Consider the following 72,089-nt stretch of genomic DNA (forward strand, 5'->3'; position numbering starts at 1 on the left):
AGGCATGGTGACAGTTTGGACTAAGTTGATGCAGCTTCGATGTTGTCGGGGATAAAGTAGCAGTCCTGGAAGACTTCCACTCCCGGGTACCTAGCCTTTACCACAGAGTCATAGATTGGCTCCGGAAAGCCATGGTAGAGCTCGGACTCTCCCTCGGAGACAAAGTATCCGTTGAGAGACAGATGGTAGGGACGGAGGATAACTCCGTGCTTCTTGCGTTTTCGGATTGGGAGGTTCATCTCCCGGATATCTTCGTCGGTAGGTTCGTATCCTAGCCCAAAGGGAATGTTGGGGACCTTAGCCTGCTTCAAGAGAGGCAATGGGTCCTTTAGTGGATTGAGCGGCAAACCCGGGAAGTAACCCTGACGCATCATAATACGGTTGACCGTGAGGATGGTGAACGGGTCACAATTAGAGGGCATCAATTCATCAGTTATAGCGTTTACGGCTTGGAAACCCCACATTTCGTTGTCGTCCTCCTCAATGGCTTGGGAGGCCATCCCCTTTCTCATAACTGCCTTGATCGGGGAAGCGGGAATTGTGATCGTTTACCCGTTGAAGGGACTCTGATCTTCTGGTGGAGAGTTGAGGTGACCGCCTTGACGGCGTGAATCCAGGGACGTCCCAGGAGCATGTTGAAGGACGCGTCGATATCAACCACTTGAAAACTGGTTTGTCTTTCCAGTGCTCCGGCTGCGACAGTCAAAGTGATAAGCCCGCAACCTTGTGACGAGTGTCGTCGTAGGCGCGTACTCCTTGATTCGTTGGGACCAAATCAGCTTCTTTATACCCAGCCTGTGGGCAGTCTTAAGAGGAATGACGTTCACCGCGGAGCCGTCATCCACGAGGACCATGGGTATATTTTTCTGGAGATATTGTACGGTGATATACAGAGCCAGGTTATGATTAGCTCCGAATGGAGGGATGTCCTCGTCAGAGAAGACGACCGGGTTGTTTATGATTGCCACTATTTCTTCTGGGGAAGAGGTGGAGGGCACGGTTAATTTTCCCAAGGCCTGCAGCAAGGCCTGTCGATGCTCAAAAGACGTTGCGATCAATTGCCAAATTGAGATTTCGGCTTTCGCTTTCTGGAGTTGTTTCAGGATTGAGTTCTCGGGAGCCTTTGATTGAGTGTCCACCTTTGGGACGATTTGGTCATTCGTTGTTGGAACGACCGTTGGATTGTTCGGATTCTGATAGGGACGTCCGGAGCGGGTGAGATGTCCGATTTCTTTCGCCCGTCTTTCCTTCCCTGGGATGATATAGACATCCTCAACATCATCTCTCCATATGCCGTTAATTTCGAAGTCTCAAGGATACCTTGGAGGGGTACTCCTCGGTGGGTAGTTCTTGTGAGGGATATTTCTGTGAGGATGGTTTTTGTGAGGGTAGTTATTTTTATGGGGGTAGTTATTTTGAGGGTAGTTATTTTGAGGGTAATTTTCGTGAGGTCTATGCCAGAATGGTCGCGGGAGCAATCCATCCTGGGGTGGGTAGTTTTGAATGCTTGGGGAATTCTCCCTTGGGCGCGGTGGCGGTGGATTGAAAATGAGTCGACGGTAGGCGTCGTCGAGTCGGGTGATTCTCTCAAAGAGGCTGGCTATGGCCTCTTTAACTTGTTGAAACATAGTGAGCATAGTGGCAGCACTAAACATAAACACTCTGTCTGAAGAATCTTTTTCCAAAGCATTCACCTCGTCGTCAATTGGCAGGATGAGGTGAGAGGAGTCTAGGGTCGGCTCATCGTCAGAGATAGCGTGGATTCCCAAAGGATTCGTCTCGTTATTCGGCTTAGTTGGTGGGGGTAAAGGCAAATATCCCTTCTCAATCATGTCTTGAATGAGGTGCTTGAGCTTGAAGCAATTTTCGGTAACATGCCCTTTCCATCGATGATACTGACAATAGGCATTGGGGTTCCAGAAACGGGACTTCTTGGCATCGGTCGGATCCGGGGTGGGTCCGATCGGTTGTAACTTCCCTTGGTCCATGAGCCTTTTCAGGGCACTTGCATAAGTCGACCCTATGTTGGTAAACACTCTCTGGGGCGCTCAGTTTTCTTAGCAGATGGTTCGACGAGGTTAACCTCATCAATATTGTTTGTCTGGCCGTAAGGGCGAGATCCGGTTGAGGTGGATCCCTGGTAACCTCTGCCAGTGGTCTTGGCTAAGACACCCTTTCGGAGGTCGTCCTCAATACGCGTCCCCAGAATCTGCAGATCTTGGAAGGTCTTGATATTCTGATACCTCAGTAAGTTGGCATAAACCGGGCGGAGATTGTTGACAAATTTTTCCACCAAAGTTGATTCACTTGGCTTACTGACCAATTGAGTACTCACCCTCCAACGGGTTAGGAACTCGGTGAACCCCTCTTTGTCGTTCTGGGTTAGCACTTCGAGAATACGAGTATTGGCCTGGATCTCGACATTGTCGGCATACTGTTTGGCAAACTCAACTGCGATCTCATCCCAAGTAGTAAAGTTTTTCGGATCAAGGGAGTAGTACCATTGGCGAGGAATTGGCTCCAAAGAGGATGGGAAGATCCGGGTAAAAAGCTCATGTTTGACCCCTTTAATGGCCATGTAGTCCATGAAAGCACGGATATGGTTAAGTGGGTCCTCCACTCCCTTGAACTTAGGCACATCGGTCAGGGTGAAGTTGTCAGGTAACTGGTCCCCAACAGGTTCGAACCTTCGGTTGTTCTCAAGATGGATATTGTTACCCCGGGCTAGGAGGTGTTCTTCCAAGAGTTTCAGCCTCTTCTCAGTTTCAGTCAGAGGTGGGGTATTACGTTCCCCAGTTTCCTTGTTCTCTAGGGCGTCGATACGGGTCTCGACGTGATCTAGGGTGACCTTAAGAGCGGTAAGCAGGCTGGCTAGTTGATCAGTTGTGACATCACTGTTGTTATCATTGTTGTTGTTGGACAAAGCTGAAGACGGGGCCATAGCTCTGAGGCAGAAAAACGGCTCACATTATAACTCAATCCGACACAGTTCCAAGACTGAGCGCAGGCAACGCAAAGGACGAGACAAAGATCAGACTCAACAGGACGGGGTGACCGTGTGTGGTCCCGCGGTGCTGACTCGATTTATGATGTGACGGTGTTTGACCGAACTTTTGACACGAGTCCAATATGACGGCGTGACGCCGTTGGACGGGTCTCGTGGTGAGACGACTCATAAGTAAAGACCCATAAGTACGTTTGTTTTGACTCGATAGACACGAGGCGGAATTGGAATGGTGGACGAAGTTTTCGAAAATAGAAATTTTCAAAAAGATTCATTTGTTGCTTTAATGGGCGGCTTCCGAAGATAGAAATCTCCGCAAGTCGATCATTTGAAAGGGTTGTCTTAAGTTTATTTGCAAAAGACGGTTTGAGCTTGAAGTGACTCGGAAAACAGTGCATTGTTTCCCAAGACGGTTTTTTTGACATTCAAAATTGTATGTTTTGAAAATCGAGTTTGAAAATGTTTGAAGAGGTCTCGGGGATGTGTATGGTCCTCGGGATCCCGAAAGTGTCTCGAGAAAAAAGGTGTGTGCTTTTCTCGGGTTTTGAAAGAACCATTGTCGGCGCGAAATAGGTTAAAATACGTGTCTAGACGCGGCGATTATAACGGCGTAAAAAGGTGATTTGAAATGATTATACAAAACCGGGTTTGAAAATCGTTATTACGACGGCCTAGAAAGGCATGTTGAAATGGTTATAAAAAACCGGGTTTGAAAATCGTCATTTCGACGGCCTAGAAAGGCGTGTTGAAATGGTTATAAAAACCGGGTTTGAAAATCGTCATTACGACGGCCTAGAAAGGCGTGTTGAAATGGTTATACAAAACCGGGTTTGAAAATCGTCATTACGACGGCCTAGAAAGGCGTGTTAAAAAGGTTATACAAAACCGGGTTTGAAAATCGTCATTACGACGGCCTAGAAAGGCGTGTTGAAATGGTTATACAAAACCGGGTTTGAAAATCGTCATTACGACGGCCTAGAAAGGCGTGCAACGGTCGGCGAAAGATCGAGGTTTGAAATGGCCATTATAACGGCGCAAAAGGGTGATTTCGAAAGTTTGAAAATGACACGGAAGGACTTATGATCAAGTAGCACATAACCACTCACAGTTCATTATATTATGCATTATGCTGACACGGGTTTTGGCTTAGAAGGGTGGGTTACACACCAAGCGATCAAACCCCGATTTGCAAGAGGGATACCAATCCAAACAAAATGTGTAAGGAGGGTGCCCTAGCCTCGTGCTCGAAAGTGATGAAAGCTCTTTGACGAAACAGAAATGTGTAACGTCAATGGTATGCTTAACTCAATCGGGATTCGAAACGCGGGGATGAGAAAACTCACGCCGACGAGACGAGCCAATTGGTCGAAAAGGGTTAGGTTGTGGGCCCAGGCAAGGAACCCGGCCGTGACCGTAATATCAATTAATGCATTCCAACCAAGACCTCATTCGAGTCTCGCCATCTAGGGATCACAAAGACGTAAGTTTCCTAGTTTCCCTCAGCGGAGTCGTCAATCTGTGGACACGGCCCACCTGCAAGCCCACTTCGATCTGTGGACGTACAGCGGTCTTTTTTGAAAGCCACGCTCTGCGGCGTAAAAATGCTTTCGACCGGATCGCTTTAGATCGGTCGGTTTCGTCTCGGTAAGGGTCTCGAAACGATTAGAGATGTTCGGAGTCGCCACCAAGCATTTGTGGGATGCCTGGAACCCGTTCGAAATCCACTTTATACCTCGGTCAAATCGAAGCACAAAGCAGCGTTTGACATAGGTACTAAAGATAAGGAAATCGTCCCTCTTTAGCATCCTATCTCTAGAATGACTCTCGTACGCCCTGGATAAGGTCGTCCACTATCCAAAGTTTCTGAGTAAGAGGTGAAGGTACATATTGGGAAGCCCTTTAATCAGACACCCAATCCCGCCTGCGTTTAGCGGCCTCTACTGATCGACCTTGGTTGGTTGAATGCAAAAGTTGATAAAACGGTATAAATGCATGAATGCGCATCCAATGATTTAAATCTAACATGTGAGAGCTTTCTAAGTCGGTTGATTTAATCCAAGTATCAAGTATAAGATGTCGAGTTGGATTAATGATTGATTTGCATGCAAGACGGAAATTAAACATCCATTTACCGTATTAGGTTTAGGGTGCATAACATGATCCATTTGTCTTAGTAGGGCATTTTGTAAATATGGTTTCGAATAGTCATCTGATCCGTCCTATATCCGGGTTAACCGGAGGCGGGATCGTCCTAGACTAATCTTTGGAAGGAACAGCCACTGCACGGACGGCTATATGAGGCGCGAGCCAGCCGGCGGTGTAAGGGGCCTTCCTCTGGTTTTGAAAATGAGAAATGGTGAGCCTATTTAGGCGCGGGTTAGCCCACGGTTTCTGTGCCGTGTTCTGACCTTTAAGAAAACGTTATAAAACTTATTGAAAATGGGTATTTGAACCCAGTTTGAGTGGAAGGGGTCGTTTAGACCGCATTTGTTGATTTGAAGAACTAGACTCGAATAATCATCATTATTTTGATAATATTCGGTGTCGGGTTCGATTTGACAAACTTGACATGAATAGTTTTGAAAATGATTATGGACTAATTGTCTTGAGTCCATTTGAATGTAATTAGTCGATACTCATCATCGTACCCGGATTAAAATCCGGCATGGTATGTAGAACCAAGGATGATTTTGTGTTGGTGACTAATATGTTTGTTTGAAAATGTAAAGAAATGAAATAAAAGGCTTTAAAATACCTTTTAAATGTCATTAACCAAATATTATCACCGAAACACGGATTTAACCGCCATGGTATGAGGAACTAAGGGTGAAAAATGTTTTATGGTTAAAACAAGTGAAGTAAAACAAACAGGGTTCGAAAATACTTGAAATGGTGAAAACCAATTACATTCATGAAGATGGATTAAAAGGAAATGACGAGAACAAACACGGTTGATCTCTAGTCTGAGCACCCCATTTAGGCGCGGGCCAGTTGGCGACCTAAGGGACTTCTGCCTCACACCAAAAATCAGTTTTGGCTCGTTTATTCCATTCATGTTATGCATGTTTTAGCATGTTATAGTCATGAAACAAATGAAAACATAATAAAAGAGGATTTTTACACCCTCATACTTACATGATTGGTTATGGCGAGTGACCGACGTAAGTGTAACAACTCGTTTGATCAGAAAAAACTCTGTTTAAAACCGTTTTGGTAAGTAAAAAGAGTGTTTTAATGTTAGTGATGGTGTAGTGGATGAGATGGTCGATCAAGTGATTTAATGCACGATGACGGTACCAAACAATGTGTAAGACTCGTGTTTACGATCGGTAGGTCATAAATACGCATCGGGTTGTGACTTAAGAAGTCGAGACGAGAATTTTAAGGGAGAAAAGAGGGGGCGGACACTCGCGTACCTCTCAAATGGGTGGCATTTGAGGGGTATTTATAGGAGAATGAGTGGTTGTGTGAGTTTTGAGCGACGTGGCCACCTGGGCTGCTCAAAGAGGCGCGAGCCACGTCGCGGTTCTTCGAGTTGTGTTGTCACTTTCACAACAAACGCAATCATGATTTGTTCTATCCTAGGTTTTGTAGTCACATGTTTGGTACTTGACCATTCATGAATCCGGGAAAACTTAAGGTAGAAGGTTTGAAATGTTTTGTTTTTGGTGGTTGACTCGGTTTGACTCGTTGTTGAAGTCGGGATTTGAATTTTTGAGTCGGTTTTTGGTCCGGTGTCGGTTTTGACTCTAGTTAGTGTCATTACGAGCCCTTCGTCATGCATTAAACACTCCAGGTATTTTTGTGATGTTTTATTTTCGAAATCGTTTTATGTTTTCCGACGTAAAGTTGTACACAAATTGTCGATCAAACGCCGCGATTCCAAAACATGTTGTAGTCCGATAATCATCGGGTGTTTGTTGGAGTCTCAGCAGATACTGGGTATCTACAGATGTCTATTTGATGGTTACATGTTATTTGATGTTTCACTTGTTGGATTTCAAATGGTTTTAATGTTGGGCTTCACATGATTAAATGTTTGGACTTTAAATGATTAACTTGTTGGATTTCACATGTTTCCATTGTTCGGCTTGACATACTTTATCTGTCGGGCCAATCTTATAGTTTGTATATTGGGCTCATAAATGAGTCACTTGAGTCGGTTCCATTTTGTCCCGTATATTTCACATAACGTAAATTCTTCATTATCACTCTTTATATCTTATTTAACCAGCATGTTAACTTATAAAATGGAATGTTTAGTAATATAACACAAGTATAAGATATTTATTATAAGTAGTTACTTGTAGTGAGTCGTACTCTAGATAATGTCTAGTACTGTTCAGTTGTGAGAGTCTTGATCCTATCGGTTACTAGGGGTGAGCCAGAGGCCCTCTAGTTGCGATATGATTCGTCGGGAGTGATGTTCTCATCCGTACTTATGGTGATTCAGGCCATAAGTATAAATGTGACATTAATCATCCCGTCCCTGAGTCTTGGTCCTATCGGATACTAGGGGTGAGCCAGAGGCCCTCTAGTTGCGATATGATTCGTCGGGAGTGATGTTCCCATCCGTACTTATGGTGAGATGCAAGCCATAAGTATGAATGGGACATTAATAATCCCGTCCCATGTGCTTGTTTGTTGTATTTGGCAATGTTTTAAAGGTAACCGATGAGCCAGATACTAGTTTGTTGTGCCTCGGACATGTTTTAAAGGTAACCTCTGAGTCGGGCACTTGTTTGTTGTATTTGGCCATGTTTTAAAGGTAACCGCTGAGCCAGATACTTTTTTGTTGTGCCTCGGACATGTTTAAGGTAACCTCTGAGTTGGGCACTTGTTTGTTGTATTTGGCCATGTTTTAAAGGTAACCGCTGAGCTAGATACTTGTTTGTTGTGCCTCGGATATGTTTTAAAGGTAACCTTTGAGTCGGGCACTTGTTTGTTGTATTTGGCCATGTTTTAAAGGTAACCGCTGAGCCAGATACTTGTTTGTTGTGCCTCGGACATGTTTTAAAGGTAACCTTTGAGTCGGGCACTTGTTTGTTGTATTTGGCCATGTTTTAAAGGTAACCGCTGAGTCAGATACTTGTTTGTTGTGCCTCGGACATGTTTTAAAGGTAACCTCTGAGTCGGGAACTTGTTTGTTGTATTTGGCCATGTTTTAAAGGTAACCGCTGAGCCAGATACTTGTTTGTTGTACGTCGGACATGTTTTAAAGGTAACCTTTGAGTCGGGTACTTGTTTGTAGTATTTGGACATGTTTTAAAGGTAACCGCTGAGCTAGATACTTTATGTGTTGTGCCTCGGACATGTTTTAAAGGTAACCTCTGAGTCGGGCACTTGTTTGTAGTATTTGGACATGTTTTAAAGGTAACCGTTGAGCCATATACTTTAGAGGTCGTGCCTTGGACATGTTTTAAAGGTAACCGCTGAGCCAAGGTACTTAAGGACTTGTGTCTCGGACATGCTTTAAAGGTAGCCTCTGAGCCGGATGCTTTGCTTATTATGTGATGTTAGTAGTCCCATTTCATGTATTGTATGTTGTTTGGTCTTCAAAGTTGGATGTATCATATGCCTTATCTATGATTTACTGCGCATGTTTCGAATGTTAGTCTCATGTCTGAGTGCTTGCATCAAATAGTTATATTCATGATGTTTTAATATGTTCTTGTTTATCTGTGTTTCGACATTTTGTGGCTGCGAGAACCTTGAGTTACTCCCAACTGACTGTGGCGTTCATGTTTACATGAATGACAGGTGGTGAAGATGCTTACGTGGGGAAGACGTGTGGGCTAGCGAGAACTAAACCCTGGACCTTAGTTTGCTAGTTTAGAAACGCTTTATTTGTTTATTCGTGGGATATCTTTTCCCCGCTTTCTAGACTTGGGTTGTAATAACCTAAGTTTGTCTATTGTTGTAATTGTTTCGTTTCATTAGTGGCACCCGCGTGCTATTCTTTAACTAGTAATTTTTAAAAGTTTTTAAAATATCACAAATTTCCGCTTTAATTTATTAGTTATATTTTCCGCTTTATCGCGGGGTGTCACATATTCATTGGCAATACTTGTAAGCTGATCAACGTATATCGGTAACGGTTGGCCAACTAGGGTTTGACGTTACTGTCGTGAGACGAGGTGAGACGACGGTGTTCAGCTGATCCTTTTCGGTCACACCTAAAGGAACGAGCCCCAATACGAAAGCTAATTAATTGTATGAGATACAATTTAGTTAGTCCCTTGATAAATTGACTAAGAGTTAGTCGATTAATTTAATTTAGAGAGATATCGAGTTGTGAACTCGAGGCGCGGAAATTGTTACTTAATTATGCGATAATTGAATAATAAATTAATTGAGACGGGAATTAATGATTAAACGGTTAATTGTTAAATTAGTACTAATTGACTAATGTGATTAGTATTGGTACGTAAAATATATGTGTAGCTATACACGTTTATTTAAGGAGTGTTTTAGACGAAATTAATCGGGAAGCATTTAAATATAAAACGATGTTTAAATATAAATTACACGTATTTCTAAGACAAATATAAGAACCAAAATGGACCCGTAAATGGGTCATTTGGACCGTGTAAGTGGTAGTGTGATTGTGTATTGTTAGACACAATTATTACTAATGCATGCATTCCATTGGGTGCTCTTCCCATTACACTATTTGTCTAATCTATGCCTAATTCTATTGGGCACAAAACACAACCCACAGCTCTCTCTATTTACTCCCTCAATCCGGCCTCCCCTAGGTGACAACCCCCATTCATTGTTCATTTCTCCACTTACTTTATTTTTGGATGTGGAAAAGAAATAAACTCATCTCTCTAAAATATTAGAAATTATTACTAAGAGTTAGTAACTAAAATTCTATTATTCTCATATTATTACTAAGAGTTAGTAGTGAGATATTCAAGGGTAATTTGTGTACATATCTAGTTAATATTACACATATTATTTGGGTGGTTTGTTCTTGGGTACAACTAGGAAGGAGTTCTTCTATTTTGAAGATTGGATCTTGGATGATCTTGCCATTTTTGTATAGCTCAAGAACAACTAAGATGGTGATCTTAGTTGTTCCCATATTACCATTCTCAATGTAATAAAAAATTGTTTTTCCTCATCTTTTATATTTTTAATGCTCATATATTACATGCATAATGCATAGATCCAAAGATTTCTAAAATAAAGAAATTTTGATAACCTAATTAGAGAGATCTAATTTGGGGTTATGGTCCTACAGTTCGGACTCATAGTTAGGGAACGGAATTTACAGGACAAGTGAGAGTGACCTTATTGAGTATGACTCGGGTATCTTGGGATAACATAGGTTTGAGTTAAGATTTATAGAATGATGAAAGAATAGTGAGGTACCAAGAGTGAAAAGAGAGTGAGGACACAAGTTGATGAAAGTTTCGGAGGGTGTGAGATTTGACTTAAGGAATGGTATGAATCGAATAAATAGTGACAAAGGTTTATGAAACCGGAAAATGAGGGGGAATACTAGAACGAGAGATGAGTTGGAGGTTTTGCAATTTTTGTAATCCAACATTCGATAAGGAATTGTTACAAGTTTTAAGGGAACCCTTGTGAAGAGGTCGCTTTGACGGCCGTGACATACGAAGGATGAGTTTGAATTTTAATAATTGAGATATACGATGGTTGACTTAGTATTACCAAGCTTGGTTTTCGCGGTTATGAGAGTGAAAGTGTGATATGTAAAGCATGTGGGCTCAATTATGTCGTTAAGGTATCCTAATTTCTTGTGTTATGTAGTATGGTCGCTTAAGCTAAGTGTGTATGCATAGAGTGTGAAAGTAGTAGGGTGAAATTTTGGCCTATGAGCAGTAGTATAGATGTTGTTTATAAAGTTGCCTCCCAATCGTCAGGTGGAACACTCACGGTGTACATCGTGACCTTGTTGTGGTGCCTAATTGAGTGATGAAATAAGAAATCTTGGAAACGAGTTTGAAAATGAAAACCTCATGCCCAGGTGATACTCGATCGAGTGCACCATGTACTCGACTGAGTGGCCGCCTACTCGGTCGAGTGGCCTTCTACACTCGACCGAGTGGTCTACTTTGACCCTTGTTTTGTCAATACTCGACCTAATATAGGGTGTGTACCCATATTTTCACAATTTATAATGGTTGGTTGTGTCGGATGAACATGTTGACCCCATATAGATGAGACCTTGTGAATTGTTTGCATTATGTGACTTTTGAGTGAAATTCAAATAAAAGTTGTTAATTGACATGTGTAATTGGATGACAATAATGATGTGATAATCTTGTTTGATGTGTGTTAGTTGACGTGGTTTTGTTTTGTTGTGTAAAAGTAAAATGAAACAAACAAATTATGTGTCGCGTAGTGGTCATTGCATGATAGTAATTGTGGCCTTCCGTACGAGCGGAAGTGTTGATAATGAATGGGAACGGATATGGAAACGCATGTATGATCATGTGGTGGATTTGACGCGGTATATGTGTGGCATGATGTCCGGAAATGGGAATGTTGATCATTGTTGAGTCACATAACGAGAAATTTTGCATTAATTGATTGTTTCCTAGAGTCCGCGTATTGGTGTTTTGATTTGCATACATGTGAAGGCATGAGATTTGACGTGACATAGATATGTAATAATAATCGAGCTATACTCCGTGATAGATACGTATACGTATAACCAACTTGAGTTGGGAGTTAGTTATGGGATTATAGATTGAAACCGTGGGTTGGACCTTGTGCTTTGACGTTTGGGAGGATTCTAGAATAGGATTATAGCAATGGCATAAGACGATATGATATTTGATTACGGAATTGCAATGAGTAAGAGAGAATGTTGAACCCGGAACATAGTCATTTGTGGAAATTTAGTAATGGACGAACGAGGGCACACTTTGAGGTTTGACAATTGAACTTCGGGACGAAGTTCTCTTTTAGGGGGAATGAATGTAATAATTTGGAAATTAAGGAAAGAGTGTTGGGAATCGATGTGGGATTAGTGGATTAGTAGCGTTGGTACTATGGAACTTGATAGGTAGTACTAAGGGTGTTGCGGTAGTGAGAGTCACTTGTGAGGTTGACCTTGTCCATTGAGTGGATGCTACGAGTTTATGGGACGTCTTTCGGGATAGTGTTAGCTTGGCTTTGTGAAAGGAGAGTAAGGATGCTACGATGTGGGATTAGTGGATTAGTAGCGTTGGTACTATGGAACTTGATAGGTAGTACTAAGGGTGTTGCGGTAGTGAGAGTCACTTGTGAGGTTGACCTTATCCATTGAGTGGATGCTACGAGTTTATGGGGCGTCTTTCGGGATAGTGTTAGCTTGGCTTTGTGAAAGGAGAGTAAGGACCGAGATTGTGATGGGATATAGAGTATAGAGTTAGTAGTACCTTGTTCGAGTTGTGTGTGAACTTCGGGGACGAAGTTCTTTTTAAGGAGGGAGGATTGTAATACCTCGTAGTTTCTAAGGCGTTCACTCGACCGAGTAGACCAAGTGGACCGAGTATAACCTATATTAGACTTAGTGGAGTTATGATAATGCCCGTCTGTAGAAGGGTCGTCTTAAAACTGTCATAACTTGAGATCTAGACATGATATTGATGTGATTCCAATTAGAGGTGAAGCTTGTTCTCTTACTATTCCAACGGTAGGTCACACGCCCAAAATGACCAAGAAACGAGTGAGATATGACTGTTTTACGAAACTGGTCATTGCTGAGAACTGCATTGCACTCGACCGAGTGAAGGTCACTCGACCGAGTGAACTCGGCACTCGATCGAGTGAGTGACACTCGACCGAGTGAGTGACACTCGACCGAGTGAGTGCCACTCGACCGAGTGGACTCGCCATTCGATCGAGTGACGCTGAATCAGAACACAGGATAAGGAAATCTTATCCTCATTCATTCTATCTTCTTCCTTATCTCTCCAAACTCGCTCCCTTCTCTTTAAAACCCTCACAAACACCATTTATATGGGATTCAAGCTTGGTTTAAGGGATTTCTCACCTTGCTCTTCATTCCATACACCTTGTAAGTTGAGATCTATCTTTCTCTAACTAGTATGAACCCTAATTTTTGGGGGTTTTTAATAAGGTTGTTTAATTAGTAATTAGTAGGTATATATGGGTAATTAATGGGTAATAATAAGGGGTTTTGTATTATGTTATAGTGTAGGACGATTTGTGATAGTTATTATGTGATATTGTAGGATGAGACGGTCTTATGAGATGGATCTTGTTTATTAATTGGATTGCTTGTGAAGAATGCTAAAAGGTAGGTTTATCCTACTCGGTTTCAATATTTTGTGTGCATACTTGGGTGTTTTCCATCATCATTTTTATGTATGAGTCGATTGGGATAACATGTTGGTATTTGAGGAAGTTTTATCCATGATATGTTGGAATTAAGTTCATGATGAGTCATATAATTGGTGCTGTGTTGCATTTTCCATATATGGCCATTGTTGTGTTATGTTGGAGATCATTGGGGGTGTTACTTGGTTATTGAGGAGACGTAAGACGGTTGGGAGACCGTCTTACGCTTGAGTCGCCTCTTGGAGCTTCCCACTCCAAGAGGGATGTGCATATTAATGGCTTGAGTTACGGAGGGACTCGTGTGGTTGATACACGACGGCTGGCAGGGAATCCAGTTGGCTTCTGGACCCGGTACGTCTGGGCGTATCCCGATACCTGTTTGTGGTTGTTGGTATGTCTGGGCATGTCCCGGCACCAGTGTGGTTGTCGGTATGTCTGGGCGTGTCCCGGTACCGTGGTGGTGGTTGTTTGATAGCATGTCATTCATATCATAGTCATGTTGCATACTCACACACTTTGAGTCGGGTCACACTTTATTTATTTATTGAAACTGACGTTTGTGTGTCTGTATAATTGTCACCTATTTCTGGGGTGTCCTGTGTCGATCCATATGATATTTCCGATCATATGGGGAGCAGGTTAAGTACAGGTTTTGCTTGTTGACGTGATCGGGATTTGGGACGCGCTTTGGACTTGGAGTCGAGTAGTGTAGCGTGGATGACATAGTAATAGACGAGTTGTATTTCATTTATTCATTAGTTTATGTTTATAATAACTAAACTTGTTATTTATTTAATGAAGTTTCTTAATTGTAATTCCGATTTTATTGCCTCGGGAAACCGAGATGGTAACATTTCCTAATTACCTTGGCCGGGTAAGAAGGGGTTGTTACATAGTACTCGTAAGATCTCCTAATATAGGAAACCATAATAATATCTTATTTTATTCTGATTACGGTATATTACGATACGATACCGTAATCTCCTCTAACAATTCTGAAGGGGTGCAGTGCAGACTGTAGAGAATTCACCTGCATCCCCTTTGATTTTTGGAACAAATAAGTTTGAGTGTAGTAAAACATCATCATGTTTAGGGCAATAATAGTTGAAGTTCTATATTAAATTTTTCATTGACACATCAACACACATCTTTAATTATGAAACTTCTTAATTCTTAATTTTCCTCAGTGTTAAAAGTTTTATACTTTCTATATGGTCCCTCTTGTCATCTCATTTTCTTAACATGAAACCGATTTCTTCCTTTAGAAAACGGTTTCATACAAGGAGCTCCTTATTATGTTTATTGGATAAAGAGCTCCTTATAAGATATGAAACTTCATTCTTATTTCTCTTTGTTGCTATTGTCCTTATGTTGTCTTAGTGGTAAAGACTTTTACACCCTTCCTCAAGACCCGGGTTCAACTCTCAATGTTAACAATTTTATAATGTTATTTACAGTATTTTTTTTTTCCACAATTTTGCTGCATCTTAAATTCCGTTGTCTTAGACGTTGTGATTTGTATTAAATGGTGATTAAAAGGTCATCAGTTTACTAAATACTACTGCGTATTTTGTAATTTGAAAACATTTTCGTAGAAAGCATGTCAAATTGAAGAATATACAGACTATATACCTATTAAAAAAATAATTACCTTAGACAAAATAATACTCCATACCGACTATAAAATAGATACGGTTATTATTTTCAGTTACGTTAATTTCGTACCGTAAAAAAATCATAATTTGAGCTTTTGAAAAATATTTATGTTCAAACTCCAATCGCCATAATTAATCTTTGTTCTACAACTACCTTAGGGTCTCGGAATTTGTCGTTTTCTGCATTCCCTAGGTACAAATCCTAGAATCACCCCTGGATGTGTTTTTCTGATCTTTTAGCTGGTGGTGGAGCCCCCCCCCCCCCCTCTTCGGCGGACAAAATTTTCGTAGTTTTTAGTTAAATTTTCCAAAAAAAAATTTCAAGTTTACATTATATAATTACTCATTCGCCCTCCCTAAAAATTTTCACCCCTTAACTTCAAATACTATCCCCGCCACTGCTCTTAGCTAACGCTTGAAACATTGAGCAAACCTAGCCACGGGGTTTCGAGGGGTCCCTTCAATGCTTAATAGTGGCCCCCTCAGCATGATGTCATAAACCGTCATCTACCAAACTTGTTCTAAGCTAACCTGCAGGAACAAACATACAACCCAGCAGCAAAGGCACTCAGGCCATCATATACACAACCACTCTTAGTTAACGCTTGAAACAATGAGCAAACCTAGCCACGGGGTTTCGAGGGGTCCCTCCAATGCTTAACACAGAATATTTACATTTTCGTTCATATAATAATGCAGTGTCTAAGTTGTGTCTTAGTGGTTCTGCACCCAGTTTTCTTTTTGCAGGTCTGATGTTCAATTCTTGTGACAAGCTTTCGGAGTTTTAGTTTTTTCATTATCCCACCTTTTGTCTTGAACATTCATAAATGCTTGGGATTTAAATTTTAATGTAGTTTATTGGGTATTTCTAGTAATCCATTCTCCCAATTTTGTCTCATATAGTTCATAGGCAAGTATAATACAACAAATTAGTTACCCTATTTCCATGGTAATATGGAAGTATGACATTTTTAGATAAATTTTTTGTATTGGTTGTAAATCGTAATTCATTAGTTGTGGTTTTTATTATGCGGTTCCAAACGTCCATTGCAATTATAATGATTATAAGACATAACTCGCCATTTTATTATGCGGTTCGTATGTAATATAAATATAAGTATCATACCAATAGGGTGCTTGTTTTTGGGAACAATCTATAATATAATACAAGGGTAAGAGTCTTCTCATAATACAAAAAGTATTATAGAGTTTTATTTTACGTAATAATGCAATAGTATGCAATATACTCTAGCCCGGTCGCCAAAACTTAAACCCGCTACTACTCAAGACACAAGGTTTGATAATTTTCCACACCCCCAATGAGTAATTCCTAGATACACCACTTATGCTTAAGTCAGAATCTTAATCATTCTAAAAAAAAAAACAAAAAAGAAACAAAAAGTCAGAATCTTACTTCCCACTTGGGCACTTGGCAACTAGGTTGCACGAAAACGGACACGGACACGGACACGACACGGACACGGGATACGGCGCTCCCAAAATTTAAGGACACGAATGCGGCGAAGAAAAATCAATATACATATTGAATTAAAGGGAATTTAAAGCCCTATATAATCAATCTCCAAATTTTGATCCCTTACAAAGCCACATGACAAATCAAACATTAATATCTTACCCATTCAAAATTAAATATGACCTTACAAAGTTCTAAATTACAACCCAAACTTAAATATTCATTGAAGTCTTATAAAAGTAAATAAAGCACACACAAAGTATCTACACATACTCGACACAAAATCTAACTTTAGACTGACAATATTCATCTAAAATTGTAGACGGGTCAAATATTTAACCACTTACATAATAAAATAAATAACAAGTAAGATAGTGGGTGTTACTATTCGTGCAAAAATGAAATTATTTATCCCGTTTATATCTTGAGACAGATATATCCGTCTATAATGAAACTAATTGCATACTCTATGTGTCGCCGTGTCCAACGTACTAATAAGCCAACAACATTGTGCCCCAACCATTTGGCCATCTAACAACACGGGATACTTAATGTATGTAGGGAATAATTTTTTTTGTTAACTAGACTAAACCAAGACGACAAATGGCTGATTTTTCCCCAAATATGATAGAACTTATTTTCATTTTAAAGCCATCAATTTCCTCAACACCCATCATTTTCGAATAGCAATTTATCCCAGCAAGAACCATCTATAACAATCTCAACCATATACCATTGATCTAATTAGCACAAACAACTCGTGATTCAATTTTGGTAACAAACTAATGTAATTAGAACAAACCCTAGATTCAATTTGGGGAAAACAAGAAAACAAATCATGCAGCGGAGAGGGAGAAGTCGGCAGTGAGGCAGAGGACGGCGATTTCAGCATCGAGGTGGAGGATGACGGTCGTCGGTGTGGTCCACGTGTCACCTTGTCGGAGGAGTTGGTCGCCGTAGTGGTCGAACGGAAGGGAGATTTGATACAATTGAATGTTGTGAATCCAAATTGGTATGAATAGTTCTAATTAGCCGTGTCCACCATGACACAGGCCGTGTCCGTCCTCTCTTGGCCGTGTCCAAGACGTATTGAAAATTTAAAAAACCGAAGACACGGTTCAACGCGTGTCGGACACGTTTTTAGGCGTGCCCCCCGCGTGTCCGTGTCCGACACGGGGACGCTAGAAATCAGGCGTGTCCGTGCAACCTAGCTTGGCAATACATAGACGAAATTTGCCATATTTTTTTTACCAACCTTCCCTTCTTTGATTAAAAAAAAATCAAGTTTGAAAAGTGAAAAAAGAAACTAGAAACTAAAAAGTACTCTCTCTGTCCCGATCAATTTTATCCTTTGATTTTGTCACAAAGACCAAAGAAATAGGAGGGGTCAATTACTAAATGACAAGTGGACCAAATTGAGTATGAACGATCAAATTGCTCATCAAATTCATTCTTAAAATAGAATGGATAACAATTAATGAGATACACATTAAATGGAAAAGGACAACAAATGCCGGGACAGAGGGAGTAATGTACTTCCTCCATTTCATTCAATTCTATACAATTGTTTTATATACTTATATCAATGCTCGTTTTCTTTTGTTCATATCTGTAGTTACATATTAATAAATCTAGTATGAATCTCGTGCATGCATGCACGGTATATATAGATAATTTAATTTATAAAAATATTATTTATAGATTTTAAATTAACACATAATTAATTTTTCATATTTTAATATGAGAATAAAAAATGAAATGGAAAATTAATCAAAAGAATTGAGTAGAGTTATGAAATATGTATTTTAATGAAACTTTTTTTTTACTTCGAATACTCTGTAACTAAATTCCAATTTATAAATTTTCTCAAATAGTTTTAATGGATATTATTTTCACAAAATTAATAATATCACTCCATACTAATTAAGTACATGTTAAGTTTTTTTTATAGGAAACTAATAATATCAATTTATAGGTTTTTCATATATAAATTTTTAGATTTATATACCAATTTTTTTTAGTGTACTTAAATGAATATAATTTAGTTCAAAAAATATTATAGTGAATAAAATATTATATGATAATTAAATGATAAACTATTTAATAAAAAAAAACTTTGTTTCCTTATTTAAACATATTCCTTTTGAAGGGCAAATATTTGAGAATTTTTATTATCTTATTATATAGGAAGATTATAAAACTTTGATATTTACAATGTACTCACTGGGACAATTTAAACAAGATCTAACATGACTATCTTTTATTCTATTAGAAGTTGTATCGAAAATTCTCCCCACTGATAAAGCAAATGTATACAATTGAATGAAGTGAAGGAAGTATATAACTTACTAAAATACCAGGTGGTATTATTTCATTTTCCTCAACTAAATACATTTGGCATTTCTTATTTTGACAATAAGACAATAAGACTAAGACTTTCATAAAAGGGTTTTATATAACATGACCATTGAATTTAAAACGTAAATCACAATAAGAAGAAACCAAGTTAACAAAAATTAACACCAAAGGTGAAAGCATGATCCAAAGCATCAACCCGAACCCCAAGGTAAATTATCAGTTATTTTGACAATAATACTAAGACTTTCATAAAAGGGTTTTATATTAGAATCGTGAAGCCGAAATTAAAGGGTCGTTTGGTTTATTGCATAGAAATAGAATGGAATGGAATTGAATGAGAAATCATAATAATATGGAATTCTAATTTCATTCCTTTAAAAACTTATTTGATTCATTTTAATAATAAGCATGAAGGAATAAAGTTGAAATGCAAGGGGAATAGGTGGATTTGGAAATCCAAGGAAATTGGAGTGAAGTTAGAATTCATTGGATATCTAACTTCATTCCAAAATCATCCACTCAAAAACTTGAATGGACTCAATTCATACTCAATTCATTCCATTCCCTTCCATTCTAAAGTAGTCGACTAAACGACCCCTAAATACATTTGAGGTTCGTACGTACATGAGTAACATGACAGCATGACTGACCATTGAATTTACGTAAAGTACAATAAGAAACCAATTAACCAGGCTAACAACAAAGATTAACCCCAAAGGTGAAAGCATGATCCAAAGCATCAACAACCCCATCAAAACTACTAAACTTAGAACTAACCACATCAACCCAAACCCCAAGCCTCTCAGCCCCAGCCGCGGTAACCGGTCCATGAGCCGCAACAATAAGCCCGTCCCATCTCATCCTAAACTCCTCCCAACCCAACCCATACTCCTTCAAACTCTTCAACAAACCCTCAACCTCCGCTGTACTCGTAAACACAAGCCCGTCAACCCGACCCATCTCCAACACCGGCCCAACACACCCAGGCCCAGCCCACTTAGTCTCATACGCATCAACCCGAACCGCAACCCACCCCGCATTCCGTAAATCATCCAAGAATTCCGGCACAACATTAGGCTCCTGGACGCCCGACACGAGTGGGACCGGGCAGAGAACCTTCCGGCCTAACCCGGGTCCGAGGGAGTGGACTATCCCGGCCGGGGTTGACCGGGGAGGGACGAGGATTGTGACCCGGGTCGGATCGGAGGAGAGGCGGGAGATGAAGTGAGGGGTGAGGAGGTGGGCGTCGTTGCCGAGTGCGGCGACGGTGAGTGGGGAGGAGGAGGAGGAGGAAAGGGGTGGGTAAGAAGGGAGGGCGGAGGAGAAGGAGGTGATGCCGGTGCGAGAAGTGAACGCGATTGCAGAGTAGTCGGAGAGATGGTGGGTGAGGTGTTGGAGGAGAGAGGTGTGGGTAGTTTTGGTTGGGGAGACGGTGATGGTGGGACATGAGAGCGGATTCCAGTTGCGGTCGAGGATTAAGGGTGTGAGTCGGGTGGCGTAGTTTTCGGGGGTGGTGAAGGCGATTGTTCGGGTTGGGTATGGGTTTGGTGGTGGTGGTGGTATGAGATTGGCGTTCATGGCTGTGGTTGCTCTGGGAGATAGCTTCAGTTTCATTTTTTTTTTTTTTTTTGTGCTGTTCCTCAGATGTCTGTCAGCAGTCCGCACATTCAAAGGTGATTGCTGTAAGGTATAAGGGCATTAGCAATAGAGGTTTGTCAATAAGTTTGTAAGATGATGTGTTAATTATTTTAGAGGTTTGTCAACAAATCTTCTATTGGTGGATTGGTGGACATGAGCATACAGGTTTGTGGAGAGAGAATGTGAGAGGAGAAAAAGTATACTGGCCATGTGATAAACCTTGAAGAGCTTTAATTATTATTGTTGAGATGAAGTTTGTAGGTAAATGAGATGAGGTTTGTAAGTAAATGAATTTGTATACTCCCTTCATTCAACTCCACTTTGCAAGTTTCCCTTTTGCGCACTATTCACAAGCGGACATTCAATTTCAATTTTCTTTCGATACACAAGTGAAAATATATTCATGTGGGATCTTGTTTGATTCGTCTTTAAGAGTACATTAAAAATATCTAACTTTTATAATTTTTGCAAATACGCAGCTATTGATATTTATCGCGTAAAAGCTGTGTTGGCAAACGTGATAAAACAAACTTGCAAAGTGGAGTTGAATGGAGGAAGTACTAACTTATGTGGTATGAAAATAAACCTATTAGAGTTTCATCTATTGCTAATCCCCTAACTTACAAACGGGTTAATTAGGTCGGATTTGGTTTTGCAAGAATTCGGCCCCGAGTTATTTTGGATTTTGGTCATTTTCTTGTGGTTTGTTCTCAACTTATTTGGGGCGATAATAAATATTTGAGTCAGGGTAAATAGGATTGTGTCATTCGGGGGTCAGTTTTGCAGTGTCATTGTGTGGCTTACCTAAGTTATGAGGATTTTCTTAAATAACAGTAATAAATTGAATGGCACAAGACTCGAGTCTACGAAGACTTAAACCGCCACTGTGAAATGTCACACCTCACCAGTCACCACTTTGCTCATACATCTATACAACACGTATCAACAATGCTTACATCCACCTCGTATATATAATAAGTATATAGTAAAATGAAAACACACAAAAAAAATAAAAAATAAAAAAGTAAGCATGGAAGGTAAGCAAGAAAGAAGGGAAGAAGAAGTAAAAGAAGAAGAAAATGGAAGTAAAGATAAGGAAGAAGAAGGAAAGGAGGAGAAGCATGGAGTGCCATTAATGGCGTTAAACCATGTGTCGCGGTTGTGTAGGTCGGTCAAGGAGTCAATCGAGTTTTACACTAAAGTAGTTGGTTTTGTTGTGATTGAAAGGCCACCTGCTTTTCAAAGTTTTGATGGTGCTTGGCTTTTTAATTACGGTATTGGTATTCATTTGGTTCAATCTAAGGATCAACATCGTTTACCTGACGATAAGGACGTTTTGGATCCTATGGATAATCACATCTCTTTTCAGTGCGAGGACATGGAGGCAATGGAAAGGCGGCTTAAGGATTTCAACATCAAATACAAGAAGAGAACAGTCGAGGATAAAGATAAGAAAAGCACCATTGATCAGTTATTCTTCAACGATCCAGACGGGTTCATGCTCGAGATTTGCAACTGTGAGAACTTAAAGCTTGTTCCACTTGGTTCCCTTGGCAAAATTCAGCTCCCATTTGACCGTCACAACCCCCCTCTTGAGCTACCTAACGATGTTCATCACTCCTGATGCTTCATATTTCCGCCGAGCTCATTTTAGTCAGGAACCAGAAACGGGTTTAAAATGGTTTTCATCTTACTTTTTTTTTTTATCTTCAGTGTATTAGTTTTGCTGGATGCTGTAATGTTGCTATACACTGGTTTATTTGCCCCTATTTAATGTAATTGCTCTTTCCAACAACAACAAAAAAAAAAAAAAAAAAACAGTCCATTCTCATTTCTCAGTTACATTAAACAGATTAGTGTGTACATAAAAGTATAAAACTATCCTCTAGAAACACAATTCACGCCTGTGATGCTCGGACTCGGATACGAGAATCCGATACGGGTACAGATGCGAGTGTCGGATCCTTGAAATCTCAAAAACAAGGACTCGCATTCTCAAAAACAAGGATTCGGATGCGAGGATCCAAATTTAAATTTGAATTCGGCTAATTTTTATTTTTTCCTGAAAAAACTGATTATTAGTTAAAAAATCAAAGAAAATAAAGGAAAAGTAGTTTTTTCATGTTTAACATGAATCAAGACTTTATTACAGCATTAATTTCATTTTAAGATCACCCCTGATATAGGGCTGAACGGAGGGTAAGAACAAAACACTCTCACCTCGAAGGATCCAATTTCTCATAGAAGGATCCGTCAAGGGATCCATGTCCGGATCCTATCAACTGGATCTACAGGGTCAGGTGAAGAGTCCGAGCATCACAGATTCACGCAGTTATCGGTTAAGCTAGTTCGCACAAGACCTAAGACCTAAATCTTGCGGAGTAAAAGACAATAAAACTCTGAATGATGTTCAAACATGATTGATGAGCTAGTTTCCACGATTTAGTGAATTGTGAATAATGTGCAAATATAAACAACTAACAAGGGCACCTTGGAACTGTGGAGGAGTTGTCACCCTGAAAGCTTGATAGTACAAGAGATGCATTGAATTTTGAAGTTCTCATCGAACTAGCGGTCTTGCAGCAGGACCTAAAGGCAGACCAGTCGGGCATCAGGAACTCAACTTCAATTGCTGAACACGTAGTAATAAGTTAGTATCAGATATCAGTACATGACAAATGTCGATAACTTGGCTGTTTAGGTCGTTCGGTGGTGATATTCTGCGACCTAATCACCCATCATCCAAATTGCGCGTATGGCTCCCTTGGATCTTTTACATCACCACCAACATCCAAAATGATTTGGGGTCCGCTGACATAAATCATCTTTTAGAAAAGAAAAAAATTATTCCACGTGCTTGGAATCTATGTTCACGGAAGGGAACATATCGAAAAACAGTAATGGAAATAAGGCATTTGCCACTAGCCTGATTAGTAAAAAACTCCAAGAAATGAAAAGTTCACTCTTGTGGTACTAAAAAGTGGATACTGGATACAGCGATAGATCTTTACTATAAGATAAATAATTAAGTTGATGAATGATTGTATATTCAATTATAAGAAAGTACATGAGTTTATATAGCTGTACATTAGTCAAAAGGAAAACCTAGGTTACTATAAACTAGGAGAAAGTTAAGCTAACTAACTAACAAAAAGATATACACTAGCTAGCAAATAGGAAGACTTAGTTTATGTAAGATAAGACCAACAATTAAGGAGTTGGTTATTATGTATCTTTGACATTCCCGCTCAAGATGGACGGTCTTTGACGGAGTCCAATCTTGCTAGATAATTCAAGGAAGCGCGGTTTATGGAGCGGTTTAGTTAACGTGTCTGCTAACTGATCGGTGCCATTGATATGTTATACCCGAATGGAGCCTTGTTGAACCTGTTCTTTGACGAAATGAAACGAGAGCGCAGGGTGCTTCATTCTAGAATGGAATACAGGGTTCGCTGAATAGTTCGTGGCACTCAAATTGTCACAATAAATCGTTGGAGCTTGAAGTTGAGTTAACCCGAGCTCTTGAAGAAGCGAGTGCAGCCAAAGCAATTCGGAGCTAGTGTTAGCTATAGCACGAAATTCCGCCTCCGTTGAGGATAAAGAGAGAGCCCGTTGTTTCTTCGAAGACCATGAAATAAGATTTCGACCCAAGTAGACTAGGTAACCGGATGTAGACACAAAATCATTAGGATCGCCTCCCCAATCCGCGTCACAAAACGCATGAAGACCGAGAGGGGAGGACTTCGTAAATTGGATGCCGAGGTGAAGCGTTCCCTTAAGATAACGGAGTAGCCTTTTGAGAGCAGACCAGTGAGACGAGGTCGGGTGAGTGAGGAATTGAGCTAGCTTGTTGACGGGGAACGCAATGTCGGGTCGAGTGAGCGAGAGATATTGAAGACTACCAACGAGGGCACGGTAGTCAGTCTCATTCTCGATGGGTTGTGAGGGTTCTTTAATTAGTGGTGGGTGGGATAACATAGGGGTAGAGGCAGGTTTGCATTCTTGCATATTGTATTTATGTAGGAGGTCGGATAAATACTTGGTCTGATTTAAATGTAAGCCGTGTTTGGTTGGTGTAACTTCAATGCCCAAAAAGTAAGACAGTGGTCCTAAATCCTTAAGGGAAAATTTGGACGAAATTTTTGTAATAAAGGTTTTAATGTGAGATATGTTTGGTCCAGTGACGATAATATCGTCGACATAGACGAGTACAAATAGGCGAATGGTATGGGTGTTGTAGATAAATAAAGACGAGTCTGAAAGTGAGTTTTTAAAACCAAAATGAATGAGGTAGTTTTTAAGTTCAGTATACCATGCCCTTGGAGCTTGTTTGAGACCGTAGATGGCCTTGTTGAGCTTGCAGATATGATCGGGTTTGTCGGAATTCACAAAACCAGGAGGTTGTATCATGAAGACCGTGTCAGTAAGATTCCCTTGAAGAAACGCATTGTTGATATCAATTTGATGTAGGTGCCAACCATTCGTTACAGCGAGGGTAAGAATGAGATGTATTGTGGTCGGTTTGATGACGGGACTAAAGGTCTCCGAATAGTCGATGCCGGGTCGTTGATGGAACCCTTTAGCGACTAAGCGAGCTTTGTGTTGTTTTAGACTGCCATCGGGATTATACTTAATTCGAAATACCCATTTACATCCAACAACATTAGGAGCATGAGTACGTGGTACGAGGGTCCATGTTTGGTTACGGAGAAGGGCATCATGTTCATCAAGCATAGCAGCGCGCCATTTAGGGTCGATGAGAGCTTGTTTGGTTGTAGTGGGAGTAACATGAGAGCTGGGTAGGGTGGCGGTCTTAGCATACTTGGGATTGGGTTTGATAATGTTGTTGCTTAGGCGGGTTGTGGCACGGGCAGGAGGTGGTGGAGGAGGCGGTGGTGGAGGGGATGGGCTGGCGGCAGAGGACGTGGTGGATAGAGGCGAGGTTGTAAGAGTGGGGGTGTGGGTGTTGTCCGTGGATGGCGTACTGGTTGGGGAGGCAGGAGTGGCAGGAGAGGAAGGAGGGGAGGTGGTGGCAGGAGAAGAGAGCGGTGGAGATCGTAGGGAGGCAGGAGGGGATTGAGGGGTGGTCACGGATGGTAGGGTGTCAAGAATAGGGATGGTAAGGTCACACCATTGAGAGGGAGAAAGAGAGGATGAGGCGGGTTGTTTGACAAGGTTCGGATATGGAAATTCAGTTTCGACAAACCGTACATGTCGAGAAGTGTAGAGTTTCGTAGTGGAAGGATCAAAGCACAAATATGCACTTTGGGTGGTGGAGTAACCAACAAAGACACAGGGGGTGGATTTCGGGTCAAGTTTGTGATTCGTGTAGGGTCGGAGCCATGGGTAACAAAGATATCCGAATGAGTGGAGTTTCTGATAATTAGGTTGTTGTTGAAAAAGGAGTTTGTAAGGGGTGTCATTGTGGATAGTGAGCGATGGTAAACGATTAATTAGGTATGTCGCAGTGGAAAACGCATAAGGCCAAAAGGTCATGGGCAGCCGAGCATGGGTAAGTAGAGCAAGCCCAGTTTCAACAATATGTCGGTGTCGGCGCTCCGCAAACCCATTGTGCTCGGGGGTGTGGGGTGGAGAGATTAAGTGTGTGACTCCATCGTCAAGGAGAGAAGGGTTTAATTTTTTGTATTCACCGCCATTATCAGAGTAAAATTGGCGAATGGGTTTGTTAAAAAAAATTTCAATGATAGCCTTAAATCGATGGAAGGTAGTGAATGTATCGGACTTTTTCTTTAATGGGTAGAGCCAAAAGTAATGGGTCAAAACGTAATATTTGTAATAATAGGTGAAGTCCAACAAAAATAATGTAATATTTGTATGAGTCAAGGGACATAATAGGTGAAGTCCAAACGTCGGAGAAAATAAGGTCGAGAGGGGCGTGCGATACGAGTGAAGAGACGGAAAAAGGAAGTTTGTGGCTTTTATTAATTAAGCATGCATTACAGTGCGAAAAATGGGAAATGCGGAAATTAAATTGTGAGCTTAATAATTTTAAAACAGCAATTGAAGGGTGTCCTAGACGATGGTGCCACAAGATGCTCGAAGGGTTGACAGCTACATGGGCTCGGGGTCGAGAGGTTGGAGGAGTCCATTGGTATGAGCCGTCGGTGAAGCGGCCATGGAGGAGAACACGGCCTGTTTTAAGGTCCTTGAAACAAAAAGAAGAGTGTGAGAAGCAGGCGAAAGCATTATTATCTTTGCAAAATTGAGATACGGAAAGTAAAAGACGAGAAATCGAAGGAACTACGAGAACATTAGTAAAATGAAGAGTGTCAGAGAGAGTTGAGAGAGAGAATGAACCATGGTGTGTAATAGGGAGAGTGGAGCCGTCCCCAATGACTAAGTCGTCGGGTCCATCATAGGCTGTGTGAAGTGCAAGAGTGTCGAGATCATTGGTTATATGGTGAGAGGCCCCACTATCAATGAGATAGGAGGTAGAGGGTTGGTTCGAAGTAGTAGCAGTGTGGGCATAAGGGTGAGTTTGTTTTTGCGGTGGTGGTGGAAAAACGACAGTGGGATAATCGTGTTTGAAGTCGGGGCAATCCCTAATGACATGACCTACATCCCTACAATATTGACACTTACCTTTAAAGGGTTTAGGTTGGGAGTCGGGTGTGGTAGGGCTACGGGTTTGGGTCTGGTGATGGGTGTGGGTGCGGTTTTGATGGTAGTTATTGGGTGGGTTGGAGTGGTGATAATAGCGGGGTTGGGTTTGGGTGTAGGTGCGAGTTGCAGTGTGGGCCGATGGGGTAAAGGAGGTGGTGGAGGGTTTGTGTTTTACAGTGAGTTCATGTTGAATCAATTTCTCATGAAATTGTTCAAACGAAATGGGAACGTCACGTGCTCGGACCGTATCAATGACGGACTTGTATAACTCGGGGTCAAGGCCGCTTATAATTTGGGAAGTGATGTCCTCAGGATCCATTGGTTTCCCGAGTTGGGCGAGTTGGGTGGTACATGCTTTGATAGCAAGCATGTATTCGGAAACAGTTTGGTCACCAAGGGTTATGTTACGGAGTCGATCCTTAAGTTGAAGGATATGACCGCGTGACGGGTTGGCGTAAGTGGTTGCAAGGGTTGTCCAAGCCTCGTGGGATGTGGTAGCATCTAGCAAAAGAGACGAGACTGACTCATCGAGGGTGCCAGCGATGGCACCGAGGATGAGTTGATCTTGTCGGAACCAAGTATTGTAGGCGGGGTTGGGTACAGGGTCAGGGTTTGGTTTGGCATCGGTGGGGGTTGGGGTCACGGTTTCAGGTGGTGGTGGAAGGGTACCATCAAGGTATGGGAAGAGGCCGTAGCCTTTGAGAAGACGGGTTATTTGGTAGCTCCACGAGCGGTAGGTGGTAGCCGTGAGTTTGGTGCAGTGAGGAAACGAGATCGATAGGAGTGGTTTGGTGGGTTCGTCATTGTTCGGGATGAAGTTGTTGTTGGTTGCCATGGATAAGTCGAAGAAAGAAGGGTGATGGCAGTTTGTGTTTGAGTCGATATTAGGATCGATAAAGAACCTGATACCATATAAGATAAATAATTAAGTTGATGAATGATTGTATATTCAATTATAAGAAAGTACATGAGTTTATATAGCTGTACATTAGTCAAAAGGAAAACCTAGTGTTCCGAGTGTAATTCCAGAGCAGATTTGTTACCACGTAAGCTTGTAGAATGATGGCTTTGCTTGACTCTCCCTTTCGGCCTCTCCTGAAACAATGAACAAACTGAGGGCTCGGCTTGGTACCGAGCGTACTCACTCCGACGCTCAAGTCAGTAAACTTAAGAGGGATTAAGTTGTGTGTTCCTTGGCACAAAGGATATTGTAGAGAGATAAGGAAGTTTATACCAGATTAGTAGGTTTCATTGATTATTTTCGGATCCTTTCCTCAATGAGGGTTGAGGAGTATTTATAGGCTTTCACCTTTTGTCACGTAGTGGCCAAGTGGCCAAGTGGCAGAGCAGGTGGAAAGACTGTTCTACCCTCGGCCGAGGGACCCATGGCAGGCCGGCGGGCCCTGTTGACTCCATGCCGAGGGGTCTTGGATGTGAGTACGCGGATGTGTGTCCCGGCTGGCTAGTCGCATGGCCGAGACCCAAGGGACAGGCCGACAGGCTGCGTCGGCTAGGCTGTCCAAGGTGTTGACTTGCTTTGGATATCTTTGACCTTGCTCAGTATGTTGACTCGGTCAGCGGGTGCAGAATATGCCCCATCAATTTGCCCCCAGCGTAGTCTATGCCGTGGTATGAACCTTCGATGAGTGTTGAGCGTATTCTGCGCAAGTAAAAAGTTCTGCCCCGGCTTCTTCTTCCTCGGCTTGGTTCTGCTCAGGCCGTACCGTATCCCCCCTCCACATGGATGTGTAAAGGGCATCAAATGTGGAAAAGAAAATGGCGCTGGCCGAGACCGAGGTTGTGAGTGCCGTTGCTTTTGATTGCCCCCAGCCGGTGCTGCCAAGCTCGGTTGAACAGCTGGCCGTTTGGCAAATAGATACCAAGGGTTGTTTTGAAGAAGATACGTCGATTGGCATTCTGTCAAGGAGCGTGTTGAAGAAGTTTTGTAACTGTTTGTCGATTGACATTCCATGGCTGCATGCTTGACACGTGGCTCGGCGTTGATTGGTTGACGTTTCATGGGCTTTGCTCTGATTGGTCGGATTGAGTGGGCTTTGCTCTATAAATAGGGCAGTTACCCCCTCATTTTGGCCTTCTAAATTTTATTTCTCAAAAATTTCCTCTTGTTTCGTTTTTCTTTCGCAGAGTTCCTTTCTCTTTCTAATTTCTCGAAGCGTTTACTCGGTGTAACACTTCCTTCCAAGGTAATCAAACAAATTCTTCAATCTTTTTTCTTGTTAAATATTCATTGTCATGTCTTCTGCTGATGCCGGACCTAGTAATCCTGCGCCGGGGGGTTCCCCGTCGCGCCCTGATGAAGAGGAGGCACTAGCCGCCATCCCGATAAGGTCCGGGGGCCCTAGGTCTCCTTCTCCTGAGGTTGATGATCGGTATTTGGATGGTTTCTCGGATGATGATGATGATGTTGATGACGGTGATGATGATGGTGATGATGAGGAAAGGACTCATTCCGACGAGGAGAGGCCGCATCTCCTGGATCACGGCGACGCCTGTAAGATCGGCCCTGATCGTGCTTGGACCAACAAGTTTGCCAGTTGTTCTGGTCCTGACTTTTTCGAACATCATTTCTCCTTCGGCAGGGAGTATAGGATTGTTATTCCTAAAGAGGGTCAGGCCGTCTGTTGCCCTCCCCCGGGTTGTATCGGCGTATATATGGGACACCTGGAGTATGGGCTCCGGTTTACTCTAAATGCATACGTTGCTGCCATAATTAAAGCAATGAACGTCGCTGTGGCACAGCTGCATCCGTTGGCCATTAGGACGATTGTTGGCTTTGTGTGGCTTGTAGGTTAATATCCGTATACTACCCTTTAATTGTAGGACTATAACGCAAATTTCATATGTAATTTATAGTCATAAAACAAAATAACAAGGAAACGATAAAGATTAGAAATCAACCTCGGGTCCTTTGATGCACGGCGTAAAGAACAGAAATCAAACGAGATTCCCTCCTAATTGTTGCACCCAAGACCTTGTCTGAGATATGCCCTTGTGCTAGAACGTGTTCTCCGATTGCCTTGCAATATTGGGAGAACTTGTTGTGAGTTTTGTTGGATGAGAGATCCGAGTTCTGAGAGGCACAATTCCCAAAACCCTAGTTTTGTTTCAAATGAATCAGTTAGGTCAAAAGGAGAGAACAGCTCTCCTTTTGTTGAGCTCGGCCAAACCGTGGGTTTGCTTAGGGAGGGAGTGGGCTTTCCACTTCCTCCTTATTAAACTCGTGGTCCGACTCATCTCGCTAAATGTATATGACGTGGTCGATTATAAATCGTTATCGGTTATCGGAAATTTAGGCATCAGCTAATAATACGGGTTAGCTGAATTATTAATACGTGTCCGACAAAAACAGTATTGTATAATTATATTCAACATACATTTAATTAAATATAAAACGTTTATATTTAATTTTACGAATTAACTGGTTAATTCACCTTAGCCCATGATATTTAATCCGTATTAAATATAATATCTCAACATCACATTTTGACTAATTACTAGTCAAATGACTCGGACTAACTGGTTAGTCAAAATTGGCATCTACATGACTGTATTTTCATACTGTCACGTCTCTCAAACGTATCCTATAGGTGTGACTTTTAGGGACCAGTTGATCACCGCCATCTGTATGACAATAACGTCAAACTTATCTAGCAAGCCAACCGTTATTGATAAACGTGGATCAACTGATAATAATACCAAAGTATGCCCTTTGATCCTTTTAGAGGTTTGTAAGTCCTTGCACTAACTGTTAAGGACACCAACCCCAACAAGCTCCCACTTGTCCGTACAAGTGTATGTGCAATGACGTTATCCGCACTAACTGGAGGACACAAGCTCCAACAAACTCCCACTTGTCCGTACAAGTGTATGTGCGATAACCGATCCTCATATTCATTTAAAATTTCTCCCACTCAATGTAAAACAATTTGCAGATCCGGATCCACAAAGGTCGTATTTTACAATCGATCTGTATCAAGAGTGGTTTCCCCGACTAGAGAGTAACTTAACTGATAAAACGAATCCGTATCCGAGCATGGCCATGCATTTCGATTCTGACTCCTCGAGTGGCCCGAGAAATATCGAGTACGATAAAGGCTGAATATTTCCTTCAACTCGACTCCTTCCGATCTAAGCAAAGCATGAAATGACCCAGAAAAAATCTACTTGGCCCCCTATTACGGATGACCGTGAGAAAGAAACCAAAGTCACCCAAAATCTGCCGTAGTCTCAAGAGACAGTCGATAGTCAAAAGAATCGACTCTTAGGATCACCATGGAGGTCCTATCCACGACCGGGCATCGAATGTTATAAAACATTTAGGACTCCACGTCGATGTCACAATAGTGTCCTACGAAATATCCGTATAAATCGCCTCTGTGATTGGTCAGTCAACCGGTTGACTTATGGCTCGTTGAACCCACCATCAACCAACGTCACAAAATAATTGCCAGAGTTATCAGCTCATGTGGGCAATTAAGGACTGAAAAAAAATATAATGTTCGTTCAGTTCACTTTGTGGTGTTCAAAATTTGTCGTACAAATCCACATGAAAAACAAAATATATATAAAATATCAAAACGATGATGTTGTATAGAGTACAAGAGAGAATGAATCTGATCCATAAAAGAGTACTACAACTTAGGAACACGTTTAATTCCCATGGAATTTACGTGCCCTTCATGCTTATCTTGTCGTAATGCTTTAGTGAGAGGATCTCGCTATGTTGTCATCTCAGTAGCAATCTTTTCTATCACTCATCGCCTTTTGCTCCACGTAATCCCGGATTAGATGAGCTTTCCGTTGTACATGTCTAGACTTGTTGCTAGACTTTGGCTCCTTAGCTTGGAAGATGGCACCACTATTGTCGCAATAGATGGTGATCGGGTCATTCGAACTAGGCACTACAGAGAGCCCATGTAAGAATTGACGCATCCATATCGCTTCCTTTGTAGCTTCAGACGCGGCATAGTACTCGGACTCGGTCGTAGAATCTCATGCATAACAGTTTGTTTCGAACTCTTCCAGCTGATCGCAGCGCCATTAAGAGTAAAAACGAATCCAGATCGAGATTTCGAGTCATCTCGATCCGTTTGGAAGCTAGCATCTGCGTAACCGGTTGCGTCATGACTTTTGTTCGCCTCCATAAGTCAATGCCCAATCTTTAGTCCCCAGGGGAGGTACTTAAGAATGTTCTTGATGACCAACCAATGTGGTTCACCTGGTTCTGCCGTTGGAATCGACTTGTCATACTCAATGCATATGCCACGCCCGGACGTGTGCATATCATGGCATACATGATTGATCCTATAGCCGAAGCATAAGGAATCCGTGTCATGCGCTCTTTCTCTTCCGGTGTCTCTGGTGCCCGAGACTTGCTCAAATGCACCCCTGGAGCCATGGGAAGGAACCCCTTCTTGGAGTTAGTCATGTTGAATCTCTCTAGGACTTTGTCTATGTAAGACTCGATCGAGAGATAACATCCGTCGTGATCTATCTCGATAGATACGGATGCCTAGAATTCTTTGTGCCTCTCCCGGATCTTTCATCTGGAAATGGTTTTTCAACCATACTTTCACCGAAGTTAAGAGAGGTATGTCATTCCCAATCGGGAGTATGTCGTCAACATACAATATTAGGAAGACAATCTTGCTCCCACTCGACTTGATATATAGACATGGTTCCTCGACGGATCGAGTAAATCCATTTTCTTTTATCACTTGGTCGAAGCGATGATTCCAACTCCGAGATGCTTGCTTAAGTCCATAAATGGAACGCTTAAGTTTGCATACTTTCTTAGGATGTCCTGGATCGATGAAACCTTCGGGTTGTACCATGTACAACTCTTCCTCCAAAAAGCCGTTTAAGAAGGCGGTTTTCACGTCCATTTGCCAAATTTCATAGTCATGAAAAGCGGCAATCGCTAAGATAATCCGAATGGAACGCAGCATGACTACGGGTGCAAAAATCTCATCGTAGTGCAAACCTGGCACTTGGGTGAAACCTTTAGCAACTAGTCGTGCTTTGTAGATATCTTGTTGACCTTCCACAGAATGCTTTATCTTGTAAAGCCATTTGCATTGAAGGGGACGAACCTTAGCAGTAAGTCAACTAGATCCCACACGTTGTTCTCATACATGGAGTCCATCTCGGATTGCATGGCCTCAAGCCATAGCTTTGAGTCGAATCTGGTCATGGCACCTTTATAGGTTGCGGGTTCACTACTCGTTAAGAGTAGAATGTCATCTATGTCATGTTCCTCGACCGGACCAATGTATCATGCGGAGGAATAGAGACTCTTCCCGACCTCCTAGGTTCCTCGGGAATATTTACATAGGGATTGAAGGAACAGGTTCCTCCAATGGTTGCTCGGTGTTTGGTTTTGGAATCTCCGACAGGTCGAAGGTTCTATCACTCTTTGCATTCTCGAGAAATTCCTTCTCTAAGAATGTCGCACTAGCCGCAACAAAAACGCGTTGTTCGGTTGGCGAATAGAAGTAATGACCAAGTGTTCCTTTAGGATAACCTATAAAGTATGTCTTGACCGATCGCGGGCCGAGCTTATCCTCGTGTCTCCACTTGACATAAGCCTCGCAGCCCCAAACCCGTATAAAGGACAAGTTAGGGACCGTTCCCTTCCATAGTTCATATGGAGTCTTGTCAACAGCTTTAGACGGACTTCGGTTAAGTATTAGAGCGGCTGACAAAAAGCATAACCCCATAATGAATCGGGTAAAACCGTGTGACTCATCATGGATCGAACCATATCAAGTAGTGTTCGATTTCTCCGTTCGGACACACCATTCAATTGAGGTGTTCGGTGGAGTTAAGCGTAGGGCAATCCCACGTCTTTGAGGTGTTGATCAAACTCGTGAGAAAGATACTCGCCACCACGATCCGAACGCAGTGTTTTAATCTTTCTACCTAATAGGTTCTGTACCCTATTTTGGTATTCCTTGAATTTCTCAAAGGATTCACTTTTGTGCTTCATTAAGTAGACATAGCCATATCTACTTAAGTCGTCCGTGAAAGTGATGAAATACCTATAGCCTTCTCGTGCGGTGATTGACATAGGGCCACATACATCCGTGTGTATGAGTCCTAATAGGTCAGCAGCGCATTCCAACACCTTTGAAGGAAATACGAGTCATCTTACCGATGAGACATGATTCACACGTGCCAAATGATTGAAAATCAAAGGCCGAGATAGCTCCATGTTTGATGAGTTGTTTTACGCGTTTCTCATTAATGTGTCCCATACGGCAGTGCCATAGATACGTTTGATCTTTGTCACCAACCTTTAACTTTTTATTCATTACGTGTAATATTTCCGTGGTCTGATCTAAAACATAAATTCCGTTCATGGAGATCGCTTGCCAGTAAATCATATCGTGTAATGAGAAAATGCAAGAATTATTTTCTATTACAAATGAAAAACCAAGTTTATCAAGTGCGAAACCGAAATAATGTTTTTCGATAGACTAGGAACATAATAACAGTCATATAATGACAACTCAAATCCGCTAGGAAGCTGGATCACATATGTCCCCTTGGAGATGGCAGCTACTCTTGCTCCATTCCCAACACGCAGGTCCACCTCACCCTTTACGAGGGGTTCGATGTTTTGAGCCCCCGCACATGATTACACAGATGAGAACCACAACCAGTATCAAGTACCCAAGTTCCGTAACTTGCGTGGTTAATCTCAATCATATGAATAAAAGTAGAAGAAGAGGAAGACATACCAACGGGTTTAACACGACCTGCCTTTAAGTCCTCATGATAAACAGGACATGTGCGTCTCCAATGCCCATTCTTGTGGCAATGATGGCATTCCATGTTTTCATTCTTGCTCTTTGTCACGCCTGATGAGGTGCTCGACTCACCAGGCCCACTCTTACCTGAACCCGACTTCTTGAACTTCGCCTTACCTCTCGCTAGGTTTGCTCGAGCTTTGCCCTTACCCTTCCCTTTATTTGACACAACGAGAACATCTTGTTTCATGCTCCCACTGAACTTCATGTCCTTCTCGGTCTGTACGAGGAGGAGTGCAGTTCATGCGGAGTTTTCTTCAAATCATTCATATAGTAATTCGCTCTAAATTGCGAATAACCATCGTGGAGTGAGTGAAGAATGCGGTCGATAACAATGTTCTCGCTGATGTTACAATTAAAGGTCTCCAGCTTCTCGACATTCTCAATCATGCTGAGAATGTGTGGGCTAACCAGGTTGGCCCTTCGGAGTCTCGCATCAAAGAAGCGAGTGGTATGCTCATAGGTCACGATTCTCGGTGCTTTCGAGAATTCCTTAGTGAGCGTGGTGAAAATCTTGTTTGCACCATGGGCTATGAAGCGTTTCGGCAAATTGGGTTCCATTGCAAAAATGAGTACGTTTTTAATCGCACCGCTTCCATACGAAATCATTAAACTTGGTGATTTCAAAGCAGCTCAGCCGTGGGACTGGGTTTGCCGGGATGGGCTCTAATAGATATTTGAGCTTCCCGTCAGCACAGCAGCATTCCGTAATGCCGCCTCCGATCCGCGAAGTTGGATCCATCATTCTTGATCGAGTAGACCGATTCATCCGATTCATGAAGATCCGAAGCCGGACTCACGGTCCAATGTGGCACTTGGCATTGGGTTTTCGAGAGAACCACCATTTGTTGTTTAGCGATTTTAAAATCGTGATCTACACCGAAAAAGAAAGAAAAACAAAACGAAATAAGCAACTCATCGAGGTGATTTAAGTCTATTTTAAAATTCATTTTAACATGTAGACTCTTGCACTTGCATAATTGATCTCCCTCAAGAATGATACAAGTGATCCCAAGACTCAATTTCCGTAAATTGATAAGCCAACTGTTTAGCTAATTCTTCCGTAAGAACTCTCGGTCGATAGATTTCTGTAAATCCTATCTATAGTCCACCATGATCACAGGATCGTACGAGTGACCATAGTGTTGAGATAAAATAGGTCAATCGGTTCCAACTTACCCGACGTAGAAGGGGTCATATTATGCCTACCGACGAAGAAGGGACTCATTGGAGTTTGACCTATAAAGACCGTTCTCAATTTTAGTTTATACGAGGAAGATCCCATCAACAAAATTATAATTCATTTTAAGTGAACGAATAACTAGCGTCTGTCGTGAATGAATTTATTTGGATGATGGCTTTAAAACGTGTGACATGAGAATGTCAATGAAAACTAACTCGTGACCTCTATATGTGTCAGTTTTCATGAAATAAATAGGTGGTTTGGTTTTTTAGGCGGAATATGATGCATATTATCGTTGCAAAAAAAATAAATAAAAGAATGCAATACGTAAATAAAAATTTCCTAGTGTGGCCTATCCTAGTATAAGAACATAATACAACTTTGGAATCCACCGTTGGACCCGAAAAGCTTGTCTTGATGTTCCATCTTGATCCAAGTAGCGGGAGTGAGCATCTGGTCTCCATCTTTGGTCTTCTCAAAAATTACAATTAAAATTACAAAATATAAACCTATTTACATTCTAATTAAAAACTGTAATTACAAGTGAAAAATCCAAAACGGAGATACGAGATCTCAAAATACAACCAAGACCGTGTTCCATCATTACGGTAACACGTTCTACTAAGGCCACACTAAGTTACAACCGTTTGCAAATTAAAATAAATACGTAATAAAAGAGCATTCACGGCATTCAAGATAAACGATAAATAAAAATGCATCAACTAAAAACAAATTCATTCGTGACATAATTCCGTAATTATGTTAAATTTATCCAAACCACCTTTTAATGATTAAAATTCATGTGATAAAACCGCTTCTATCATTTAATTTTAATCCATTACAATCCGTTACTTTAAATACGCTTTAAAATAACTTAATGGTACGTGTGTGAACCGTTTCACAATCATAGCGAGTGTACAATATCCGTATAAAGTACATATTAAGGCCAAAAGAAAATTTAAAGCAAAAAGAATAAATTTTCAAAGTCAAAAAGAAATCCTTCGATCCAGGGACATAAGTGCTCGATCGAGGGACAAAGGGCTCGATCGATCGAATCGCAAGTCGATCGAGAGGGTTGCCAAACAGAAAGTGCTCGATCGACTAAACTGGTGGTCGATCGAGTACCTTTATCAATGAATCTACTCGATCGAGTACGAGGACAACTCGATCGAGCAGAGGGGTTTTGAAGGGGGTCGATCGAGTACAACAGGGACTCGATCGAACAAAAACAAGACAGAAATAGCACTCGATCGAGTAGAAATACGCTCGATCGAATGCAAACATCATTGAAACTTCAAAACCCTCGTGAAAACAGTTTGTCGAGACAAAATCAATTGCAATTTTGATCAAAACGCATCAAAACAAATTTAACAATTGACAAAAACTTGACATGTTGCTATAATCTCCGTATAAAATAGCAACATGTAAAAACAATATGAAAATTGAAACAAAACAGCCGTGTAAAACATGAAACGGCACGGTTTTCAAGACAAAACAACAACAAGAGCAACCGTGTAAACAGGACACGGTTCCCAATGCAACCAAAAACGCAGCAACAACAGAAAAAAAATTTCTGCCGTGTAAAAAAAATTTGGCTGCCGAGACAAAATTTTTAAACAAAAATCATCGATTCATTTCGTTTAATGAAAATTACATAGAAAAATTACGTGGCCTCGCTCTGATACCACTTGTAGGTTAATATCCGTATACTACCCTTTAATTGTAGGACTATAACGCAAATTTCATATGTAATTTATAGTCATAAAACAAAATAACAAGGAAACGATAAAGATTAGAAATCAACCTCGGGTCCTTTGATGCACGGCGTAAAGAGTAAATCAAACGAGATTCCCTCCTAATTGTTGCACCCAAGACCTTGTCTGAGATATGCCCTTGTGCTAGAACGTGTTCTCCGATTGCCTTGCAATATTGGGAGAACTTGTTGTGAGTTTTGTTGGATGAGAGATCCGAGTTCTGAGAGGCACAATTCCCAAAACCCTAGTTTTGTTTCAAATGAATCAGTTAGGTCAAAAGGAGAGAACAGCTCTCCTTTTTTGTTGAGCTCGCCAAACCGTGGGTTTGCTTAGGGAGGAGTGGGCTTTCCACTTCCTCCTTATTAAACTCGTGGTCCGACTCATCTCGCTAAATGTATATGACGCGGTCCGATTATAAAATTATCGGTTATCGGAAATTTAGGCATCACTAATAATACGGGTTAGCTGAATTATTAATACGTGTCCGACAAAAACAGTATTGTATAATTATATTCAACATACATTTAATTAAATATAAAACGTTTATATTTAATTTTACGAATTAACTGGTTAATTCACCTTAGCCCATGATATTTAATCCGTATTAAATATAATATCTCAACATCACATTTTGACTAATTACTAGTCAAATGACTCGGACTAACTGGTTAGTCAAAATTGGCATCTACATGACTGTATTTTCATACTGTCACGTCTCTCAAACGTATCCTATAGGTGTGACTTTTAGGGACCAGTTGATCACCGCCATCTGTATGACAATAACGTCAAACTTATCTAGCAAGCCAGCCGTTATTGATAAACGTGGATCAACTGATAATAATACCAAAGTATGCCCTTTGATCCTTTTAGAGGTTTGTAAGTCCTTGCACTAACTGTTAAGGACACCAACCCCAACATGGCTATGCCAGTTTAAGGGGGAGGCCCCAACGGTGAACCTATTCCGCCGGCTTCATCACCTTCGACTGAATGTCCAAGGTGGCAAGGGGTGGTATAACATACAGACCGAGCCAGGTTATATCACCGTCCCTAAGCTTACTTCCTGCAAGGACTGGAAGGCACGGTGGGTATATGTTGAGGTTCCAGGGGATTATCCACTGCCCCTGTCCTTCCAAAGCCGCGTCAATTTGCGGTGTGAGAGTCGGGGAGAGCGTGAGAAATATGTCTCCCGGCATAAGCTTAAGATGGACGCCTTTAGGGTCCATCTCAATGAGGACGAAAGGCGGGCGATGAAGCTGTTTGAGGCTGAGAAGGATGGGACGCCGAAGGGATGGATGCCCCCGACGCAGATCATTCTTCAGGATGAGCCGCTCTGCCACGTCGGCCTCATACCGGCCCTCGAACAGGGTGAGTGGGGTCGGTGTGAGGCCCATCTCTGCTTTTAATGTTTCTGTTTTTGAACCTTGATTTATTTCTTTTACTTAACTCTTGCTTCGCTTCTTTTACAGACCGTTTTGGCCCGGATCTGTCTGCGGATTTTCTCAAGAGGATGGGACTTGACAAGGACAAGAAAGTTGTTGAGTTGCATCCGAAGGCCGATACACGTGATCGCAGACCGGCGCCAAACGACCTCATGGATCAGCAGTTGAAGGCCCTAGATGTGACGGCGGCCCAGGCGAAGGTTGTCGGGAACGTGCCGCGCCGAAAGCGAAAAGCAACGCCTTCGGCGGCGACGGCGTCAACTTCAGTTCAACCTCCAATCCCTGCAGTCCAAAAGGAGACGGTGGTGGTCGTCGATATTACCGATGAGGAGGTCACCGTGGCGGAGGAATCTCCTCTCTTACGTAAGAGAAAAGAGACTGCTGCTGCCGCTGCTACTGCTACTGCTGCTACTGCTACCGAGGCCGGCAAAGAAATGGGTCCTCCGGCCAAGAAGGCCAAGCCTGGTACAGATCTAACCTGTGGCTCAGATTTAGCTGGTTCATTAGGCGTTCTCGATGACAGGCTCTCTGGCATGTCAATGAACGTTGACATGGATGCTTTGTCCGAATTTTTTGTAGATCAACCGCCGCCGTCTACCGGTCCCTCGAACGCAGCGTATTGAGAAGCGACTGCGCAGACGGGTAATAAAGATGCCGCCGTCGTCTCCTCCTCCCGAAGCCTTCCCCGCCCGATTAGGAAGATCTTTGGCGAAGTGGGCCGATATGGCGGTGCTCATATTATGGAGCAAGAAAAGGTCATGGCCGAAAGTCGCCCTACGCCTTGAGCGGCTCCGGCTTGAGCTCGCTGCTGCGAAGAAGGAAGCTGAGAGGGCCAAGGTTGAGGCTGAAAAGGCGGTCCTTGCTGAGCGAAAACTTAGGGAGGACGCTGAAAAGGCAGTCCTTGCTAAGAGAGCCAAGGTTGAGGCTGGGGAGGCGATGCCGCTAAGATCTTTGGAGGAGCGTGACAAGCTTCGAAAGCATTTGACTTCACACATGTTACGAAGAGGGAAGAATGGAAGTCTATGTATCGGCTTCAGTCGAAGTCACACAGAACACAAAGGCAATCCTCACCGAGGAGGGAGGAGGACATTGAGACGCTCCAAAGCGTCGTCCTCCCTAACATGTGCGCCCAATACGGGACTGGCCGAAGAAGTCGCCGGGGAAGTGATCGGAGAGCTCTTTCTGAAGGCTCCTTTCCGTGGCAAAGATTTGACGAGCTGTTTGATGATAAGCTTGATGCTAAGGCGAAGGCCGCGGAGGAGAAGGCTGCGGAGGAGGCAAAGGTGAAGAAGGAGGAAGAGGAGGTCATGAGAAGGCGACCCATGCCGAAAAGGCGAAGGCGGCCGGGGAGGAAGTCGAGAAGCTAAAGGCGGTGAAGCTGAAGCCGCCCATCGCCTTCTCGGGTCGCCCACCAAAGATGATCTTGCTGATGTCGCCGTGGTGGCGAGCAAAGAACAGCATAGGGAGACGGGCGGTCGTCACCGGGTTCACCGGCATCTCGGATAGCCACTGTTCGGGGCCAATTATTAAGCCTTTCCTCCCTGCCATCTTTTGGCACTTCATGTCTGATGTCTGTACCCTTTTGCTGTTCCTTCTTTTTTGTAAACTTTGGTAGGTAGTGTTTAGGCTATCCCTATGGGGACGGCCGTCGACTTCTTCCTTGTATTTCCTGTAAATATTTTAGGTAAGAGTTTGTTTATTTTGCCTCTGGCTTGGCCGAGGTCTTTTTCTCATTTTTGTCTGAGTTGTCTTCCTTCGTTATTAATTGAGCGCTTTTCTTTCGTTTCTACCTTCGGCTTGGCCGAGGCAGTTAGAATGCGTATCTCAACTGTACTTAACGTTTTTGAACATGTTGGCGTGTCGGTCGCTTCCTCCACCGCCCGAGGCAGTCAGATTTGCGTTTCCCAACCGCCGTTGTGAACATGTTAGCGTATCGGTCGTTGTGTCCCCGTCACTCTCGGTCTGGCCGAGGCAATCGGGGTTACGGCGCGACAGCGTTCGTATCTGTAGACGTGTTGATCGCTTCCTCTTTCACTCTCGGTCTAGCCGAGGCGTCCGATTTGCGTTTCTCAACCGTACTTATACGTTCCTAAGCATGTTGAATCAACTGCTGTGGGGCAAGTCGCGTTTCCCTCGTCACCCCCGGCTTTGGCCGAGGTGATCGAGTTTACGTTTTGACTGCTGTTGTAAATATCTTGGTATGACTATGGAAGGGACATTTCACTTTGATAGAAAACTTGGAACATTCTTCATTAGATATAATCAAGCGTTGGGGTGCCTACAACGGTCTCGGACACCTCCGCCTCTATACAAAGTATTTTCTAAGATTGTCGGTGTTCCAGTGGCTCATTAGAGGCACTCCCCCCATGTCTGTCAGCCGGTATGTACCCGACCTCATTTCTTCAACCACTTTGTAGGGTCCTTCCCAGTTGGCCGTCATTTTGCCATGGATGTTTCCTTTGTTGGTGGCGGCTGACTTTCTTAGGACTAGATCTCCTACTCTTAAGTCTCTTTTGTGGACCCTACGGTTGTATGCTCTTCTCATTCGATTTTGATATACTGCCAAGTTAAGCCGTGCCGTGTCTCGGCTTTCTTCGACCAGGTCTAAAGAGACTCTCAGGCCTTCCTCATTCTCGACTCGGTCAAAGGTTTGCCTTCTGAATGTTGGCACCGATGCTTCAATTGGCAGGACGGCTTCAGACCCATAGACCAGGTGGAATGGACTGTACCCCGTTGCTTCTTTCTCCGTGGTTCTAAGGGACCACAGGACGCCGGGTAGTTCATCAACCCACCTTCCCTTTAGATCTTCAACTTTCTTTTTCAGCCCGTTTAGGATTGTTTTATTAGCTGCCTCCGCCTGCCCATTGCTCTGAGGGTGGCAGACGGAAGAGTATGCAAACTTGATACCGAGCTCTTCTAGCCAGTTCATCACTATGTCACTCCAAAACTCTCGGCCGTGGTCAAACACCATGACTTGGGGTAACCCAAATCGAGTTATGACGTTCTCCCAGATTACCTTTCTTACGGCCGCCGTCGTCTTGGCAGTACCGCGACGCCTTCGACCCATTTGGTGAAGTAGTCGACGGCGACGATCAGGTACTTTCTTCCTCCGGAGGCCGTTGGAAATGGCCCCAATAAATCCATCCCCCACTGTGCAAAAGGAAGGGGACTAAGCACCGGTTGCAGGTCTCGGGAAGGTTCATGTATCACCGGAGCATACATCTGACAATTTTTACACTTCTTGGTCTTAGCTCTGGAATCCTCAAGCATGGTAGGCCAGAAGTAGCCGGCTCGGAGAGCTTTGTGGGCTAGTGTTCTTGCCCCCATGTGATGTCCACAGATGCCTTCGTGAATCTCTGTCAAGATGAGCTCTGCGTCTACTGGCCGACACATTTCAGAAGTGGCCTTATTACGGACCTTCTATACAACTCTCCTTCAAACACCAAGTACCTTGCGGCGATCCTTCTTATCTTTTGGGAGAGACTGCGGTCCTTCGGTAACTCATTTGTCAGTTTGTACTTCATTATCGGAGTCATCCACGTCGTCTCGGCTTCTATGTCGCCCACCATGCCGACGGTCTCAGTGATGCTTTTAGCATTCTCGATATCCACCAAAGACGGTCGGTGACATTCTTGATGGTAGAATTGGCAAGTTTTGAGAGAGCGTCGGCTCGGTTGTTCTCGGACACGGGAATGCATTGGATTTGGAAAGATTTCAATTTTTCTTTGTGTCGCTTTTACCCTTTCCGGGTATCTTACCATCCCGTCGTCCCGAGCCTCAAACTCTCCTCTGATTTGGTTAGTAACCAACAGTGAGTCCGTCTTCAACACAATGTGCTCTGCTCCGTGACTCTCTAGCTAGCTCGACTCCGATTATCACCGCCTCGTATTCGGATTCGTTGTTTGAGGCCGAGAAGGTAAATTTCAAGGCGTACTCAAACTCGTCCCCGTTTGGGTTGATGATAAGGATGCGGCTCTGAGCTGTTCGCCGTGGAGGACCCGTCGGTGTATACCTCCCAAACTCCGGGGTTTGGTTCTTCTTGGTATGTGCACTCGGCCAGGAAGTCTGCGAGTGCCTGCCCCTTTATCGAGGGCCTCGGCTTGTATTGAATGCCGAAGCCGGATAGCTCTACTGCCCATTTGATGAGCCTGCCGGATTGTTCAAATTTTTCCAATGCTTTCTCCAATGGTTGGTCGGTTAAGACCGTCACGGGATGTGCGTCGAAGTAAGGTTTTAGTTTCCTTGCGGCAACGACGACAGCAAAGGCTGCTTTTTCAATCATTGGGTAATTTCTTTCGGCGGGCAACAATGTGTGGCTGACAAAGTAGATTGGTCTTGCTTGTCTTCTTCTTCTCGACGACGATTACGGATCGACCGTGGCCGAGGTAATCGCTATGTATAGATATAGCGTCTCCCCAAAGATCGGCCTTGACGGGGTAGGGAGAGTTTGAAGATGAGCTTTCGATTGCACGAAAGCCGTGCTCTGTTCCTCCCTCCACCAAGTCTTTATTCCCTTTCAACACTTTGAAGAATGGGGTGCTCTTGTCGACCGAGAGAGATGAAACGGGCGAGAGCCGCCATCCTCCCGGTCAACATCATAACCTCTTTTCGATTCTTCGGCTCCGTAGGTCCAGATTGCTTGGACTTTCTCTCGGATTGGCATCAATTCCCCCGCACCGACAAGCACGCCGAGGAACTTACCTGCCCGGACACCAAAGTTGCATTTCATTGGGTTAAGTTTCATCTTGTATTTCCTTAGTGAACAAAACGTTTCGCTCAAGTCGGCCAAGTGCTCGCCGTCAGACTTGCTTTTTACAATAGCATCGTCGACATAAGCCTCGATGTTTCGCCCTTTTTGATCTTAAAACACTTTGTCCACCAGCCTAGTGTAAGTTGCGCCAGCGTTTTTCAAACCGAACGGCATCATTTTATACATTTATGTGCCGTGTATGGTGATGAATGCGCACTTAGGCATGTCTTCTTCGGCCATGAATACCTGATGGTACCCTGAGAAGGCGTCGAGTAGGCTCAGTATAGTGTAGCCTGCCGTTGCGTCTATTAAACTATCTATTCGAGGCAAGGGATAACAATCTTTAGGACATGCTTTATTAAGATTTGTAAAATCCACATACATCCTCCACCCCCCCGATGACTTCCTCACCATTACAACATTTGCTAGCCACTCGGGGTAAGTACAAGGCATGATAAAGCCTGCCTCTAATAGTTTGTCTACCTCGGCCTTGATGGCCTCATCTTTCTCGGCCGAGGAGTTCCTCATCTTCTGTTTGACAGGGCGAGCGTTGGAGAGCACGTTCAGCTAGTGAACGATCACCTCTTGGCTCACTCCTGGCATCTCGGCGGCTGAGTACGCGAAGACGTCTTTGTTCTTCCTCAGCAGGTCCAGGAGATCGGCTCTTTACTTTGGCTCCAGGCCGACACCGACAGTTACGGTGCATCCTGGGTCAATTTCCACTTGCTCGGTCTCGGCCCCCTCGACCATGCTGACGTTGTTGGTACTCATCGGATCACCCTCCTGTCGTAAGGATGGGCTCTTCCCCTTCTCTGATTTCCTCGCCACTTTGAGGGACTGCATGTTACACTCTCGCGAGATATTTGGACATTGACAATTTCGTCTTTTCGTCCTTTGAGACGAGCTTTTGCCTCTCCCCGGTCCGAGACATACATCAATGTCGGGGCCCGGATGGACATTCTGAAGATCGGCCTCGCTCAAAGTGACTCGGCCTATAAGAACGTTGTGGCGGAGCAACCATCAATGACCACGAACTCGGACCAAACATTTTTGGCCGTATCCTCTTGGCCAAACATCACCGGCAACTTGATTGATCCCAGGGGTACCAGGCCGGCCCCGAGAAGGCTGTATAGTGGGTTGGTACAGGGGCTCAGGTCCTCAATCTTCAGACCGAGATTGAGGAAGCATTCCCTGAACATGATGTTTGTGTAGGCGCCTGTATCAACTAGGCACCTCTTAACCAAGTGGTTGGCTATGTCAAGGTGGACCACCAGCGGGTCGCTGTGTGGGGCTACGACTCCTTCGTAGTCTTTCTTTCCGATGGTTATATCGGGGACGGTGGAAGCGGGGATCGCTGTGGTGGGCACAAAGTTGATGGCTTGGTAAAGCTCATTTAGGTGCCGTTTGTGCCCATTAGTCGACCCTCCGTTCTCGTTACCTTCGATAACCACCGGATCACTCCTATCCTCCGGAACACCGATTTCCTATTCGCCCCGTCGGAGCTTGATTCCGGGGGCCTAGCTACATACTTGCTGAGGGCCCCCTTTCGGATCAGCTCCTCGATGGCGTTCTTCAGATGCCGACAGTCGTCGGTCTTATGGCCGGGCTGGCCGTGGTAATCGCAAAATTGGCTTGCGTCGCCCTCCGCCTTTGTCTTGGGGGGCCTTGCCCACTTCTGCCCTTCATTCTTGCTCAGGGCAAAGACCTCGGCCGGTGATTTGACCAGGGGGGTGAGACCGTGGTACCGCTTCTGGGTGTATGGTCCCGAACTCCCCCCGGCGCCCGCCGAGTTCTGTTTCCTGTTAGATCTTTCAGGTCGTGACCGATTATTGTCACGGCGACCTTCGTCGATGTTCTCCGGGCTCCTCCTCTCTGGTTGCCCAGCTTCGCTGTGGCCTACCCAGGTCTTGTGGTAGTCCTCCACCTTTATGGCTCGGTCGGCCATCTTTCTGGCGGAGGCTAGATTGAGGTCTTCGCACTTGATGAGCTCATTTTTGAAATCGCCCCTCGGCAGGCCTTTCATCAGTGCGAAGGCCGCCAGTTCGGGGTTTAGCTCACGAATCTGCTGAACCTTAGCGTCGAACCTCTTGACGTAGCTCCGGAGGGACTCGTCATCCCCCTGTCGGATAGTCAGGAGATCCGATGTCTCCACGGCCCTTCGCTTGTTGCAAGCGTACTGGGCTATGAAATTATCCCTGAGGTCGGCATAACAGTACACCGAGCCATTAGGTAGCCCTTTGTACCAACTCTGGGTCATCTCGTGCAGGGTTGTTGGGAAAACTCGGCACCATATCTCATCAGGCTGCTCCCATACCGACATGTAAGACTCGAAAGCCTCGGCGTGGTCGGTTGGGTCACTGTCTCTTTTGTACGATAGGGACGGCAGCTTCAGCTTGGTCGGCACCGGAACTTCAAGGACGTAGTCATGGAGGGGCTGTCTGACCACGTGCCGAATGACACGCGGCGATCGGCTCCTCGCATTCCTAGTCCAGCTTCTCTCCCCGTAGCGGGAAGGGCTTCTTGTTATCCGACTCTGGTGAGTCGGGCTCCTTTCTTCGTTTCTTCGGGGGTGGCCTCGTTGTTGCCGCGGCGACGCTGTCCTCCCGCGAGGTGGGAAGGACTTTGGTCCGCACATCGACACCACGGGCACCGCCGGCGTCCTTGCATGCTCAGCTCCTTGTATTGCTCCGTTCAAGTTGATCGGAGTCACTTTATGGGCCCTGGTCACCTGCGGGTGTGCTGCCGTCACCGTCGTTGCGGCGGGGGTGATCGGCGTATTACCCATCAGGTCCAGGAGCAGCTTCAGTTTGGCTGCATCGACCACATGTCCCATGACAGTGACATGGCCGGCGGGCAGCGGTGTTTCTGGTATTATTGGCATCCCGTACGCCGGTTGAATTACTCGGCCGGTGGGGATCGCCCAATCTCGAGGTGTGGATGTGTCATCCGATAGAATGCGTTTCGTCGGTCACAATTGCTTCTTGTTGTTTCGACATCTTCTTAGCTTGTTGGGTGGGTTTTGTTTTGTGTTTTTTTTTTTTTTTTGTAAGGGATTTAACTAGCTTTTAGTATGGTCTCCCCACAGACGGCGCCAATTGTTCCGAGTGTAATTCCAGAGCAGATTTGTTACCACGTAAGCTTGTAGAATGATGGCTTTGCTTGACTCTCCCTTTCGGCCTCTCCTGAAACAATGAACAAACTGAGGGCTCGGCTTGGTATCGAGCGTACTCACTCCGACGCTCAAGTCAGTAAACTTAAGAGGGATTAAGTTGTGTGTTCCTTGGCACAAAGGATATTGTAGAGAGATAAGGGAGTTTATACCAGATTAGTAGGTTTCATTGATTATTTTCGGATCCTTTCCTCAATGAGGGTTGAGGAGTATTTATAGGTTTTCACCTTTTGTCACGTAGTGGCCAAGTGGCAGAGCAGGTGGAAAGACTGTTCTACCCTCGGCCGATGGACCCATGGCAGGCCGGCGGGCCTTGTCGACTCCATGCCGAGGGGTCTTGGATGTGAGTACGCGGATGTGTGTCCCGGCTGGCTAGTCGCATGGCCGAGACGCAAGGGGACAGCCGACTGTGTCTGCGTCGGCCAGGGTTGTCAAGGTGTTGACTTGCTTTGGATATCTTTGACCTTGCTCAGTATGTTGACTCGGTCAACGGGTGCAGAATATGCCCCATCACCTAGGTTACTATAAACTAGGAGAAAGTTAAGCTAACTAACTAACAAAAAGATATACACTAGCTAGCAAATAGGAAGACTTAGTTTACGTAAGATAAGACCAACAATTAAGGAGTTGGTTATTATGTATCTTTGACATTTACTACCCCATTTAAGAGCTGACAAAAACTCAACCTGGAGCCTCCGAAACCCAGAGCAGATCCTCTATCCCATTTTGTGTCCCATTACCTCTTCTAGTGACACATTAGCACTAAAATTATAATATTACCATTTTTATTATTTCAAGTGTGATGTGTCAAGATCAAGGGAATGGGACACAAGATGGGACATAAAAGTGGGACATGTGATCTCTATTGAAACTGCCTAATAAACCTTCAAAATAAGTTAAACAACCGAAATGGCAAGACGTCGAAGCCAACCCACAGCAAATACAAGCCGATTGTCTCACATGAAACTAAATCGAAGCTGGCCTATAATGACTAGTGCCCTGATAATGACTAAACCCAGCTGATACCCAGATAATGTATTAGCTTAATAAAGATCCAAATAAGACCAGGTTGACATATAGCGTATTAACAAGTTTAACTTCAAAAATAAAATAAATGGCCTAATGTCACCAACACACGCAATTATCAGTTTATCACTCTGAACATGAAAAGACAAGATGGAATGAATTTGAATAACATCATCAAATAATGATCCTAACTGAACAAGAGCCAATCTACCATAAGAACTTATCCGACTCAAACAACACTTCTTAAGAAACGTTATATTGGCACAGTAAACCCGAATTCTCGATATGACCTAAGCCCAATTGACCCCTGACATATAATACAGTTTACAGTGACCAATTGCCATCTCTACTCCATTCTAGTCCAAATCTATAAATATTATTAAAAGGGTAACCCAAAATATCAAATAAATGTGACATGGCAAAAATCAGTTGTGACATGGCAAAAATTTAATAGTGACATGGCAAAATTTATTATGACATGGCTCTAATATATACAATATAAATTTACTAAATTAACCTTTTTCATATATACATAAAATATACTAAAAGGTCTTAAAAAAATGTCATTATTATCATCATCATTATTCTTAACTTAATTGTGCATATTAAATATTTCATGAGTTAACAAATTCTAAATGTGATGTGATGAGTAAAAATCGCACTACGAAAATAAATACCGCAACAATATTAAAAAAAAAAAAAAGACTAAATACATCACTAAGACACGTGCCATTTAAAATTCATCTCCAAATGCTATGTGTCACATGCTTATAAGTACAAAAATAAAATAAAGAATATTAGTTACAAACAACAACAACAACATCAGAGCCTTAATCAGAATGATTTGGGGAATATTAGTTACAAACACAAAAAAATAAATTAATACAAATTTTTTATTTTCCACTCACAATTTTGGCTATTAATTTATCATATCTATTTAACATATACTTCTTTTATTTAATGATATATTTGTTAATCACCATTATTATACTTGTAATTATGTTATGATAATTTTTTTTATCTTCCCTTTCATTCACAAAACTTATCTTCTTTCCCCTAATAAATTGTTGAAATAAATGTGAGAATTAACTACAAAAATAATCTTATATAAGTATCACATAAATCCTAATTTTTATTTTTATTAAAAAAGTTGGTATGTAAAGTATACATAGATAGCTAAATGAATTGTTTTGCTTTTTATCTTTATTGTGTTTTTAAGTTATCGCTAGAATCTAATTTAGTTATTATTTTGTGTTTGTATTCAAATTGCAGGAGGGTGACATACTCGCATATCAATAACATTACATGAAATTAGAAAATAGTGGTAATGGAGCTTCTTTGCATTTTTCTTTTGGTTTGAATACTCTTTCATTTTGTCAGGTTTTCCTTTTTTTTTCTTAATTATGATGTGTGCAATATAAAATGGCATATTGAATATCTGATATGTGGTGACATGTTATATCTATACTATATAGTTAAAAGGCAACTTAATACATTTAATTTAATTTTTTGTCATGTAGTATCATAATTAAATTATATTAATTTAAATTGTTAATATTAAGGCTACTTTAATAAATTTATTAAAAGTCATTTTAAGGTTTAGTAATATTTATTTTTGTGTGGAAACCATAAGATCATGATTTAAATTATAAAAATAAATTAAGAATTTACTCTCATCATTTAATCATTCAATTTGTTCATCTAACTCTTCCTTAACCATAAAGATAGTAGCTAAAAGGTCTTATATGTAGTAAATAAAAAATCTAATAATTTGGATTATAAAGCTACTAATGTCTACAAATTTATAAATATAATTAAAAGGAAAACCAAAATATCTATCATCATCAACATGTCATATTTTAATTACATATACAAGATAACTTTTTAAACGACTTTCATGCAAAGTGGAGTTTGTAAGAAAAAAACAAATTAATAATAATAATAATGCAAACCTTTTACATACCATTTCTCATTTCCCCATATTTATGTTTATATTAAACTTCATAATAATGAAAAATGGATGCTCAAAAGTCATGAACTTGATCTTTATTTATGCCTATATTAAATTTGATAATAATGAAAAAAGAATATTTAATAGCCATAAAACACATCCTTAATTGTTTACATATTTTTTATGGAAGACAAAATTTGTAAGCAAAAAATTTCTTATCTCTATCGTTAGTAGAATGGTATGTGTCACCGATATTATTAACTAATTTTTTTTATTTTTTTATGGAAGTTTCATTGGGTTATGAAGTGTTCAGCACATTTTCAACTTCGCGTATGTGTTTGTTTTGTTCTCATTTAGGGGCTATCAAGATTATTTATGGTGTTAAGCTCTTCAAAAGTAAATATACTTACATCTCTACGATTTAGTTATCATTCCCTCTTTTTTCATTACTTAAGGTGAACAATTTAATAATGATAATATTGCATAAAATAAATTCCACTATTATTGTGTTACTTTTTTTAATCGGTAATGATAAATACAGCCCTTAGGGCTGTATTTAAGAACTAAATTACTTCCCAAAATGGAATTAAATTAGGAATTTATGACACAATTACGCGTAAATTGATGTCATTAATGCTTAATTTAAGTTTTTCTTTCCTTTTTAGTTACCTTAAATGCAGCCCTTAGGGCTGCACGTATCATTTTCCTTTTTTAATAGGTATGATTTATTGAAGAAAGAAGATTATATGAAGAAGTGAAATACTAAGATTGCTTAAACAACTATATTTTCCATACTAACTAAAGATTGGTGACATCAACGTGGAATCGTGGATGATTAATAATTTTTGAGCATTTATTATATATATTTTGAAATATCTATCTATATATATATATATATATATATATATATATATATATATATATATATATTAATCTTCTAACTTTACCGCTGACATGGCATCATATAATTTCACCAAATATGACATGTCTTCCTATGGGTAAATAAGAGCATCTTAAACAAGAAAAATGATATACTGCTAAAATTCTTTCCTAATTTAATGACATTGATATCAAACTTTTAATAAATTTAGATTTTATTTAGGGAAAAAACGATATTCTAATAAAAAAATAAAAATCATTCTATTCCTAACTAAGATCTCTTTGAAACCACTATATAAAAAAGTTGATGTAAAATAAAAATACCTTTTTTTTTTCTGCGAATAAATACATGTAATAAAATATTTTTTTTTTAAAGTAACTTTTGTTATTTCGAGAAGACCAACCCTAATTAATATTGTCAAATAAATGCCTTTTATTTTATTGAAATTATGATTCAGCAGCCAATTAAATCACAGGTATTATGATCACTTTAAATCAATTTTAGGAGCATTAAATAAATATTTTTCACTAAGCTTTTTATATAAGGTTGAGCTCACATGTTGTATGAAGTTGGTAGACCGGTTTGACGGTCGGACGAGTGGGAACGTAAGCCATGTCATACAGGTCGGGTAAGAATACAGGTCGGGTCATATGGGTTACGGGTCGGGTTATGATCAAATTACGGTGTCAAACGCCTTTTTTTAACACTATTTTTAAATCGAGAAAATATTTAAAAACATAAAATAAAACATATTTAATATTAATATTTTAATCATATTAAATAGTTATAGAAGTATTAATTATATTGCCACAATTAAAGAAATTAAGTTATTTTAATTATTATTTTTTAAATTTTTTATGTAATTAAAAGTATAAAAACTAATGTTTTATTATTATTATTATTTCAAATCATCTTTCAAAAGTACAAAAATTAATATAGATTATTAATATTTCAATAAAATTTATCATCTTTAATCTAACAGTAGGGATGTCATTGGGGCGGGGCGGTGGTGGATATAGGCTCCCCCGTACCCGTACCCACCAAGAAAAACTCGTACCCATCCCCGCCCCACCACCCGTGGCGGGTACAAGTTTATAAAACCATCCCCGCCCCAACGGGTGGAAATATAAAATTGTACCCGCCCCGCTTACCCATTAACCCGCTACACCATAATTTTATTCGATAAATGTTTTCGTAAAAGTTGATTTAATCACTATAAATTTCCATTTTTTTTAATTTATCTTTATAATCTTATTTTTTCACCAAATAAGTTACTAAAAAACTTTATAAAATAGTTATTATTAACATTATATCTTAATCATAACTAAATAAGATTTATAAATTATCATAATCCTACTAATTTTTTTAATGATTGGCGGGTAGACGGGTATTAGGTGGGTAAGATGCAAAATCCATACCCGCCCCATGACCCGTGGCGGGTACAATTTTCGTACCCGCACCCGCCCCACCACCCGCCAAAGCTCCATCCATCCAGTTGGGGCGGGTGCGGGGCGGTACCCACTTATACCCGCCCCGCTGATATCCCTATCTAACAGGTCGATTCGTTCGGGTTGGGTTTTGATCATAAATTAACGGGTCATTTCGGGTTTGGATTAAACAGGTCATTTCGGGTGGGGTTTCGACCTTAAATTAACGGGTTGTTTCAGGTTTGGGTTTAACGGGTCCCGTGTTAAGATTTTATGGGTCTTGACCTTGAAAAAAGTAGATCTGACGGATCAGGTTTATTGGCCGGGTCAGAATTTAACACCTCTAGGTGTTGGTCCTAAATTAGCAATCAAGTTGTTTTGTTGTAACTTAAAGCGTTTTAAGATTTAAGGGTTTATGACCATGAAAAATGGTTTAGGCTCAGACATATTTGCAAGTCTGGTCAATTTGACAGATCTACATAATACTATATAAACCAATAACGTTTAATTTGTTAATGGGGAAGGTCAAACTTTAAATTATATTTTTTCTAATTATTATACAAAGTACAACATTAATTGTAAAAATGTTATTCGCGTTATTTAATACTTCCTCCATTTTTTTATCTTTTCATTTGCTTTATTATGGTCTCTAAAACGGATCTTTGACCATATCTTCCGACTTCTATTTGGCTTTTTTTTTGTCGAAAATTATAAACAAAAGATATTTTGATCATAAGTAAATATTTTATTTTCAACATATTTACGATTAAAATTCAGAAACTTTGGCCTTCAAAAAGCAGATGAGAAGATAAAAAAATGGAGAAAATATAAACAAATTTTAAAATAGACTGTGAATTTCACGGGTTTAAAACTAGTATGGCTAAAAGGTGGAAAATTTGAGGAGATGACATAGCATTTTTTGTATAATATTGTTTAACAGGTGAAGTATTCAGCAATAATGATCCAATTGTTGTTCAAGTTATTGCTGATTTAAAATTCTTAGTTCCGCAATTTATTAAAGTATTGGATTAGTTATTAATTCATTTTAGCTTGCATTGAGTTACTTTAGTTTTGGTAGGGGTCTCTTAGTATATCTACTATATGACATTTTAATTTCTGATAAACTGTTGTATAAAAAGACTAACTGAATTTATACAACCCTTAAAACATGAAAACCGTAAATTGAATTGATCGTAGTATGTTATTGTATTAAATCATTAAAGCATTACACTAGAAACAGAGCATCCCGTGAATTTCACGAATCACAAAACTAGTTTCCTTTTTAAAAAGAATGAACTCTTGAATGAACCACACAAACTAAAACGTCAGTGAAATGCTTATGAAGAAAAAGAAGGATAGCCTTCCACCTGTGATGCTCGGACTTTGATACGAGGATCCGACACGGGTACGGATCCTAGTGTCGGATCCTTGAAATCTCAAAAACAAGGACTCGGATACGAGGATCCAAATTTAAATTTGGACTCGGCTAATTTTTTTTTTTTTCCTAAAAAAATTGATTATTAGTTAAAAAAATTAGAGAAAAGAAAGGAAAAGTAGTTTCTTCATGTTTAACATGAATGAATACTTTATTACAGCATTAAATTCATGCCAAGATCACTCCTTATATAGGGATGGTGTACAAAAGAGAGGTTAAAAACAAAACACTCTCACATCGATTTCTCATAGAAGGATCCATCAAGGATCCATATCCGGATCCGTGTCCGGATCCTGTCCACCGGATCCTCAGGGTCAGGTGAAGAGTCCGAGCATCACAGCCTTCCACGAATTATATGTGCATACCTGAATAACCCTGCCAATGAATGGACAATGCTGCAGTGGCAACAGAAGTCAATGGTTCCAGGGTTCAGATCATTCTAGTGAGCAGCTAGTCTGCTCAAAAAAAGTCAAGCTGGCAAAAGTACCTACGAGTCAAGTCAATGTGAATCATATGATTAATCCCAGATTGTAGTTCATTATCTCTCTGTAGTTGCTGCCTTACTTATATCTCTCTTTGTACTTTCTGGTTTACTCCTATTACTCTTTGTAATTGCTGGTTTACTCATTTCTATCTTTGCAGTTCCCGGTTTACCCATGTCTCTCTTTGTAGATGTTTGTTTTTTCACATCTGCAGTTCCGGCAGCAAATTTTGTAGTTTTTGAAGAACCGAATGCTCCCAATGCTTCTAGGAAAAACCTCTTATTTGGGATGATACCATCTTTGTCCATATGCCTTAACAACTCCTGCAAAGGCTCCTTCATATCTGCCTTAGTGTAGGCTTTGTAAAGAAGTTTATATGTTGAAGAATCGGGCCGAACACCAAAACCCCGAGCACTTTCCAATAGCGCGTGTGCTTCCATAGGTATGCCATTCATGCAATAAACTTCTAACATGGCATTTAGTGTGGAAACCTTTATCTCCTTCTTAGATGCTATCAATCCATCAAATATTTCTCTTGCCCTCGAAGTATAATCACAAAATCCATACATCATGATAACACTCTCGTATGTAATAAAGTTTGGGGCACATCCCATACTCTTCATCTTCTCAAAAACTTCCTCGGCATTCTCCCTACGACGTGCCTTACCATAGTTAATGATCATTGAATTAAATGTCGGAAGTGTTGGCTTCTCCTTCGACTGTAACAGGCTCTTGAAAACTTGCTCCATCTTCTCGAATTCTTGTCTCTTTCCGTAGGCATCAATAAGAAGGTTAAAAGTGATTATATTGGGCTTACACTGATTTATTTTCATAACAGCCAACATGTCTTCCATTTCTCTAATCATACCATTTTTCCCATAAGCGTCCATCACACCATTAAACGTAAAAATATCAGGTGAAATTATGCTGTCGTCGAGATCCTTATACAGTGTGTTAACTTGAGTAACATTCCTGGCCTGAGCAAAAGCTCTCAGGAGAATGTTGTATGTCACAACATTTGGCTTACACCGTTCGGTACCCTTCATCTTATCAAAATACCCAAGAGCTTTCTCTAAACCCTTTGATTTGTCATGAGAATGAAGATGGGCTGTTATGAGTGCATTATATACTGAAGAGTCAGGCCGGCATCCACTATTCCTCATCTCTGAGAAAAGCCACATTGCCATTCGAATCTGACCTTTCTTACCCATGACTGATATCAATTTTGAATAAATACCATTGTCCGCAAGATACCACCTTTGTTTCTGCATCCATCTAAAGACCTAAATAAAGCAAAAAGAGTTATTACCATGTTTTTACTGATCAGCATGCCACTCAAGTACTGTCAAATCACACAAAAAGCGGAAACAAGTCGGCATCAAACTTCCCTTAGGATTACTAAAACTTACCCCCTTTTGTGTCATTCACCATGATATAGCGCACATCCCATCATTGGCTTCAAAATGACAAGACTGGCCTATTTTAATCTTAAGTTTGACAAAAACTGTAACATCAGCAATATGTAGAGCACAATCCGAGAGTTCAAACCAGAGGGGTTAGCAAAGGGCAACCCATGATTCCATTCAACAACCACATTACCCTAGTGCTTCAATGGCTCCCGCAAATTACGGGTAAGGAGGGGTCGAATGTACGCAGTCTTACCCATGATTCCAAACAGACCAACAAAACAAAAAATCACCTCCAGATGCCAAATAACCCTCCAGATAAAGAAAACATTATCAACAATAGCAATCAGAAACAAGCAAAATTCACTGAAAAATGAAGCACAGAAGATGTAAAGAGAATTAAACCTCAAGACATTGAAGCCATTTATCAGATTTCCCAAGTTCTTCAAACAACAGAAAACAATGGTCAACCCTCATGAACCGAACATACTTGTTAAGTGTGGACACAAGAGGCTCTTTATCACTGATATTCCTCAAAATAGAGCGAACTAAATCCTTTGCTTCAGAATTATCACCTTTGGAGGCAGATTTTTTGGTGGGTTTTGATGCAATACAAGTGATTTTGAAAGTGGGTTTGTGTTGTTTAGGAAGAAATGGGAGGGAAGTAGTAATTTGGGAATGTGGAGAAGGAGAAAAGTGAAAGTGGGTAAAGTAGTTTGGGAATGTTGGGTGTTGTATTGCTATACTCGCTGCCATTTTTGAAGTCGAGGAATTGGGAGGAAGAAAGATTGGCAGATTGGGAGGATACAGGATAGTGTTTTTTTTTTTTTTTGGTTCGGAAGGGACCCTTCGAAACACCTTTGATGCACTCGGGATTTAATTTCTATTGACTCATGGTTATGGTTTGGTGATAATGAGATAGAGTCTGGACTTTGGAGGCGGCAATTATCGACACGACCCGAAAATATGATATGAATTCGATATGAAGTTAGCAGGTTAGGGTTAAGATGTTGTGACCCATTTAAGTAATTGGGCTGACACGATACGACACGAAACTTAAATGAGTCGGGTTAGGGTTGATCTCTTTTGACACGAACCCGACACAAATAACTCATTTATTTAAAATTGCCATATTTAATTTAGCTTGAGTCAATAATTCAACAAAACAACTTAAAAATTAGAACTTTCATTCCTTATTTTTGGGATAATAGGTTTATAAAACGTCGTTTATTGTATTAGTTTATTGGTTTAAAAATCACATGCTTAAAGATAAATGGGCTGAACAGGTCAGGTTGGGTTATAGAAATTTTAAATGGGTTAGGTTAGTGTTGTGACAAATGACCTGTTTATGTAATTAGGTCGGGTTAGGGTTGGGTAGGGGTGATCCGTTTAATATTGACACAAACACGAACACGACACGACCTGATCTGTTTGCAAGGTCTAGATAGAGACAACTCGGTTAAAGTTTGGTTTGTGTTATTTCGCTTTAGTCCGGGTTGGCTCGAGAAACCGTCAAGTCGAGTTAACGTTAACTCGTTCTAACTTGTGTGATCGGATAAATTTTTGCTCTATTATATAAAAGTATTTTTTCAAGATTATGTTTCTCTATCATCATTTCAAATTTTCTCAATGATCTGTCTAATATTTTTAATTTTTATTTTTCTCATTGATTTGCTTAATATCATCGTTTCAAATTTTCTTCTCATTTACTTTTCGGGATCATACCAATCTTTTACGGTGAATATAGTGAAAAATAAAAATTATTAATAGATAAAACTAAAAAATAAATTATTATCAAATCATCTATCACAAAATATTACACTCAACACAAAAAGTAACAATTACGTGTCGAAAAATATGGTCAAAGTTCTTTCTCAGGGACTCTAGAAAAAAAAAAGGAAATGGGAAAAAAGGAAAAAAAGGAAAAAAATAGAGAGAGTATTATCTCATTACAATGATTGCGTTTTTTTAATTGTTTAATAGTTTAGATACATTTCTCGAAGCAATTTTTATCTTAAGTCATCTCAATAATCTTCTTTGTGTTATTGACATAGAGATAAAGTTGTTTATATCAGAGTCCCTCATTTAAGTATTGAAATAGTTGTTGTTGTTGTTGATGTTGTTGTGTGATCGTTTATTAAAAGATATCATTATTATAGTACAATTAATTTAATATTTATATTTATTTTCATATGTTGCTCAATAGCACCAACGTTGACCATTAATTAATTATTTCCCGATAAAAACACCAAATGTGGCAAAATTGGTCGGTTACAATACTTTTATTAGATCCAATGTTATGGTGTTTTTTTCTTCTTCGAAGAGTGCCATTATAACAAGGTAAACGAATTATAACAAGGTAAAGGAATTAACATAAAAGGGTTTAGGTTTCAATTCCCGACACCGACCTTTGTACATCGTATGCACAAGAATTGGAATCTCCGATAACAAGCAAGGAGACAAGTTCTGCCAAGTTAGATGCATGTGGTCAATTGCACGGGTCCGTCCGGCTTGTAGTTAGGCGCTTCAGATCAATCATTTGTTTATATTTCTCTTGGTAATATGTACAAGTTGTTAGTTAACTTTTCACATGTGAAAAAATATCTTTTGAGTGTTGAAATTAGCGATTTTTTTAACGTGTATCCTAAGGGTACATGTATGATAAGAAATTAATTAGAGAAAAATTCTTAAAAATAAATCATCAGAATTGATGTACAAACTAATATTTATCATAATTAATGAAATAACCTTTTAAATGTTTTTGTAATTAACTTCTTGATGTACTTTAAGGCACATGTTAGAAAAATTGGTAGATTAATTGTTGTAGGATTCACATGTTAGAAAAATTCGTATATTAATTGTCCTCAGATTAATTTTATTGTAGATTCCAATTCTTGTTTATGTAGATTTTTTAGTTTTAGTAAAGTCATTTTTCCATTCTTTAGCCTTGTAATACAATGAAACAAAACAGTCCAGTTATCCAGATTTATACAAGTTATTGTTAAAATAGAGAGGTAATGGCTCACATAATTCCAATTAAATTGATGTATTTGAGAATGAGATCTCATAGTAGCATGTATTAGATCAATTCATAGTTTCTAAATTTACTGAAATGAAGAGGAACATACAATTACAATTTTTATGAATATTAGGGGCTTAGGGTAGCGAACCAACCAGCAACACCGCCTGTATAAAGAATGCAAGAGTTGAGGACTTGAGGATGAGAAAGTGACCGATGGCAATCGAGCATCATTTTATAATTAACTACTCTTAAACTAATTAGGTTAGCAGGAATAATCCCTAGATTATAATTACGTACTCATCATAGTATAATTAATCAAACCATTAATCTTGAGATATATCATCACTAATTATTGCCTTAGAGATTAGATTGTTTAAAATGTGTGGTTAATAAGTAACGTAATAATTTTTCAATCTCTCTAGGTGCGACCCTTGGCCTCTCCGACATGGAAATTGTAGGAAAACCTATGTAATACCCCGTATTTTTATATAATAAATTAAATGGATATTATTAGATATTAATTATTATACATTTTATATTACTAATTATATCGGGTTAATTGTTGAGTCGATAATTACGGAAATTATTTTAATTAACTCGCGTTGTATCGATATAAGTTAATTGTGACGGGTTTATAAGAATTCGAATTTGTGAGCTAACCCATGTGAGTTGGCCCAATAACTATTCAGCCCATTTAACCCTAAGCCCATTTAAACCCTAACCCTAACCCTAACCCTAAACCTAACCCTAATAGTACCCTTAACCCGCCTCCCTCCTCTATTATTCCCTCAGCCGCTTCCCTCACGCCTCCCTTCTTCTTCAGCTCAAATCTTCACCCTCACGCATAGAGAGAGAGAGAGAGAGTGGCCGTGGGTGATTGGGGGCACTGCAAGGAAGAGCTAGGGGGTGTTTGTCGACGACCTAGGGTTGCCCTGGTGGCTGTTTTGGTGGCGGAAAAGGTAAGAACTCCACCCTCCTCCTCTGTTTCCTTCTTTGCTGTCGGGTATTTTGGGGGTTGTTAGTGTCTTGTTGAGACATTGTTGGTAGTTGTTGACGAGTTATATGAGTAGTGTGGTGAGTATCGTGGTGGTTGTTGGGGTGGTTGTAGGTGGTTAGGGTGGCAGAGAAAGGCAATATCGATTAAGGGGGCAAAACGGGTTAACTTACGGGTTTTTCAGACGGGTTTAAATGGTTGGGATTGGGGTGGCGCCACTGTGGACTCGGGGGAGGTCGAAACAGCGGCGCCACTGTGTCTGGTACGTGGGCCGACGGCGATTCGGTTCGGTGGTGTGTTGGCGAGAGGTTAGTTAATGGGTGCGGTGGTGGTGCGTCGTGAAAAAGGGGTGTTTGGTGAGGCTTGGCGGTGAACCAGGCCAAATGACGGCCCTGGTTCAACTCGCCGCGACGATCGACCACCTTGGGGTCGGTGGTTGGTGGTGGGGACGAAGTGGGCGGCGGGTCGGGTGGTTGTCGTGGTGGTGTGGGTGGCGCGTGAGGAGTGTGAGCGTGTGTGAAGGGACGGGGGTTGATGACGGGTTATTCGAGTTGTTTTTGAAACGGGTTTTCATAGTTAATCGTTATAATTCGTTAATGGGTCGTATGCTTAACTAATTAATTTAATTCCGAGTTATTTAATTAATGAAAGACGGGTTTAAGTCGGGTTGTTGAATTGTTTTATGTTTGAGTCGGGTTTTCTTAAAACGTTTAATTCGTTCAATATTTTATTTATCATATTAGTTATTTAATTTAATTCCCGAGTCATCTAAATAATTATTTAATTTAAATTCCCGAGTCGGTTAAATAATTCAAGTCGGGTTTTGAGTCGGGATGGCTAAATGGAAAAGCTACTATATCGGGAAAGTCCATTTTAGGAAATTCTATTTTTTAGTAACTTCTATTTTGGGAAGTTGGAGCAAATACTAATCGGGTTATTTTAGTTATCAGTTGGGCATAAGTTTGGTGTCGGGATTGTATTTCGGGAAAGCTTCTATTTTGGGAGATTTCTATATTTAGTAGTTAGTAATTATAAATATTATAATTGTTTTAGGTGACGGATTCGTGAAGGATCGTTAATCATTCGTTGCTTTATGTTCTGGACTGCTTGAACTGCTTAATTGGATTTGCTGGCACTTTGAGGTAGGGAAATAAACTTGTCCTATTATCGTTGTTGTTGAATTGTGTTGACTTGATTCATGGTTGTTGATTTACGTTATCATTTATATTCGGAAAGGTGATTGACTGATTTGATCGTATTGAGTATGATATCACAACATCGGGTGACTGGCTTGACTTTATGATTTATCAGTTCAGTGATTTATATACATATTGCATTGCATTAATTACTGTTGAGCATTTCATATGCATTGGAGTTGGAGGAGGATGTGGTGGTGACGATGTCGAGATACGATGTGATGTTGTGATAAGGCCCTGGGCGGGTTCGCAGGACTTGCCCTGGTGTCCTCATTGCGAGTGGCGGATCGGCTACGGTCGATCGATATATATAGTCTAGGGGATCGGTATGGTGGGTTGTCCGGGGTATGTGATGTGTGTGATGAGTTGAGATGGAGATGGAGGTGACGGAGGAGCATGCATATCATATTTTATTGTTTCATTGTATTACCTACTCAACCTCGTGGTTGACCCTGTGTATTCGTGAACACCTGTGATGAACCGTTTTATGGGGAGCAGACTTGACGGAGTTTAAGAGATAGAACGGAATTTGGATGGGCGTGAGACATTGGATCAGACGACTTAGTAGCTAGATCATCATCTAGAAGACTTCCACTTTTATTTATGTCAGTTCTTGTAATTTGAGTTGAAAAGAGGATTTGTAATAATTAAGTTAAAATATTATATAAATTGCCTTGGAGTTTAATTTGTTACTCACTACCTCGGGAAACCGAGATGGTAACAGTCCGTTTTATTAGGGAATGTCTTGACGAAGACTTCTTTTATAAACCGGGGTGTTACAACCTAAGCTCTTTATTTGCCAACTGTAAAATGAATCAGGTGATTGGGATGTGGAGTCTATAAGCAATCACTGTGGAAATGCTGCAATTCCTTTTATTTGCTCTATTTTCCTCCCTAGTATTGAAACACAGGACACCATACTAGAGCCTTTCCAAAAATGGTTGCTATACTAGTAAAAGTGGCTATCCTAATGCCTTTAAGCTTATCTGGGAGGAGAAGGCCACTTTGCAGGATAAGACTCGTATGCCTCCTGCTGTCTCCTCCTTCTGTAAGATGAAATTATGGGGTCTACCTATTTCGGGGAAGTGGAAAATATTTTTATGGAAAATCCTGTCTAATTCACTTCTTATTGGCGAGGAGGCTCAAAAACGTACCATTCAATGGAATTACAATTGCATAACTTTGTTCTCAAACAAATGAGGAAGTCGAGTCTTTAAGACATCTCTTTCGTGATTGTCTTCTTTCATCACGAATTTTGGCGGGCTGCCCACTGGGTATTCGAAGTCAGATTGGGAATAATGTTTCTATTCAAATATGGATTATCAATTGGCTTAGATTTTTAAGGAATGATAAATCTAATACTTCTACTTTCCTTTTCATTAGTTCATTATGGAGACTTTGGTGTGTTAGGAATGACGCCATCTTTCAGAATGATGCCATGAATTTATCTTCTTCTATTGACCTCCTCACAACGGAAGCATATACCAACATTTGGGTTCAAAAACTGAAATCTGATGCTTGCAATAAGCGTCTTAATATTGCAAATGATGACATTAGTGATGCTGCCCAGATCAGGAACTTTTATCCCTACTTTCTTTGTAATACTCTGTATTTAATAATTATATAATAATAATATTTTATTGTATTTAGCGAGTTGGGCTTGAGACGGAATAATAATAATAAGTTGTAATAATTATAATAACACGTAATACGATACATGTATAATATACGTATACTATACTCACCTCACCTCACCTCACCTTATATATATACCCTACCTTATCCACCCCACTCCTATCCTTTTGTAATCCCACAAAATCCACAAACATGATAGATGAGAGGAAGAGAGAAAAAGGAAGAGAAAGTGGAGATTCCGTCCCTTTGCCTCGAGTTTGTAAGGTAAGATCGTCTTACTAGATTATATATTATTTTATTTAACCTGCCTCGACCTTGACCCTCCATAGACCGTCGTTGACCACCTGCTTGACCACCCTTGACCGTAGAAATATGGGTTTGACCGACCATATACATGTTCATAGCTGTAGTTGTGCGACGATCTTAAGACGCGATTTTGAACCACCTATAAGGGTTGTCTAGGGTCAACCTTAGGATGGTTGTGTCAAGGGGAGTGAGGAGGTCACAATGGTGGTCTTGGGTGGTGGGTACGGTGGCTGTGGTGGTCGAAAAACAAGGGTAAAGGGGGGTGTCAGGTTTGTTGTTGTCGGGTGGTGCTTGTTGTGTTTGTTGTTGTGGTTGTTGATGTCGGCTCTTGTGCAGCTGCCAGGTGGTTATGGGCTGGTGTTAGGGTCCACCGTGGTCAGGGGGAGGCCACGGTGGTGGTGGCAGGGGCGGCTCATGGTGGCGGGTTGAGTGTATGTGTATGGTGTGGGTTGTTGCGGGTGGTGTTGTTAGTGTGGGTTGTTGTTGTCGATTGGGGTTGTTGGTGCGGCTAGGTGGTGGCCGTGGACCACCATGGCCGGTGGTGGTGGTCCACGGTGGCAGCGGAGGTGGCGGTCCTAGGAGGGAGTTCGGGTGTGGGTGATTGAGTCGGGTTTTAAATAGTTTTAATACGGTTTTAATTAATTGAATTGGTATTTAATTTAATTAGATTAGTTAGTAATTAAATATATTTAATTACTTTAATTAGGTGACGGTTTTTTGAAGTGGTATTATTATTGGATTTGGATTGCTTATGGAGCTTGCTAAAAGGTAGGTTTATCCTATTCAGTTTTAATAATTTGTCTAATTGTTAAATGAGTCATATGTCATTCATTTGCATTGAATGAGTCGGTAATTGGCATATTATACGGTATCTTACATTTATTGTATTGTCTTGTATATCGGAGGACTTGGTGGCTTACTTGTTATTATGGAGACGTGAGGCGATTGGGAGACCGTCTCACGCTCGGGTCACCTCTTGGAGCTTCCCACTCCAAGAGGGATGTGCACATTAATGGCTTGAGTTACGAAAGGACTCGTGTGGTTGAGACACGACGTCTGGCAGGGGATCCGGTTGGCTTCCAGACCCGGTACGACTGGGCGTGTCCCGGTACCTGTTTGTGATTATTGGTATGTCTGGGCGTGTCCCGGTACCGGGTTGGTGGTTGTTTGATAGTGTATCATTCATATCATAGTCATGTTGTATATTCACACACAATCATGTCACACTTTATTTATTGAAACTGACGTTTGTTTTGTCTGTGTAATTGTCACCAATCTCTTTTGGGGCGGCCTGTGTCGATCCATATGATATCCTTTGGTCATATGGGGAGCAGGTCAAGTACAGGTTGTTTGGATAGCACGCGGGAGACGGGACGAGCTTGATGAGTCACGAGACGAGTCTAGTTGGCGAGAAGAGTATAGATGTCACGAGTTGTACTTTTATTCATTTGTTTACGTTTATCTAAATCATTAAACATTACATAAATAAAATGTTCTTTGATTGAAGTTTTGAAACCCTACCTCGGGAAACCGAGATGGTAATGCTCTAATTATCTTGGCCGGATAGTTGGGGTGTTACATTCTTGTAGGGTCTTGTTGGTGTCAAGATCATATTCGTATTAAAGGATGCATCTTGGCATGTCACCTTCAAAGGATCAGCTGGGTGGTTGTTTCTTGATGCTTCTGGTCATATGTTTCTTACGGCACAAGTCTCCTTTTGGGCTTCTTCCGCCATTCATGCTGAAGCTCTTGCTGTCTTCTTTGCTCTGAAGGCTGCTATAGACCGAGGATATCGTCATATTGATGTGTCTAGTGAATACCTTAATCTTGTTCTTCAAGTGGGGAATAAGTGTAACACCCCCATACACCAAGTGCCTTACCAGGACCACCTAATGCACGAGAATGCTACCATCTCGGTTACTCGAGGCAATGTATATCAAATTGACCATAAAAGAACATACTCTAGATAAATAAGTTTAAGTGATTACATAACAAAACCAACTATAAAGTACAATACAACTGTTCCAAACCAAAACCAACTAAAGTAAATAAAATGTCATGACACAACAACGGAAGACTACTATTCGTGGTGACTCCATCCCCAGCTAATCCCGCGCGCATCCATAGTATACCTGCTAGACAACTGCTCACCACCCCCGAATGGATCACCACAGTTTTTAAAACATTTAAATGGGGTCAGTTACTGCATAAACAATATATGACAAACAACAACAGATACACAGTCACAATCTCCAACACCGTCACATCACCAATCATCTGATTACACACTAAAGTGTGTAACCCTGCTAGAATATTCATCGCAACAGATATTCATCACCGCCAGTGGGGGACCGCAGCCGTTCCCACCTAAGCCCCGCTCATCTCCATCGAGCGAATAACCCATGTTCCTTAATGTGCACATCCCCTCTGTGGCGGGTTCCACAGAGGGCGAATCAAGGGCGTGAAGCCACTCCCTCAAGTGACTCCACTCAGCCGAGGGCGCACCTCGAGAACCACTGACAATCAACAACAACCAATCACAATATCAATTCGAAACAATGCCAATATCAAGTACGATATGATCATCATGCGAATCAACCAAACAACCATCTTATAATCATTTATACAATAACTGAGTAGGGAAACCCTACCTGTAAAAGCAACCACCAAGATCGTCACAATCAGCTAATCAAAATCATTCTTCAATGAAATCACCTCCTATCAAACATACAATCATACAATCACCATCTAATAAACACAATACTCCCAAACCCCCAATTTACCCAATTAGGGTTTCAACCAAAATCAACGAAACAACATAAAAATGATATTAGGATCTTACCCACAACGCTACGGTCTCAACGGCGTAAAGAACACTGAATTCCGACGACTCAAGCCTTGCGATTTGATAGCAATGCGAAGAAGAAGAAGTAACGTAACTTGTTTTTGTCTCTTATGAATTTAGATCAGGGTAAAAGTGAAAAGAAAATGACGACTTATGTTTTTATATCATTCTCGCATTGCTTACAAAACCCGACAAAATAACCTATAAGACCGACTTACTCGAGCGAGTAAGTGGCTTACTCGATCGAGTGCCCCTTACTCGATCGAGTGCCACACGTACTCGATCGAGTACCCATCAGGCAGACTACTGTTTCGTATAAAAACATACTTACTCGACATAGTAAGTCCCACTCGATAGAGTACCCATAGACATAGAAAACCGTAGTATTACAGTCTTCTTTCCTTAAAAGGAACTTCGTCCCCGAAGTTCAACCCATACATAAAAACAAACATACTAACTTATCTACGACACAACAACGCAACAAAACTCACAACAAAACCCCAACCATAACGCACCGAACAGGTACACCTCACACTAACTCCACTAACTATGCCTACTTCCACAACGGCTCACGATATCGTATCAACTACATTATAGTCTATCGACACTAATTCCATACACTTCCAAATATCATCCACTAACGTCGCTAGCTTCGTCTAACTATATATTATCCACTAGAAAACAATATCAAGACACTCATAAATATTAAACGGAATGTTACATTCTACAACCCTTTAAAGGAACTTCGTCCTCGAAGTTTACTCACACTCATAAACATCATCATCCAACTATCAACACTATCGATATCATAAACATCATCATCCAACTGTCAACAATATCGAAGTATTCTCCCATTCCTAAACATCGAACTACTACAAGTACGGCAATGACCTTTTAACAATATCAACCACAATACAAATCCATCCTTTATTCTACGCCAAGGCTCAAACTGCCAATTATTCCGCAACATGTACAACCATCAAGCTCTCTTTGTCGCATCCTACCCCTCTTAAGATAAGTGTTACGTCCTCGTAACCCACTAATACTAAATCCTTTGCTATACTTCCCAAAATCCTCATCACCACCGCATGTCAATGATAACCGACTAGAACCTCAACACCTACAACCATTCCTATATCAAGGTCTCTCTTCCTCTAACAGTCCTCCTTCCTCAACTCATTCTACACTCCATCCAATCTACACCATAAAATCCTCAGCAAAATCACCACACCAACTCTTCAACATTACCGCAAAACGACATACCCCTCTATACATGCGCTTATCTCCATAATCATAATTCACGATCCACAATTGTTACACACACTCTCACTAGATCCTCAAGCTCTCCCTTGTATTACCACAACTTATCCACAACTTAACATGATACTAATTTCCAACACCCTATACTCACTGTCCCAATAAAAGATTATGAACCGCCTGCAGCATCCAGATCAGTACAACACATGTTTTACAAATCACTTGCCATTACTATGTCAACCAATGCCTCCTCTAAAAGAAGATCACAAGTACTTGAACAACCTCTCGCAACTGTGTCCCATCAACAGGATACCACCATACCATGACAACAACAGAAACATACACAACTCCCTTCCATATCATACTCTACCCTCACTCCCAAGCTGAAACTGGTAAGAAACGTCAATAAACAAAACAACCGTCTATCTGTCCAAACCGAAACTCGCAGGAAATAACAGTAAACAAAGCAACAATCTATGTATAACTAGTATGTACTTTCGAAAACTCGTATCGTAATCATCCCTCCTACTTCATCACAACCGATGACAGCATCGCAACACCGCCACCAACAGCCGCACCGCAGCGCGAAAATACCCGCATCACAACACGAAGTACCGTGCCCGGATCACCACTCGAGGCACAACAGCCACATCGATAGTCATCGCAACTTACACAATTTCCATAAACACTGACTCGGTATAACTTTCGGACAAGAAAACTACTCAAAACCGCTTTACTAGATCGCAACGCAACATATTACACGGAATAAATAGATAAGAACCTCATGAATATCATCCATAACTTTTCCACGGAGTAACATATATCATGAATACACATACAAGTATAATTAGCCATGTCAGATCACTCAAATTATTACTTTTTGAATATCATTCCATTAGGTTACCGTACCCAACATATATTACAGAACATTCAGATAACAACTTTATCACTATCACACCATACCACTTCTCGTGAGGTCAGAACCTCACACAAACATTTATACACATCATAGACCCGTAATCACATCCAAATAGTCAATCCTGATCACGTAATTTACCACTTGATAAAGGTTATCTCTCGCCCGAGCTTAACTCGCATGCCCTTCGTAACACATTCTCCCATTCGCATAACTATCACCTCCTGCCAAATGTAACATAACATTAATACACAAGTACTAGCAACCGCCTCCTATAATCACATCGTATACCCCCTCACAACCATACATGCCAATCCGGCCTCTACAAAATCAACCTCTTTAAAATGGTTACCTTTCCTGCTAGTCACCACCCGTAACCACTAGTGACAACACCACAACACCACCACTACTACAGATATAGGGTATAACAACGGTTAAAATAACCGTTGTTATATAAAAAAGCGGACGTTGTTAAAGCGTCCGTTGTTAAAGGTTTTAACGACGATTGGTTTTTTTAAGAAACCCGTTGTGAAAATTATTAACAACGGTTAAAAACCGTTGTCGTTACGAGTCATTCGTTGTGGAAAGTGTGACTAATTTTTGATGGAAAAGTTATAACAACGGTTACAATAGAAAAAATCGTTGTGGAAAGTGTGACTAATTTTTGGTGGAAAAGTTATAATAATGGTTACAATAGAAAAAACCGTTGTTATAACTAAAGACAACGGATTTTTTTAAATAACCGTTGTTATTGTTTTTAAAAAAATAAAAAAAATAAAAATACAAAGCATTACTGCCAAAATCCCTCCTGCATCAATTAATTAATTATATATTACTAGATGCATGCATTATTACTGTCAAAATCCCTGCATGAAAGGACACAATATATGGAATGCGAAGGGTTATAAGATTTGAAGCAGGGATATGGCACAACTTCCTAAACAAAATTCGTATTAATTTAGGCATCAAACCCTAAACATATTAATTAAAAAACAACTCAAACGACACAATACTAATTATAAATTCATTCCACTATCTCAATAACCAATCCATTATATCACTATCTCCACCCTAAACTCCAAACCCTAAATCTTTAAAACCTAATAAACTCCAAACTTCCTTCAATAATGAATGATACCATTCGTTTAACATGCATTATGACCGAGTACAACAAAAGTTTCATACGTCGTTTGCAGGAAATCGAGAGGAAGTACAGGCTCTTCCTTGAGGATGCTCGGATCGCACTCAAGGACACCAAAAAAAATGGCTTGTTAGAGCCCCAGATAATGCAGCTATATGAAGATATTGCATCTGCGGAACGAAATCTCCAAATAGCAAAGGAGGAGAGGATGAATATCATAGAAGAGAATGCATCCCTATATGAACATCTAAGAATTGTATTTTTTAGCAATGCATTAAGTTTATGTCTATATCTCAATTAATTAAGTTTATGTATGTTAAATGTGGATTTGTTTTACTATCCTCTCCATCATCTTCTTTGTTTTATTTTATTTAATTTGTTTTACTAATAAACGCAGAAAAACTAAGCGAATAATAATTAGAGAAAGAATAATGATGGAGAAAAACACATGCAAATAAAATAATTAGAGAAAGAACAATAATGACGGAGATGACAAAACCTAAAACCATAAAGCGATAGATATATACCTGATAATTAGAGAAAGAAAGAGACGATGACAACAACAGTGACGGAGATGATAAAGCAACAATGAGAAAGAGACGATGAGAAAGAGTGTGGTTGTGTGTTTGTGTTTGTGTTTGTGGCTGTAGCTGATCTGTGTTTGTGTGGTATATGTTGTGGTAAAGTATTGACAACGGTTATTACACATAAACCCGTTGTCATTAGATAATCTATTAACAACGGTTCCTTTGACAACCGTTGTTAAAAAGTATTAACAACGGGTTCTAATATAACCATTGTAATTACTTTTCATTAATTTTGCGCCAAATTATTAACAACGGTTATAATGTATTACAGAATAAACTGTTGTTATTAGTTTTTATATTAACAACAGTTGTGCAAGATTGACCCGCTGTTAAAACCAATAACAATGGTTAACAACACATAACCGTTGTAATTAAGTTTAGTAAAATTTCGCGCAATCCATTCTACAACGTCTTTTGGTGATTTTCATGAATAAGCGTTGTTAAAGGGCCGTTGTGGTTGCCTGGATTTGTAGTAGTGCACCACTGTTCGTATAACAAATCTCTTACACTCACCTCTAAATATCACGGTTCTTTCCCAACTCGGTTAACATCCCAAATGACGAACATCAAACCCATCCACAAAATTTACCTGAACATTCATCCCAATTTTGCCTTTAATTGTATCGCCACCTAACTCACCTCCAAAATCTCATATCGTGCAAATAATCTTCCAACTTTTACTCCCCTTAATTCCTCGAAGCTCATGGCTAACATGTTATCCTGAAACTCCTATATAACCACTAACTCACGCCTTCTCATGATACTATCACACATTTCCATGTTTCTTTACCTTCATGTTTCCTAACTCTTGGTCGACGTTCTCTCAGCTTACTTCCATCCTTCTTTCCTCTTTTCACTCAATAATACCAATTAATAATTCAACTCCTTATTCCTTCTACCTAACTCTTTAGTGCTCCAGTTACCATCTCATTGCTCCAAAACTCAAATCATATTATTTCATATCAGTACCATCTCACTCTTTATTACCATGGAACTTCTCTTATCATGCTATCGCTCACACTTATCACCAATCAATCCACACGGTCAGTCCACACCATCTCACTTTTTTTTTTCTTTTTTTTTTTAAACCAAAAATCATTTCATACCGTTAATTGCCCAAGGAAATCACACATTGGTTTCACCTCTTGATAATACAAATTCCCAAACTCGGCCACTACCTTCACATCGCGGCATAACTCGATCTCACTATACACCATTTGTTTCCATACCTCTATAACGACCTTCCATCAATCATAACCGTAACCAACACAATCCTAACCATCCCCCTCCATAAATCCTCACACATCCCAATTTACCACTATTTGCATCCCTCATTTCAATCTTTTTATTCTCATGTTCCATAAACTTACATCACCCCTTGCTCATATACAATTACCTTTACATTACCAAATTCGCAATTATATCACTCACCACGTCTCACAAAACTTGCACCATGCCTCAATAAGCCTTACCAATCTTCCTCTTCCTTTTCCATTATCTATCACAACCACATATAACTCATGTCCTCCCCACTGAACTCATACCCACCATAAGGTGCCACTCCTTACATCATAAGATTGGGTAACTTACGCATCAGGACCAACACATACGTAAAACAATGCATAATGAAGCAAACTAACACCTTTGAATCAAACATAATATGCGACGAAGTCAAAAGATAAGCATATGACCAAAAATAGGGGTCACTAGATCGAGTACAACCTACTCAATCGAGTAGGTGAAGGTCAGAAACACGTATAATAAATTACTAGGGCTACTCGATCGAGTATGGGTTACTCAATCGAGTAACAAGAGGTGCACTCGATCGAGTACGGGCCACTCGATCGAGTACCCTACGCATTTCTCAACACTGTCCAATTTTCGTAAAACGGTCATATCTCACTCGTTTCTTGGTCATTTTGGGCGTGTGACCTATCGTTAGAATCGTAAAAAGACAAGTTATCACCTCAAATTTGAATCACATAAAAATCATATATACATCTCAAGTTATAACAGTTTAAAGACCACTTCGCTATAATCGGACAACATAACTATTTGATTTTTACTTTCAAACAACTTAAATAACAACAAAGTAAACAGAAACAACTCAATGCGCATGACATCCATATCCCTAACCACATGTTACTATCTTCAAAAGCCAAGCAACAACATCCATCATGCACATATATTATTCAACTTGTCAATCATGTATTATCCACATGCTTTTATTCTATAACTTTTCGCAACAAAAAAATATATATATGTATACATCAAACGCCAACATTATATTCACATGTTACTAACATAACAACATTATAAAAATTCACTTCCGTCATATAAACATGCTTAAATCATGAAATCATATTCTTATGCAATATTA

The 72,089-nt window shown here is 40.9% G+C and overlaps 2 protein-coding genes across 3 annotated transcripts; one reads left to right on the top strand and one right to left on the bottom strand.

The window, feature by feature from the left end:
* The first annotated feature begins 20,509 nt into the window (after positions 1-20,509).
* LOC141623291 (glyoxylase I 4) lies at positions 20,510-22,275 on the top strand. The gene has a single exon (XM_074439382.1). It carries the CDS (start codon positions 21,483-21,485, stop codon positions 22,074-22,076), a length of 594 nt encoding a protein of 197 aa, XP_074295483.1. The 5' UTR covers positions 20,510-21,482; the 3' UTR covers positions 22,077-22,275.
* Positions 22,276-22,856: 581 nt separating this feature from the next.
* Positions 22,857-56,680, bottom strand: LOC141623290 (pentatricopeptide repeat-containing protein At4g39620, chloroplastic-like). Of its 2 annotated transcripts, XR_012533286.1 has the most exons (3): positions 56,216-56,680; positions 54,288-55,687; positions 22,857-23,084 (listed from the first exon to the last, which is right to left on the bottom strand). XR_012533286.1 is itself a non-coding variant. In XM_074439381.1 (2 exons), the coding sequence occupies exons 1-2, from the start codon at positions 56,564-56,566 to the stop codon at positions 54,461-54,463; spliced, it is 1,578 nt and encodes a 525-aa protein (XP_074295482.1). In that variant the 5' UTR covers positions 56,567-56,680; the 3' UTR covers positions 54,045-54,460. The 2 variants fall into 2 exon arrangements, 1 of the variants encoding a protein (XP_074295482.1); XM_074439381.1 differs by lacking the exon at positions 22,857-23,084 and having other exon boundaries at positions 54,045-55,687.
* Positions 56,681-72,089: the final 15,409 nt, after the last annotated feature.

The sequence above is a fragment of the Silene latifolia genome, chromosome X (assembly GCF_048544455.1).
Source record: "Silene latifolia isolate original U9 population chromosome X, ASM4854445v1, whole genome shotgun sequence".
In the NCBI taxonomy this organism is placed as follows: domain Eukaryota; kingdom Viridiplantae; phylum Streptophyta; class Magnoliopsida; order Caryophyllales; family Caryophyllaceae; genus Silene; species Silene latifolia.

Excerpts from the sequence above, each read along its gene's own strand:
- LOC141623291 (XM_074439382.1), top strand. The coding sequence starts at position 21,483 with ATGGAAGGTAAGCAAGAAAGAAGGGAAGAAGAAGTAAAAGAAGAAGAA.
- LOC141623290 (XM_074439381.1), bottom strand. The coding sequence starts at position 56,566 with ATGGCAGCGAGTATAGCAATACAACACCCAACATTCCCAAACTACTTT. Across the intron at positions 55,688-56,215 it reads AATGGCTTCAATGTCTTGAG|GTCTTTAGATGGATGCAGAA; the intron begins GTTTAATTCTCT and ends TGCTTTATTTAG.